This window comes from Gymnogyps californianus, chromosome 17 (assembly GCF_018139145.2).
Source record: "Gymnogyps californianus isolate 813 chromosome 17, ASM1813914v2, whole genome shotgun sequence".
Lineage (NCBI taxonomy): Eukaryota > Metazoa > Chordata > Aves > Accipitriformes > Cathartidae > Gymnogyps > Gymnogyps californianus.
The window spans coordinates 6,567,227-6,622,943 of record NC_059487.1 but is presented as its reverse complement, the minus strand read 5'-3'; the positions used below and the strand labels follow the sequence as shown (position 1 = coordinate 6,622,943).

The following is a 55,717-nucleotide window of genomic DNA, read 5'->3' as shown; positions in this document are numbered from 1 at the left end:
AATATAACCCTCCTAATTATTGGACTTCCGTAAAGTGTTTGGCTTTAAACAGTGTGCTTTGATTGGAAGTCCAGAGCATAAAGAATTACAAAGTTTTCTTTAGGGACAACTGCTTTTCCAGCTGTTTAGTTCAGGCTTTGGGTTAAGCTCTATTCCACCACCCAGATTTTAAACGATGCTTTGAGAATAGCCGTCAAAGTCCTCCATCCGTGAGGAAGTTAGTCATTAGATAATGGGCAAAATACTGCTACGGCTGAAACCACCAGTGGGTTTAATTAGTCTTTAAATGGTCAGAGTTAATAGCTTCTACAAAATCATGATGTTCCAGCAGGGTAGAAAGTCCTCCCAAGTATAAATATTGTTAAGTTTATGGAGCTCCCAGACGACTTTCACTGGGGTCTAATCTAATCGCATGCTGCAGATACAGGGACTCACTCACCACTAACTTGCAAAGGCCAACGTGTGCTATCTGCTGCTATTCCCCAGGGAAGCGCAGGTGACCGGTGCCAGCAGCGTGGCTCTTCTTTGTGCACAGGCTGGCTTTACACTCACAAGCCCCTGCAATTTGAGATCAAGAAAAATCAACCTAGTCCACACTCTTGAGTCTTCAAATATGCAAGCTTCTTTTTTCCGCAGTCCTTTGCTCACGATTTTATAATTCTCATCTTTCCTTGACTGCGTGCTCTGTGACTGCATTAGCACCTGCCTCTGCACTTCTTAGACTCTCTATTTTCCTATCATGTCATGGATACGTGAGTCATCTTATTTGTGATCTGCTGAGCTGAGTGAGAGTCATAGTAGAGTTGTGCGCTTCAAGGCCATTAGTAACGCTGCTAAAACTTGCATAATATATTCTTCTGTGTCTAAATCCCTGAGAGATTGAGTAACTGTTTTCTTTTTCACCCCAAGTGACTATGCAACTGGATGAGTCACTGCTGTTATGATAGAGGAATTGTAATCTTTGTGTCTTTCCAGTTTTGTTTGGCCAGAAATTTATTTTATAGGACACCTTTGTTCAGTCTCCTCTAAGTCCTTCTATGTCACCAGAGACCTTTTCACTGACTTAAGTTCACTTTAGATCATGTGCTCTCGTCTGGAAACTGCGTTAGTTTAGGTTATTGGTAAAACAGATGGAGAGAAATGTTCACCTTTATCCAATACCCTGGAATGATATTACCGAGCTCTTTCATCTCATTATTTATGGAAGCATTAGTGAAACTTAAACGTATTGAAAAGTATTTAAATAACATTAAATAAAAGCTTATTTAAAAAAAAAAACAACAAAACACGAACAGAGATATACAGGAGGGAATATTTTGTACAAAAGATCTGCAGTGACATCTGTGAATGAACCATGGAAGGGACTAGCAACAGATGGCTGGTAAAAAGGAGGAGGGAGTGAAAGGTGGCCTTTTGTGATAGCAGAACATGGTATCCCTGCAAACAGCATGGGATGCTGAGACGGGGCCCTTTGGGGAGCAGGATCTAACCCAGGAGGGGCTGGCAGTGTTGGAGCAGCCTTAGCCCTGCACCAACGTGAGCTGGTAGTAACTGTCCCAGGAGGAGCCTTGCAGCCAGAGGCATTGCTGGAGCTTGGCACCTTCCCCCGTCCCCGTAGGCGAGACAACGTTAGTGCAGAGCCAGGCATCAGCCCCTGCTCTGCCTGGCAGTGCTGATCTAGGCTTGGTTTTGATGCTAGAGCACCTCAGGCTGTACAGGGCATCAAGGTTCCTGCTTTTAAGTAGCCACTTCAAGAGTGGGTAGCCACAAAGCAAGCCAATCTTCTACTTGAGCATTGTCCAAGCACACTTACAAATGTTGCTGAGTTTATTGTTTCAAATGTTTTCATGATTTTTCCTTGCCTGATATATTTTTTTTTTATTAAGCCAGGATTTATTTCTCCTGTCTCTGTGACCCCATCTCTCCCATGAGAGCCTGCACTGAAATCCAGCTGGCCAGCCTTCTTGTATCAGCGATCACTGCAGCAGAACAGCTTCTAGTGAAACAACAGTGGGAGGAAAAGTCAGGAATTTCTGGATTTAATCCTGCCTCGAGCAGTGACGAGTTGTGTGGCTTTAGGTGAGCCACAGGACTATGTGAGTCAATATGTAATGTGAGAAAACGAGCATATCCCAGAGCCATGGCAGGCTCCGTTTGTTCATCTTTCCACACAGCTTAAAATCAGATGAGTGCCTGACCCAATTTTTTCTCGTACTAAAAAGAGCAATACAGGATCATACTGGCCATGGTCATTTCTTTTAGCTGGAGACTTCTTTCCCCTTCTTTTTCCATTGTCCCCCACACTGGTGCTGCTGCTTTCCAAGATGCTCTGAAACTAGTGAAATATTTTTTTCTCATAAATCTTTTAAATCATGTAAATCCTCCCGGCGTACCAGCTGACATTTTAGATGTTGCATTTTTGCACTTGTGCCAGGAAGCATTTAGCATGTTACAGTTGCTTATGTTGTTGTATTTTTTTAAAGAAGGGAAAACAGTTCCTTCCTCTTGCGTCTCCAGCAGAGAGACTGTTTCTTCTTGGTGAAGGAGTTCACATGATCATATAGATGCATCAGATAAATCCCTTCCCACGTTTGATATTTGCTAAATTGAATGATTGTTATTCCAAAGCCAATAGCTGGGATGGTTGTGTGATTTAACATCTCCAGAGTAAGTTTTTCTTCAGTTCACGAGCTTTAAAGAAATGAAGTCTAAAAATGAAATCCTTCAACTTAGAAAGACTCATTAACCAAACACTCTCGACCGCGTTATCTTCACAAATATTTCTCCCTGTTTGTTTGTTTAAAGCTGGCCAAGAGTTCCAGAAATACTTTTAAGATAACAAAAATGGGCATCCAGATCGGAAAGGAACTCTGTATTTAGCAACTCTGAAATACTACTGGGGGGTGGCTGTGCTGTTAACTCTTTTCTGGTTGCTCTGAACTTCCATGGCATTGGACAGTGAGTCATGGCATTCTTCTTTATAGAAATGTTTTTTCCCATCCTAGATGATTTAGGAAAAAAAGTACGGTAGGGGAGTCTAATAATGCAATACCATCTCTAGTTACATCGTTGAGTTCAATAGGGTTGGTGCCCGACAGAGTCTAAATCAAGCAGTTTCCCGAAGGCAGCGTAGGGCAAGAGCTGACAAGGCTCAGTATTCACTGTGTCCGGGTGCCCTGGCAGCAGAAACAGCCACAAGCTTAATTCTGGAAGGGAAGGAAGGGGAAGAACTGAGGGCTGAGTGTTGGTTTATCAGGGGATCTTACAACCAGCTTCCTGCTGCAGAACACACTTGAGAACACCGAGCCTTTACTACAATTTCACACGCACAAATTTTTAAAATGTACGCTGAGGGTGTCGTGTTATTGCAAAATTGAGAGTGTCCATAGGAAACAAAAGCAGGGCACCTTGCTAAGCTTGACCTCCACAGGCATTTCAGTGGCAGAAGCAGAGTGATTTCCCCCTAATATAAGTAGTAGTTCAGTCCTGAATTTGCTGTCTTTGTGAGATAATGGCAGAAGTTTTTTTTCAGACTCTAAAGGATGGCTTACAATTTTTAATTAAAATGTGTGTTAGTATAACTGTATTTTTTACCGTGTTTTTAGGGGCCTGTGCAGAACTCAGTGCCTTGACAGGCCCGCAGTGCAGTTCTTGTGGATATTTTCTTTTCAAAGCTGTATTTTCCAAACATGTATTTAGTATCATTACAGTCCTCAAGCAATTTCATGCAAGAGCCATCAAAGCAAAGAAGAAACGGACACGCTGGCGCCCATGTGTATGTCAGAAAATTTCACCGCCCTAGCAGTGGCTTCTGGGCTGAGAAATAGTCCCTGCAAGAACACAGAGCCTTTGGTGAGATAGAACAGTATAAATGAGGGGTCTCTTTTCCCATCCTGCTTGGATGGGTTTCATCTCACTGCCTTGAAGCTGCCTACAAAGTAAGTATCTAATCTATGGTAGTTACCGAGCTCTCCCTCTAGCCAGTGAAGATGGACAGACGGGATGAATTGCTCTCTGATATCTGATCTACCACCGCTCCCTTAGTCCTAGCCTCTACTTACTGTCACAGGAACTTTGATATCTTATTTTTAGATGAGTTTTTGTGGTTTTAGAATGAAAGTCTGATTGTAGCCGGATACTAATTTCAGTGAAAAAAATAACATGCAAAACCTGACGCATGCTGGTCAACGAGGAATGTGCTGGGCAGTGGTAATCTCGACTCAATTATCTGTCTGTAGGGGTTGAAATTTAGTTAGCATTTTATGGTTAGGCACCAGCTGGTGTTACGATGTTGCTTAACTGAAGAGCCATTATTTACCGTTAATAAAACTGATACCATGACACATTCCTTATGGCGTAGATGTGCTATCATATCTTGGCAACGGTAGCAGGAGGAATTATTCTGCCTGGCTTGCAGTCTTGTCTTCATTGTAAAAGGAAAAATAATGAGGCTGTAATTACCCAGCTTGGAACTAAATGAACCCAGCTGAAAATGCTGAATGATGAAAGATGACTCCTAACAGCTTCCCAAACTTAGCTTGTTTGGATACCATCACTGACGGTGCCAGTGTCAGCTCCTGGCTCTCGCTGGGCTGGATCCATAGCCAGCAGGCACAGCTCAATTGTTTGGACTGTGGTGGTGTCCCAGTTTGAAGTACCGTTGAACAAATAGCGGTAAATATACCACAAGCCTTGCCAGAATGACCTGTTTACATGAGGAAGTCAGCATGCAGCAAATTAGGATGAAATTCATAGCACACAAGCCCCTCCATATTAATTCTTGGGGTAAAGAACCTGATCATGTAGTGGTTTACTCCAAATTAGTAATTACTTTGCAGGTGGGATCACACACTCCTCCCTCCAACATCCAACATTTCAATATCAAATCTATAAGGTTTCTCTAATTTTGCATCTTAAATTTATCTAATAAACCAGTAGATTCAATGAGTCTTTTTTTTTTCCCTTCATGCAAATAAAGATGGGAAAAGGGGGGTCTTTTATTCTGTTAATTCTAGTTCTCAGTTTCACACAATTTCTTGTTAGCCAGCAATGCAACAGCTAGCAAACTTACTTCCCAAATTGGTTTAGATACTGAAAAGCTGGCGGCCTTCTGCCTTCAGCACAGAAGTGGTGTGTTTGGTGGAGCTGTTGGAGAGACGAGGATGAACTTCCCATAGCAATGAAGAGGCATAAAGGAATGCTTCTAGGTGCCCAGCTGGCTGCATTCTTGTTCAACTCATCCTTGAAGACTGCTGAGATTTAATTGTCTTTTTAATGATATGTTACAGTGCTTGGAGGCTTGGATAAATAATAACTAAAAAGGCCTCTTAGTCAAAATAAAGAGGAGTTTCCCTCCTGGTTGCTCAGTTTGAGCCCTCATTTCTGCAGGAAAGCAGGCAGCGCTGCTGCGGAGCATACACCTCTTGTCCGAACAGTGAGATCTCCTGCCGGTTGCCATAGCAACGGAGAGAGCGGAGGCCGTTTGGGGTAGCAATTCTGCAATGCAAGCACCCGTTCGGTACCGCATCCCCTTGCTTAGCAGCTCAGTCAGTCGGCCACCTTGCAAAGTGTCCATCTATAGAGTGGGCCATTTTACAGATATTTAGCTTGCAGAGGTTGCTCCCTTGAACATGCCTGTGCAGGATGGCCAACACATAGAAATATGTTGAAATATATCTGTCCATATAGAAATAATGGCATAACTGTCACACCGATGGCTGGCAGCACACACGGCAGGTCACAAATATTGCAGCCACCTTTGCATGCAGGGAGGAGCTATTAGGCAGCACAGCAGTTTGGGCAAAGGGTATTTTGGTCGGTGACTGGCATTTACACCTCACTCAGTATTAGAGGGCAAAGAACCCAGACCCAGACTTTTAGATCAAATATGACTGAAACTTTCTGACCCAGGACAGCCTGGATGGTGGGCTTTTATTAAAGGGTCTTCTCGAGACCTTCTTATAAGACATCTAACTCGGGATTGTATGGAGGTAAGGTTTTAACACATGGCTCGAGGAAGCTGATGTCTATGTAAATGCCATTGCTAGATTATTCTTGCGATGGATAATCTGAATAAAGATACTTAATGCTGTATCAGGCCAAGTTTTACAAAGCTGAAAACAATTACTTGAGAGATGTTATAAAAGGAAATCATTTAATCCACAAAAGTGAATGGCAAGTGGGATCTATATTAAAACATTAAACTCTGTGTCCAACAAGCTGTAATCCTGCATAAAAGTGAAATTTTTACACCTGTCTGAAAAACACCAGCCCAGCTTTGGGAGAAAGCAAGAATCTGAAACAGATACAGTGAATTAAGGGAGTAAGTAGAACCCTTTAAAAGCTGGAAATGCTAGAATAACCGTAAGGGAACAGTCATGACACAAAAAGCAGTAAATAAAATACATCTCAAGAGCAGTGGGGAGTGAGATTGGCCATTATTAGGTGAGGAAGGTCTGCTGGCATGGACCCACAAGAACATCGGGCTGTCCATCTGCGACGGACATGGAGGAGCTGCCAGTAACAGTGCGGACAAGGTTAGTGTTCTGGGCTGGGTGATAATCTGTGTCTGTAGCGGTCATTTAGCCTTCTGTCCTTCCACTAGCCAACTGCCAAAAGGAGCTGATAATACCTCTTTTCCTTTATTTTTGTCTATCTTGGCTATTTAAAGGATTAAGCTTTCTGAGGCTGGGACTATGCCTTAATATCTACTGCTGCAGTACGGATGGAGCGTGGGATCTCCGTCTGAGACACTGGTGTAACACCACCAGGATCACTTGAGAATTGATGGCTCTGCCTCCTGGCAAATCCCATGCCCCGCAGCACCCCACGTTCCTCCCAGGAGCCAGCACCATACTCAGCCCACACAGTCGGTAAGGAACAACAGGGTTTTGTCAGCCCCTGTGTCCACCCTGGGGTGGCAGAGCCCTTCTCTGGGCCACCCAATATGCAGGGTGGCCCCATCACCTTTGCTTACACCTCCCTGTGTCAGCCACTGCACACCTGGGCAACACCTGAAACCCAGGGCAGGTTCCCAGTATGGTGCTGGGAGCAGAGGGCTGCATGCAATGCCTGAGTGAAATGCTCCCAGGTCACTAGGCAAACCCTGTTTTTATTTCATGTACACTGTCAGCACAAACAGAATATTTTGTTCCCTGACCGGAACGTGAAGCTCTTCCCATGGAGCGCCCTGAACTCCTGCTGCTCTCAGACCAAATTGCAGGGATGCTGCACCTCTCCAGTCTTAGTCTTTATGGCCTCGGGAACAGCTAGAATAGATAAACGGCACAGTGTCTGAGGGCATGGGATGGCACAGGACACAGGAACAGCCTTGTTGAGCTTATCCTGGCTGTCGCAGTGGCCAGCTGCTTCACGAGAAGGCATCTAGTTACACGTACCCCCTTAATGAACCAACATGGAAAGCAGGGAATCATGCCAGGAGATTAGGCTGAATTTTTTCCCGACCTTAGGTAGAGAGTGAGTGTATATGGTGAAGCCTGAAGATTGCAGTCCTTTGACTCACAACAGAGGATTAATAACCTGAGTTTGATCCCTCACTGTTCCAAAGCAGGAGCACCCCGTTCAGAGTTCGTGGAATAAAGTCATGTGAAAGCCCATTTAGCTGAGAGCAGAAGTCAGGATCAAAATATTTACATGGGTTCTGCACATATGCAACAGGAATCCTTGTCTGGTTGCCAAACACCGGGGAAAAATCATAACTGTTGGTTGGGTGGCTCTGACATATATTATAAATCTGACAGAGACTACTATTTTCTACTCATTTATTAGCATACCCCTTTGCTCTCCAAAAGGGAGAAGCACAACTGCCAGCCCAGCCCGCTACTTGTTTCCTTCCAACTACCCCCTCTAGCAGAAACAGAGGGACAAAGGGAAGGAGTACCTGTGTGTGGACCTCAGAGGATCTCCTGCTTCCCTGCCAGCAAGACCTGAGCAGTCAGTCACGATCAGCTTAAGTAATACCTCTCCTGTTGCACCTTCTCATCCAGGCAATCATTTTTAGCTCTTTCTGTATATCTTGTCCTTCTTAACAAGCAGAATGAACCTATTTAATTAATACTTACATATTTCCACCCCCCCCAAAAACGTCCCTGAGCTGACAGAGAGGTTGCTATTCACCCTGTATCCCAAACAAGAAAGCTTTTACCAGTGGGATGATTTTCTGGTGAAGCATGTGCTGGATGCGTGACCTTTGTGGGTTTACACTGAAGAAGCTTCTGGATTCCTTTAGACAAACAAATCCCTTACCAAGCAGGATTTATGCTTGTTTTGTAGTCTTTGTGCCGCTAGCCAGCCGCCGCGCTTTCTCCTATCAGCCCCAGGTAAAGTGCTTCTTATTTAGAGTGTATAAGGGAGTTTGTAATGGGCTTTGGGACCCTTTGGGTAAAACGTGGCATAGGGCAGTGCTGTCACTGACTGACGACTCTAGCTTGCCATGAGATCTGAGTTTGAGACCTGCTTGTATTTGTGGCAGCTGCAAAGAGGTAACCGTCAAGTGACTTATTTTGCAAGAGCCTTTGGACAGAAGGAATTTTGCAGAAATGAAGGATTAGAGGGTGCACGTCCACGATGGGCTTTCAGCAAAGGCTTTGAACTGGACTTCAGAGACTACTAAAGAAAAAGTTCATTTCTTTTCCAAACTGAGTACCTTCACTAGGGAAAAAGGAAAAAAAAGTAAGTTTGGGCTGAGACTCCAACCTATCTAGCTGGGACAAACCTTTTGGAGGTGTTTGGCTCAGCAGGCAGAGGAGATAAGGTCCCCAGGGAGTAGTGGCCGGGAAGGGGGAAGGGATGAGCTCGTGGAGTGAAATTGCCCAGAAGCAGAGCACAGCCGCTCACTTTGCAATGAAAAGCTTTATCATCTCTGCACAGATTACTGGAGCTAAAAATAGCTGCAGCTCAAAGTAAACAGTATTTTGAGCGTGCTCTGCCCTGCTGGCATGTCAGCCCTGTACCGAGCCACCGTGCCAGCAGCCACGATGCACGTCCCCGGGGTCCCAGCACCGGGAGGGGCTCCCCACCACCAGGCTCGACTCTTCAACCCTGCCTGCTAATAGAGGTGGCTCTGGAGGGGGTTCGCTAATGAGTTTAGCCTCATTACAAGCTTTTTTGTGTTGCGCTTGTTAATGAACCTTTCTGGATGAACAACTTCTGTAAAAACAAAATGGGTCTGAATGCCGAGTAATTAATTGAGACATCCCGACACCCACTCTCTCTTCCCTAATCAACAGCAAACCATGTCCTTCCTTTGACAGCAAAAAGAGTGGCTTGTCACTAAAGCTGCTTTTACCTGTCGGTTTCTCTTCTTCTCATGAATCTCTGAGTGCAAGCTGTTACTTGATGGCTTAAGACATCCTCACTTTCCTTAGGCAACCCAGCAGACTGTTGAAATATGTTCTGTGTTTTTTTTGATCAAAACTTTATTCAAAGTATTTATTTTGGGAGAGGAAGTCTGAAAAGAAATCAGGTTGTCACATTTTTTCCATGCGTATCTTGTGCCATTCCACATTTCCTTGCAATCTTGACGACATCAAGTGACACAGAGAGCTCAATGCCTGGGAAATGCAGTGGGAAGCTGCTCTTACGTGAGGAGGCTTCATGCTACATCAGCAGGCTATCGCAGCGCTGCTCTAACCCCGGCAGCACGAGCTTCTGAGGGAAGTGAGGCGCAGGCTGCAAAAACATTCAGGTCAGAGGCAGGTCAGATCCTTCTGAAGTGACAGCTTGTCTCCTTGGGCTTCGGAGCTTCCCAGAGGGTCCTTTGTGCTGGCAGTTTTTCTTGCTGGAGCAGGCAGTGCACAGTCCAGCACCGCAGCGCTGCTCTAGGAGTAGGCTTCTTTATATTAGCACCCTTGGGGATACTCTCCCCTCATTTTGACACTTGCCCTATGAGATTGCTCTGGCTTTGTCCTTCCTCCAGCTAAAGGCTGACAGTCAACCTGTGGGACAGCTTCTTCCTCTTCCCTGAGCCGTGCTCTCTTGTCCTGTGCTGCACCAGAGCAGCGAAGGTGGCACCCGCAGCACGGGCTGCAGGGCATCGCAGGACCATCCCTCCCCTGGGGTGTTACTCTCTGCATCCCACTCTGTGATGCAGAGCTACAAAAAATCACCACAATTCTCTGCAGACCAACTGCATGGTCAACAGCAGCAGCAGCCGACAGAGCAGAGCCAAACCTCCTGTTGTCCAGAGCAGCAATGCCATTACCACCAGTCCTAGACCACGCAGGACAGCACAGTGTAAAGCAGATGGATGCAATAGGCAGCAAAAACCTCACCAAAGACAAGCATATTAGTAAAGCAGAAGCCATTAAAGGCTAATTGTGGCTGCAGCTGAGTCAGTTGGCTCAAGGCTGCAATACCATCCATCCATCATGCGGAGCGTGCCATGCCAGGCAGCTGTAACGTCTTCTCATTATGGTGAGATAGGAACTGCATTTATTCATAGCCCACACCTCCGGGCGAACGTGTTACGATGTACGAAGCAATAGGACAAGGGATGGTGAACCTGGGAATTAGCTAGAAGTTAGGGTGGATTTCCAGAGAAAAATGACAACTTTCATTTAAAAATAGGAAGACTGAATACATTGAAAGCCACGCATTTTTATCCTAATGTGTCAAGATTTCAGGCAAACTTTTTGGCATCTCAGGATTTTTTTTTTCCCCTTGTGAAAAAAAAGATATGTTCTGTAGAAAATCCCAAACTGCATTTTTCTACTTAAAAAGAGTTTTGACGGAAAATGTTTGACCAGTCCTTGTAGGGGATAGTATTGGATGAGGAGGTCATTGTAAGGACTCATAAGTGTGTGCAGAAAAGGATGGACTCTTTGACGGATGCTTTGGGGGGCTCGTTCCCAGGACCTGACACACAGGATTGGGAGGTTTGAGTAAGACAAGACACATCTTATTTTAAAAGTACATATGCTGTGCTCCTGGCTTTCCGAAGTGCTTTGTTGTTGCCATTGCTATACATTGCCTGCATTGTAATGGTGCTGGCCACAGGCTGCCAAGAAAACGCCTGGGTTGCTGGTGTAGCATTTGCATCCTTACCAGATTTGGCCTTCAAACCCTGCAGTCCAAGCATTAGTGTAAAGCTGTAGCCTTCTGGATCACTTTCAAATATGAGCTGGAGTAAAGAGAAAACTGCAGCTTTGGCCAGGCCAGCGTAGCAATCTGCCGAGGCTGTGCTGGTGCCTCGGCACAGCATGGCAGAGCCCTCCTCCCTCCGTTGCATCTCGTGAAGACAGGCAGGGCGTTGTGGCGAATCCCTTGCCGTTACTTTCAGGTAAGTAGTAACGTGTGACTCAAAAGCACTGGAGATAGATGACTTTCTACCAAGTGATACATCTCAGGAAATCAAACTGGCTTCCCGGGGCTGGTTTTGAAATAAAACCAAATCGAATCAGGAGGCAGAGCTACACGAGGTCAGTTTGAGGATGCACTGAGCACGGGTATGTTTTGCTCTGTTGAGGTCCGTTCCCCTTACTCCGTGCCTCGGTATTGTCATCAGGGTGTTTCCTGCGCTGCCTGCTGCTTTTATTGGTGTTTTTATCTCTTCCTGTGTGCGATGGCAGGGGTGTGGGTATCTGTCACGGCAAACAACACGTTTTTGGGCACGCACAAACAGATTCTGGCTGGAGGCGGTAAGGCCAACGGAGGTGGATCAGGTCCGGCTGCGCAGCCAGTGCCGGGGTGAGAGGAAAGGCTGGTGCTCCTCGCCGGCACCGAACGGCTCTGGGGCCCATCTGTCATGGGAGAGCTGCAGGATGGCAGAGACACCGCTTCTGCGTCTGTCTGGTGCTCAGTGAGATGGCAGGTTGGGAGAGCCAAGTCCTCCTGGCTCACACTGCTCACTTTGCACACAACCTGAAATAAAAGCTCATCTAGCTCGAGCGGGGACTGGATCCGGTCTTTGGCAAACACCCTTTGTGCTCTCCAGTTGAGTCGTGCCGCTTCTTCTCCCCCTCCGGCTGAGGACAGGAGTGTCCTTACAGCAGGGATGGAGTGAGTCTTTTACTCTCTCAGCAAAGCAATTAGCACTAATGAGCCCCGTTCCAGTCCGGGTGTTCAGGCAAGAGCAGGCAGCAATACGTACACCCTTGTGTGCTCACACACCTTCGCACCACGGTGGTAGGGCTGGGCAGGAGCATGGGCCAGGAGGACGACTGGAGACCTGGCACTGCAACCAGCGTGTTCGTTTGGCTTCGGCCAGCCAGTGGTGTCTCTAAGGCTGATGTGACACAGGGAGGTGATACCACCCAGAGGGACGTTCCTTGGGCCCCTGTGGTGCCAAGAACAGCCAAAACTTCTTCTTCTCCTGGAGTGGCCCCAAGCTCGCTGAGAGCTCCCAGGCTATGCTTCACAGCAGGGTGGATACAAAGGTATGTGCTTGATACGTGGTATTGCCTTGCCCTAAGCACCTTCCCCACCTTAAATCTGGATGCTATCACCAGCTCTGCATTTCACCCCCAAATAAGGCTGGCACCCAGGGGCAGATCAGCTGAAGTACGCTTGGATTTTACCCCGTGGGAGTCAGCAGAGCAGAAGGCGCTCTAAAAAGACAGAAAGCTATTTTTTTCTTGGGAGGCACTTCCCTGGCGCTACACCTGGTAAAATAGCTCAGGCTGCATGGGGCATGATGGCCAGGCCCTGATGGAGAGGACGAACAGTGGGATGCAGCTGGGACGTGCATCTGAGCAACGTGCCAGAGAAACCTGGGGGAGCAGCGGGCGGGAGGGCAGGAGGAAGCGCCCTGCAGCAACAGCCGCAGCGCCGAGCATCGAAAGACGGATGTTCGGGCACATGCAGCTGCCGGGAGATGGAGTTACAAGGCGAAGCTAAACAAAGATCGCTACGAAAAGGAAACGGATCCCTCCTGCCGACTGTAAGGTAGGAGCCGAGCGGTAGCTGCTTGACATCATCGAGATGAGCATTGGATTACAGCAGGCAGGGACTGACTCGGGAGGGGAGGAGAACACGCCCCTCGGCCCCAGAAGTGCAACTTCATTTAGCAGCTCCCAGTACAAGGAAACTGCAAGTCTGAAACTGGCTGCGACTCCCCTGGCCGGCTTGGCTGCTCGCCACACCGGGCAGAGACACCAGGAGGGTGTAAATCCAGCCTCGATTTCTTCCTCAGCGGCGGGACCGCAGAACTTGGGATTCGAGAAGCAGTGGGAGCCGGGGTGGCCGTAAGTAGGGCTGTGCACGCTGCTGCGGGCATGTGGGGCAGGGGATGGGCTGGGATGGTTGGTGGCCAGGAGACCTGCCTGGCAGCGCAGCAAGGGGCTGCTCTCCTCCATGGGAGCCAGAGCTGCGCTACAAAGGGGCGATTTGTTTAGAGATACAGTTAACTTTTACCTAACTGACTGTGAACAGCGAGATTTTTGCTGCCCACAGACTGTGGGCTGAAAAACTAAGCTGCATCCCGGTTTTTCTGCTGTTGGGAAAAGCTGGTTGTAGGCTGATGGCAGGGAGGTGGCTGCTGTTTCACTTGGAAAATAATGCAGTTCAGTACTTGCTGTGAAAGGGTAGCAGGGAGAGCAGACTCAGCGGTTAGAAATCACAAAGGACCGTGGATCAGTGACCCCCGTGGGGATTTCTGGCCTCATTTCTGACATGTGTCCATTTATTCTGAGTGACTCGCTGGAGGGAATCCCTTACAGCATCGGGGTGGCTCTGTGCTCGCATGGGAACGGATGCCAGCCTGCGGGACAGGTGCCCGGCATGCCATCTGTGTGGGGCTGTGGTGTGAATCCATCCTTAGGGCTGTCGGGAGCTGCAGGGCTGCCTGAGGCTCCCCTTCGAACTGTGAGCGAGGGTTTTGCAGAGCATGGTGGTAGAAGTGGGCTCGGAGACTTGCTGGCATCTAGCTTTCCAAGCAAATGTTTTAAAAGGCAAAGACTTGGGATAAAAAAAGAACTGCTGTGTGGTGGTATTCTCAGGAGGCTTTGCAAATTCCTCCACCTCGGAGCTGTGTGTCTTTCTCTCCTCTCTCTGGATTCCCCTAAGCAGCTGGTAGCAAGCCACGGTGGCAAGCTTTCACGTGCATGTAATGCCTTGGCCCCAAAGGGGTGTTTGGGAAACGTTTCCCTTTGCTTGGAAGGGGTAAACTGGTCCCCAGAACAAGAGCCAAGTGTAGCCATGAACTCAGAAGCGATGCCCTGGGTGGCTGGGCTGGTGGCACAAACTAGGAGGACAAGCTGGGGTCAAATGAGCAAGAGGCAGCCGCAGCGGGGATGCTGCAGCAGTGCAAGGGTGAGAGGAGACTTGTGGTGTGGGAATGGCTTGACCAGGTGGCAGAGACCCTCAGATGGTTGCAGCCCCTCAGGCTCTGGGCTGTTGGCTCGCAGCGAGGTTGGCGTGCCTGGCTTGGGTAGCTGTGGGGTGCACCTTGACTTCTGAGACTCTTGGCTGGAAAGGGCCACCGTGCTAACGCATGGCCACCCAACTGAGAAATTGTCACGTTTCTGCTCTCGTGAGGGATGGTGTTTGGGAAAGAAGGATGCATGACGAGATCCTCAATGGCTGGATTCATTCATAGTGCAGATGTAGGTTAAATGGCCATTTACAAACATGGATGCACCAGTAGCGCTTAATATACCTCAAGCACAGAACAGGGCTTTGAGTCCTTCAGATGGAGTTCCACATGGACGCACGAGTCCCCCATGCCATCATTTTCAGGACACTTTCCAGAGAGTGTGGACTCAGATGCCTCAAAGAACTGGAGACCACTAAATATAGCACACAGGCTCCCAGGGTAGGCAGCTTGGTCATGAAGAGATGAAAACCCAAGAATGTTCATAGCCATGCGTCTTCCATCCACCCGGTATTTCTGTACTCAGTGGCCAATTCTGAGGTGGTGTACAAGCACACGGTGAGCTAGAATGTGGAGTTTTGCTTTTTTCCTTTATCCTCTTATTCCAAAGAAAAGTAAATCTACTTTTGAGCCCACTCAGAGGAATACCCACAGGCACACAACACTGCCTCCCAAAGTAACTGTGGAAAACGTTTTCCAAGTTGCTAACATTTCCTGATCTCCCACATTTCAGAGCCAGTTCCTGCAGCATACTGCTGTGCATTAATCCCTCCAGCCTGTCTGGGCAACCAAACACCAGCGTTATTCCTATTTTACATGGGCTACACACAAAGCAGATGATTTTCCTGGGCTCATACAGGTCTGTGGCAGAATCAGGGATGAATCTACAAGTCCATAAGGAACAGCAGAAGCTTCAACTCAGCTTTGTTTGCCTTTCTATGCCACCCTGTTCTGGTCTCTCCCATTTTCACATTCCAATTGTTTCTCCACACTCTTAAGGGTTTCCTTAGTGTCACCAAAAAGCTGTATATATGGACTGATCCAGAAAACAAATTTTCCACCACAATACCCATTTTAGAGAGGATGAGAAGGGAACCCCCCCCCCATGCTTCTAGTTGTCTCTAGCCCGTGACTAGAAAAAGCCAAGTCATAAAGGGAGCTGCTCCCAAGGCTTGCCAGCACCAGCCAGTGAGAAGGGAAGGTTCAACTGTTGTGTGGACTTTGTCCCCAGCTCCTCACAACGGCAGTTAGAGAGCCCGAGACATCGCTCCAGGACTCACCTGGCACCTGTAGCGCAAGCAGGAAGAACAGCAGTTGGACTGTGAACCACCTATTCCCCTCTTTCAAAACTCTCACTCCCTTCGAGCCTACAGGGATATGTACTTTACACCACTCATTTCTCGTTTGCATGGCAAGTTCCGAAACGCTTCCCTCCCAGCGCAGCCCCGGAGAGGCTCGGTGCTCTTTGCACGGCTCCTCCACGCTGGCTTTCACGCAGGCATGTTGCTGGTCGCAAGCCGCTGCCCCGGGAACTCCCCAGTGAGCACCGAAATGCCAGCTTTTGTTGATATTTGCAGTGATGTAATAAGCCAAACATATCCCCACTGGAGCGTCATCAACTTTACTGGAATTACTGTTTCCACAAAGTGTAATTAATCTGTGGTGCTCATTGCCATGAGATATCACTGGAACAAAGAGCTCAGAAGGCATTTTAGTGGGTATCAGGTAGTTATCTCGGTAGCAAAACAATCCTGGGTATGATTACGAGGATATTGCATGTTAAGCATTATAAAACCTCCTGCTTCAGAGTAATTAGTGACTTATGAAAAATATTCCACTACAATTACAAGTTTTCTTGCACCTCTGAGGCCAAGGATGCCAGCTGCTGCTGGGGACAGGGCATTAAATGAGAGTCTCTCAGTCTGCTCTGGGAGGACCGGGCTCCTGTTCTGATCAGCGATGCATACAGCGTGTTGTTTACCCAGGAGTCAAGAGACACAGAAACAACCTTCTCTCTGCTGCCATCACCTTACTTGAAACCAGAAAGGATTTCCTCTCTGGATCAAAAGCAGCACCATAACAGCTGTTGTGTAGAATAATGCTGAATTCTGCCAAAAAGCATTCTGGGTTTTTTTGGAACATATATTCATTTTGAAGCAATGCTGAGAGCACCGAGTTTGTTTCGTGTGCTTGTTCTTTTTGGGTAACAGCTGATAAACATGGAGAGAATCTGAACCCCAAACACGTGCATCATGCTGATGCCCTTGTAATCCATTCCCGATGGGGTATGGATGTTTAGCTATCCAATGAACGTTTCCACAGGGGTCCCAAAGTAATCTGTGGTACCTTGATGCGTTATAGGACTAGATTAGGAAATGTAAAGTGTTCTTTACCAAGTTACTTTAGCCCATCCTTATTCACACTGCATGGACTAATCCACTTCACCATCCTTAAATCCCCAGGCTCCCCACGTGGGATATTGCCCAGCCTTTGCACAGAGGGGCCTTCAGAGCTCTGCCCATCGCCCTGGGAGCAGCAGGACTGGATGAGCCAGCAGAGGATGAGCCTTTGGGGATGGAGCAAGGGGCCCAGCTTCAGATTTGTAGACTCCAGATCCCCAAGTGAGGGCTGTGGGGAGAAACATCTAGCCAGAGCCAGGGCTGCAGGGTTGGAAAGCCAATACCTGTTGCTAAAGAGTTTCTGTCTCCAAAAATCAGCTTTTTTTGAGAGAAAAACAGGGGTTTCCCACCATATCCCATCAGGAACAGGGCTGCTCAGTGATAACTTCTACTTCAGAGCATCATTGCTCCAATTTACTTTAAGCCTCTCTTGGCAGAGGGCCATGTATTTTGAGATATTTTGCAACACATCTGAAGTGCCGGAGGTTTAACTGTTTGGGCCATGGAACACACGAGCCAGAGCGAGGCAGGAAGGCAAAGGAGGAAAATAAAGACTCATGGATTTCCAGAGCTGGCTTTCTTCCTTCCTGCTTTTGTTTGCCTGCTTGGTGCCCCAAAATGGCGATGCACATTCCCAGAATTGTGGGAATACTGCTTCTTTTCCGGTCCAGTGTTTCCAGTAAGCACTTCACTGTAAATGAGGTAAACACTAGCAAAACTGTATTGTTAAATCCCTGTGTCTTTGTTTGGCTACTGTCATGATCATAATTAGTATTTTCCACTTCTGTAAGCCTGTCATCTGCAGATCTGAAAGTGCTTTACAAATATGTGAAGCATCTAGCAAGGGGAGCAAGTATTAATAGCTCCATTTAACAGATGGGCAAACTGACACACAGAAGCAGCAAGTGCCCTGTCCTTGAAGCAGGGCCAGAGCCAGCAAGTAGTTGGCTCCAACAACTAGGGAGTTTTAAAAGTGGGTCAAAAAAATAAAGAGAAAGGCTGTAGATCTGTCCCAGCTTGAAAAATGATGGGGAATAGTTCCAGTCAGAGTGGTACTCAACCCAGATGGGCCAGACAGATGAATTGCTGGGTGAAGTACTGCTTATATGGTTAAATGGTTCATCTCTTGCTTTCTGTTCTGCTAATATTTGTCCCTGGGACAAAGTGAAAAAAACAGTCCATGATGTTCCAAAAAGTCTGAAAGCTGAAACAGCTGCTAAAATAAGCAAGTGTCTTGTTGGCTGGGCTCTGCAGGTCAGGAGATTGCAACGCACCCACAGATGTTAAGGCCACAGAGGAAATGTCTTTGAGTGGGGCTTGGGGACAGCGGGAGAAGGCACAGCTGTGCACAAACAAAGAAACCCAAGGAGCAGGAGACAGACCCAGCAAGGTGACTAAAAGTACCAGATCAAACTTCCCCTTTTGCCTCAGAGAAGCTGATATGGAAGTTTCACTTCTTTAAAGGGCAGTGGAGCTACAAACCAATATTCATTTACACTCTCGAGGCAGCCACCAGGTCCCCCCATGGTACCGGTCAGGAGACGCAAGTTGCTTCAGTTCTCCCCAGCACACCCACATGAAGTTAACAAAAGGAGAAGCAAAACCAAAGAGAACTTCTCTGTGAAGCCAGGCCCATGGCTGGACTTTCCTTGCTCTTAGACCCTACAGGCCAAATCTCCATTAGCACAGACCCTCCTGAGAAGGTGCCATATGAACACCACCATCCCGCAGCCCTTCGGTTGGTGTCTCCGTGCTCGCCAAGCCGGGCTTTGGCTGAGCCTGCTGGGCAGAGCCCTGCCAGACCCCGTGCCCCCTCTGCTGTCCTAGTCGCAGGCGGTGGAAAAAGCAGCTGAGCTTTATACTTCCCAACAAAGCACAGAAAACATTTTCTTACGTTTATTTTCTTTTCCTTCCACAGAAGCTGCTGCCCTGCTGCGTATGAAGCTTGTTTGAAGTCATGTCCAGAAGGAAAGTCAACTAAATCAGGTAAGGATTCACACTATGGACTCATACAATTTTTATTCACAGGGAGATATCGTATAAACAGGAATGGGGTTTTTCCTTCCTGTTTCACAGCGTCATTTGACCTCCCTCTGTTTTCTGAATTACTAAATGCTAGAAAGCTGCTAAGAGGAAAAAAATATCAACAATTCTGCCGTAATGACTTTCCTGCTGTATTTTCCATCCTTCACAGCCACGTACTTGTACCAAGCCATGTTCCAATGCTGACTCCAAGGGCAGCCCCTAGTGCAAGCCATGCTGCACGGCCTCCCCCCGCCAGCTGCCCACACACTTTGCATGGGAATATTGTTTGCCGGTACATAGCCATGTAAGCAAGTTTTGCTCTGCGTGTATAGTCAGCCCAGCAAGATCCAGAGAACCCCCAAAGCTTAACCTTTTGTGGTGCTTGCGTAAATGGCAGATCCGCCAGCTCAGACAGTCCTTTCCGTGGTTTCACTCCCATGGCTTCTGCGCTCAGAGCATCTCCTCAGTCCTTAGATCATCTTGCTGCTTTCTCTTGATCCTGCACTGAGCTTTCCCTTACACAAAGCTGCCACGGTCGTATTGTTTGCAGATCTGGCAATACAGGATCTCGGGACTCTTTGGTGCATGTAGACATTCCTCCTGCAGGTCTCTCAGAGCAGTTCATCTCTTGTATCCAGCATCTTTCCCATCTAGGCTAGAGACGCCCCGTGTCCTTCTACATCCAGGCTGCATTTCAGTGGATCATAAAATAGTCAGCAGTTCATTTCGTTAGAAGCTTTCCCTTTTCTGAGATTATAACTTGCAATAATCGCTGAGCGTCCCCAGTGTAATGTTACAGGCATGCCTCAAGCACCGCTTCAACTCGTGTCTAGATGTCATATCCCTGGTGACTTATGCAGACAGATTTATCCTGCCTGCAGAAAGGATCAGAAGCTGCTATCACCTGACATAGATGTACAAGAGTTCTCCATCCATCACAGAAATAGTCAGAGAGGGGAGTGTGCAGGCCAGCAGAGCTTTCTCTACCCAGGTAGGGGTCCCAGCAAGGTAGCACAGCCAAAGGAACTACTGATTTCAGTGGGTAACAGAAGCCATGGAGCCACCCAAAAGGGCTTAGCTCAGCCACCTCTCACCGCCAGCCTGTTTTTAACTCCTACACTTTCCTTTTCTATTCTATGTAAAGCATCAATAGCACCATCCCAGCCACCCAATCCTTCTCACAGCTCCCAAAGACAGATCTTCCCCCTGCCCCCATCTTCCCAGGCAAGCACTGCTCCTGCCCTGGGCTGGGAGTAGTGCTGGTGCCTTTCTTCTGTGCAGTGGGGTGGACGGACAGGGCAGCCAGCTCCAGGGAGTAGAGCTAAGCCTGGTTTTGCTAATCAGCCTCATTCCACGCTGACACTCTTAAGAGTTGCCCTGGTTATTTTTAGGCACCGCTGGGAGCTGCCAGGGCTCTCACACCTCAGGAGGTTTCACAGCTTCTCACTCAGCCCCTTACACCACACCGAGTCAGAAGGACTCTTTGGATGCTGGATGTGAGTGCCTACGGGATCGTGCAAGCCTGAATGAGGAAGAGCCAAGGCAGGTGGCTTTCAGCTTCATGCATCCTGTGCTAAGCAGAGCCTCCTCAACTAGCTGCAGCCAAACCTGCATAGTTACGGCCTGCACAACACCGCTTCCAAGCTAAGCTCTCTTTCCCAGCCATGCAAGCACCGCTTTCACACAGCAGCAGAGGTCAACTCCTCAGATCACAAAGCAAAGCTGGACAAAATTGCTCTTTTTCCTGCTAGGCATAAAAATAAAGACCCATCCTTGCTTACCTCTGTCCTTGTAGAAACGTCTTCTTCCACCCAGAAACAGAGCTATCCCATCAAGACCTGCTCTGGCTTCACCTTCCTTTTATACATGACAAGGGCTCCTGTGCTAGAAAATAGCCCCAGCTGCATCTCCTCTGCACTTATTTGACTCCTCCTTGCCCAGGGAAGCCTGCAAGGTGTTGGGGAGGTTGTGCTGGGGGTGAGCATCCCTGGGCCAGGAATTCAAGCAGGGTTTGAATAGGTGATGTTCACTCAGAGGTTAGTGCCTTGGTGCGATCAGAAGAGCTGTGGGACCACTGGGGAGTTTCCAGCCTTTGAGGTGAAATCCAGCAGGGACTTTTCTCCCCGAATGATTTGGGGGAAGACAGGGAACCCAAGTCTGAAGGGGATCCCCGTTGCAAAGGAATGCACCCTGTGGCCCAGGCACGATGGTGCGTCCGCACATCACACACAGCGACAATACCTGAGTCTTCCTGGAACATGCCTGCAACAGCAGCTGTGGGGCTTTTGCAGCTGAAGGGTTTGAAGTGACTGGTCTGTGGTTTGCCTGCTTTGCAAGTTCAGGCATTAGCAGATCTTCCACACAGTTGCTAGTTTTGTTCGTGTAAAAATATGTTGACATATAAAGGCAGCTAAATAAGAAGTCGGGAGAAAATAAAAATAATGGAGAAAGGACTCCTCATAGCCTCATACTCCTTACAGCTTTGAAAGGGTCTCTGCAGGGGACAGAGAGAACCGTGGGTGCTGGCTCACAAGGCGATGGGTGCTCGTGGCCATGCTGGGTGAACATGAGGGGTCTGGGTTGCTGCTCTCTGCTGTACAGAAGTCAGAGCACCGCATCCACCCAGGGTGAGCCTGGCTTGAGGGGGTGACAAATGGCAGGGAGAAAGGTGCCAGCCTACCATGTCCTAAGGCCTGCCGGGGCTGAGCGTGCCTCATCCCGCTCTGCCACCCCATCCCTCGGAGGGATGTGCATCTGTCGGAGGCGGCGGGGGAACCGGAGTGCCCTGATTTATTAGCACCTCGAAGCTGTGGGATGTGAAAAACAAGCTTGACCTGGGAACAAAACAAAAATACAACTGCTGTCACGGCAACTGTCTCCAGATGCACGAAGAGACCAATTATTTCCATTAATCAACTTAGTGAGAAGCTGCAGAAGAGGCTTAAGCTGCAGCCAAGGCTCGGCGCTGAGGGGAAGGAGGAGCAGAGAGCTCCATCAAACCCTAGTTGCCAAGGCAAACTGTGATTCCTCTCGTGGCAGAGGATTTTTGGAGCAGACACTCAGCACCCATGTGTCGCGGGGACTGGCAGAGGGGTGCTGCCTGCTCCAGGCATGGGGATGCAGGCTGGCAGCACCGCGTGGCCAGAGCTGGGCACCGGGCTGCCCTCCCGGCGGACAGACGGATGGATAGACAGGCGGCTCCCTCCCACCGTCGCCCACACATCCTGATGCTAACGACATGCTGGCAGGGCTGAGCAATCCCCTCCTGCCTCCCCTACTCCTCCCCAAGCCTTCCCCTCTCCCCTGGGGACCGCAGCAGCGCACATAAGGACTCACCCTACCTCGATGCCAAGGGTGGGCCGTGATTTTGAAATCTGGCTGGAGCATCTCTTAGTCAGCTGGGAGCCAGACAGTGGCCAGGAGGATGTGGGGCAGCAGGAGGTACCTTGGGACAGCAGAGACACTGCAGTGGGGGTCCCTGGGGACGTGCTGAAGGCCAGGAGGGAGGGGAGGCAGTCTGGGGAGCTTGGTAGAGCTAAATGCAAGGTTTGCGAAGTCGTAGAGGAGTCAGTCTAAGCCTAATCTTAAACCTGGGGCTAAGCAATTAGTTACCAGTTCTACAGGCATGAAGTGATCTTTATCCTGTAAAACCAGGCCAAAGCAAAAGAAGGGATCTGTTTATGGACACCGAGCCTCAGTCCCCCTCCTGTATCTGCTCTCCTCCTACATGAATTATAATTTTCCACTAAGTCCTAGAGAACCCTAGAAGCTCTGATCCTGCAAAACCACTGCAGTGCCTGGAGAAGCTGTGATGTCTGTGCTGGCTGAATTCATTGTATTTAGCGTAAGAGCCAGAGGGTGCAGAGTTGTTATGAGGAATCCCACAGCAAAAGCCTTCCAGAAATACCAATGTGCCATGCCCAACCACGACATCTCTTCACCACTGAAGTGTGGTGAGGCTTTTCCACGCTATTCTCGCCTGGAAAGAAACTGCTCAGCACATGAGGTGGACACACGTGCCCTGGTAGGAGATCAGGCTGCTGCCCTGGTCCTGCCTGTTTTCTCACCCAGCTGGGAAATTCGGGGCTCAGCAGTTTGGAGCACATCAATTCTGGCCAATAGGGCCCACCACCACCACATTTTGGAGAACATAGACCCAGCAGAAGAGCAGGGGAGCTCTGTGCCTGGTGCAGACCCTGTCACCAGCCTTACCAACGCTTGTTGCAAATGTAGCTGCCACCAGACCGGGCTCCCAAGAGGACATCTGCATCTTCAGCTCAGCTTCTGGCCACAGATCTAAGCTCTAGTGCATGGGGTTCATGAGCCATAGCAAGGCCTTTAAGGCACGAGCACAGGTCTAAAAATACTCTCTAACCTCGATAACACCATTACAGAGCCCTCCTTCTTTGATGTGCAACCCCTCACGCATGTTCCCAGACAAGAGCCAGTGGAAAATTTGCTGAAATTCCAGCTGGAAGTTGTCAGACAGTTGGTGGAAACCCCCTGACCTCCAGTGCTGGCTTCAGCCCTATGGGATTTTTTTTCCTCCTCGCTGGATGCGACTCTCCCAGCACGAAACCTCACAGCAGACCCACAGGGAGCACAGAAATCCTGGGGCTCCCGTCTCTGTGCTCTACCAGGCCACCCTCTGCAGTAAACCATCTTACACTGTAAATATTTTAAAAGCCCAGCAGGGCTGTTGAGTATGTTTTGCTGTTGTTATGGATCTGGCCCCAGCAGGAGAGGTCTAATAATAGTCACTGTACCCTGGAATGAAAGGGCAAGGGGCACTGCGCAACACGGAGAGCTTGAAGGCGACTGTACGACTTCATGCCTTGGTCACTGCAGGTTGGCAAGGAAGGGGAGAGAAGCGGGATGTGATGCGTGAGCAGAAGAAGGGGTCACATCCCTGTTCCCCGGCAGAACCTTGAAATTTCACCCCAGAAACACAGTAAGGTTTAGCCTGGCTTCGTGGCTTTATGACTCCAGAAGTCTGGGGGCCAAAAGAGAGCATTAGATCCGCTGGTGTGACACCAAGCAGGACGGAGAGTATGTCCCTGACCGGGCTGTGGGACGAGGGAGCCATCTCCAACCAGAACCCGCAGCTGTTGGTCCCAACTGCCACTGGCAACGGGCTGGCGCGGGGCCACAGCCGGGCAGCAGCACCCCGGGACGTGAGTCTGCTGGGGCTCCTGCCCCCGGGGACCTGGGCGTCCCAGTCCCTGCCCTCGGGGGCTGCCTGCTGCGGCCGCAGAGGTGGCCGAGGTGCAGGGCTCCCCTCCTCGGGTGTCCCAGGGGACAGCACCGCGGGCAGGGCAGCTGCCCCCGCTCGCCCCCGAGGAACAGGGAGGTCTCTAAAGGAAAGCAGGGTGGGAGCAGGCGATGATTCAGGCTTAGTTAAGCAGAGAAATCCATTGCTGTGTTTAACCTTTGAACCTCCTTCCTTACAGCAGCCCAGGTGTGCTGTGCTGGCTACCCTAAGGGGCAAGGATGTCCAAGCAGGGGACTAAGCTGCCCTATGCCCAAAAGTGCCACGGATGCCATGCAGAGACAAACAGGACCTTCTCTGACCTAGAGGCCCTTTGTGCTCACTGCAAAGGTGGGTTAGGCGGAGAGGAAAATACTGAGGAAGGCAAGAGGTAAGAGAGGCAGAGCAGAAAGGAGGAGGAAGGCAGGCAGTGGAGGGGAAGCTGGCTGAATTCAGCACAGCCTGCTGATAGCCAGCATCAGTGCAGAGTCCAAAAATAGCCCTTCCTAGCCATAAAAAGCTTACAGTTTAACCTAGACAAGGGACAGATGCAGTATCGTGCGAAGGGTTTCCTTGAAACTGGAGTCCGGGGCTGGGTGTGACTGTAACATCCATCTGATCCCTCAGAGTTAGACCCCGGCCGCTGGTTCGGGTCGCAGGGCTTGTGTTTGCTCTGCAGGCACACGGCTCTGTGTTGGGTTTAACCTGCCCGTGGTGTTTCCAGGTCATTGTCTGCCACTCTCATGTTAGTTGCAGTACCTGTTTGCTTCTAGTCCCTGGGATCTGTGCTGTGGAGAAGCAGGCAAGGGGGGAAACGGGAATTAAATGCTGGCTTGCCAGTGGGACTGAGAGGGGCATTGAGCTGACCCAGATGAAATGCCCCGGTTTCTTCTACGAAAAGGCAGAAGAAACATTTAACCCTTTAATTTCTTAGCATCCACCTTCTAAATGGGTACAATTCAGCCCGGGTATGAGTAGGGCTGGTTCAGCTGCAGCCCCCCAGAGCAGAGCCAGCTGCTCCGTCAGCTGCTGGGTGACTTCCCTGGAAAATGCTGGCGAGCCCAGCTGCAGTCCGACAGCAAAACCACTCCGGAAGCCGAGTCCATACCAGCAAAGCCAAGACTATTACAGCTCCAGATTTTTTAGTCCTCACAAGACACTACGGAAAAATAAGTCCAGGCCAAATGGCAGGTTCGGCAGAGCCAGGTTATTTCAGGGGGGCACAGGAGCAGAGGCAGCTCTGGGGAACGCGTCTGGTGTCTGTGGCAGCTTGCGAGGGGCTTCTTCACTTGTGGCCAGCTGCCCTGGGACAGGCAGCACCACATCCCCATGGTGGAGGGGACACAGCCTCCCTCCAAGCAGCACAGAAAAGCTTTTGAGGTATGTGCAACGGGCAGCAGGTCCCAGCCCCCTGCCAATGGCCTTTGTCACTGCACCACGCATCCCCTGCCCCGTCTCCACGGGCTCGCACGCTGCGCCGAGGGCGCAGGGACCGTTTCTGTTATCGTCAGCAGCAAGGAGGGAAGGGAGGCAGGAAATGACCCTCTGGGGACAAGTTGAATCATCTCTTTGAAGCGCCCTGGAAACCCTTGCGCAGTGTATTTGTGTGCTGCGGGCTTATTCCTGCAATGCCTGGGAAGAGCTGGCACATCATGCCCTCCCGCCGGCCCACGGGAGCGTGAAAAACCGAAGGTGGGGAGCCGGCGGGTGATGCACCCCTGCTTTGCACTCCCCTGCCACTGCTAAATGACTGTCCACGGTGATGCAGTTTCAGGTTGAACTACGTGGGCAAGAGGGAAGGTGGTTCCCTTCTTGTCCCTGGCAGATGCTAAAAGATGTTTCCACTGACTAAAAACCCACTGAACTGTTTTGCACCTGCCTGGAAGTGTGGAAATGCTCTTTGAAAAATTAGGTTTTTCTATCAAAAATTGAGACGACCGCTCCCATCACCTCCTCAGTCCAACAGCTTCCTGGAGGCAGAGGCTGGAGTGTCTCTGCCAGCAGGGAGAGATCTGCCTGCAAGGCTTTTGAGAGCCATCCACCTTGAAAATCCTGAAGGAACTGCACAAATTTGAAAGCTTTGCTCGTAAATCCGCCCCTCTCTAGCTCTTTGCACGGAGAGCCGAAGGCAGGAACCCTCTCAGCCACAGAAAATAAATAAATCACACACGCCACCTCCCGGCCGCCGAGCTGGGACACAAACCTGCCCCAAGCAGGATCTGCTTCTGCACACTTGGTTCCTTCCCCTATTTTAAATCAAGACCCCATCCTTTTCCCATGTGATGGGGCATTTAGTCACTTGGCACAGCACTGCTGCAGCTGAGCACATCTACCTTTGGCAGCTACATCAAGGGACACCGGGAAAATGCTGCATCCCAGGGGCTGGCCAGCTCCTGCTCCCCAGTTTGTGGAGTCCATCCTACGAACCAGGTGGTCCAGCCCCCTGTCCAAGGGCAGGAGGACTCCTGACCATATCAGCTCTGGACTGGCCTCACTGATGTGGAGATGGGCCCAGGCTTGTGTGGTCTGCTCTTAGGGAAGCCTCCCAAGTCCATGTGACATCTCTCCAGCAGCTACAGAAGGTCAGCAGCCTCTGGGCTGCGATGAGCTGCGAAGAGGACTTGTCTGGGAGTGATGGATGCTCATGCTGTCCCGGGGAAAAGGCGCTTTGCTCGCTGACATCAGGCAGCCTGCTGCATCCAGAGCAGGCACCTCGTCGCGGGAAGGGCATGCCTGGAAAGGAAGGAGGGAAGATGAGGGAAAAAGAACAGCTGGGATCTCTTCCTGGGGCAAAGGATGCAGCTTTTCCCGGGGCTCATTAAACAGGGGCTAGATGGATGCCAAGGCCTGGGAGGAGGCAGGTGTTTGCAAGGATTTGCTGGATTTGGAGAAGCAGGTTCTCCTGGGAGGTCTGGGTGGGCCAAGCCCCACGTCCCACCAGTGAGCCGGTGCCAGCACTCCCTGAGCTGGCATCAGCACCAAGACAGGAGTCCCTGGGGCTACCGAGATGTACTGGGTTTATGCAGGTTTGAGGTTACAGGACCCTGCTCAATCTCAGAAATGGGGAGAATTTAACCTCTTTTATCCTGGCTATTGCATCTTCACCAACATCTTCTTCCTATTGCCATAACATCGGGGATTAGAGAGTGAGGAGTGCGATTCCTGCCCAGGCTGATGGTCTGCCAGCAGATTTCCATGGTAGGAAGATCAATATTAAGCAGGATTCGTACAGAAGGCTAAGCAAATTTCTCAGTGGGTCATTAACCCCAAGACACAAAAGCAAGTGAATCACAAGAAATTGAATTTTTTTCATTACACATGGGCGTTTCTAATCAGGACCCCCTTCAAGTATTGACAACATCAGCAGGGCTAAAGGCATTTTTTACAGTGAGCAGAATCACAGATAAGACAATTAATCTCTAACTTCCACACAGAAAAACAAACAAAGTGCCAAACTGAGTAAACAGGAGCAGGAACCAAGAGCACCACGTTTCCAGTGCAGGGGCAGCATGCACTCGCTTGCTCTGTGCCTGGGAGCCATGACGCCTGCGATACGTTCCCCGAGCTGCTGAGGTCCCTGGACTCTGTGTGCTGTACAAATGCTGGCAAGTTAAACTGTTAGCTAAAATGAAAAACTAACAACTTAAGGACTCATCAGGCTGAACTAAGAGCTGGCTCGCAGCAGAACTCACGTGTGACAAGTGGCTGCTCCGGGCCTTTCTTTGTGCTCTGCACTTGGCACAGATACAAGCCTGGAGTGAAGGGATCCAAACATCCCACAGAAGGGCTGATTTTCACATGTTAAAGTGCTTATCTCAAAGCAGTCCAGCCCAACAATTTTTCAGTGACATCCAACAACCAGTGGAGGCCAGTACTGATCGAAAGCCCTGTACCTACAAAACACTCCCCTGCTCCCCGAGCTTTCCAGTAGGTAGCCATCAGGGCCCTGATCATTTCCCATTACAAATTCAGGTTGGATCAGCACCCCATCCCCCCATGCAGCGAGCCAAATTTGGCCTCCATTCAAAGCTCCTGTGGCATTTTGAGGAGGAAAGAGGGCTTTTTCTGTAATGCTTTTTCTGTAAGAAAAAGCTGCTGCAAGCGACCTTGCAGCTCCTAAAGGAGAAGACCAGAAACTCAAAAGGAGAGGCAAATGCCTTGTCTGCCTTGCTGTGCAATGGGAAGGCAGAACAAGGGCCAGTAAGGCAGCTGGGATGGATCCTTCCTGCCTACCTGCCCTCACCCGGCACGGGGGGTCACCCCACGTGATGGGGTTGATATCTGACATTTCAGTAGCTGCTGTTAAAGGAACCGGAGCAGAGTTACAGGGACTATTTTTTCATGCTGTAATTTAACTCCATAGAGTAACCTAACCTGGCGGGAGCCATGACTCGAGGCTTGCCGAGCATCCTTGACCTCACAGCTGTGTTTTCTCCGCAGCGTTTTGCAGGCGTATAGAGATGCAATGGAGGTAGAGTCCAGCACATACACCGACTTTATTTCCTGCGATCGGGCTGGTCGGAGGAACGCTGTCCACGACATCCAACGAGATGCAACCACCATCAGCATGCGCAAGCTGACCGAGGACCTAGGTGACCTCGCCGTTGAAGGAGCAGGTGAGCTGCCACAGACACCAGTAAGCCCAGCTCCTGGCACCCAGGCTGGAAGGGCAGGGCACGAAATGGCAGCGCAGCTGACCAGTGCTGACTCTGGGAGCATCACGCTGATGCTCAGGAGGACCATCCCATTCCTTGCTGCAGTCAGTGCCTTCACGCTCGATGGGTACTCAGCTAGTAGGAGACTCCGCAGGCCGAGGGGCTCTTGCAGTGAACGGGATGGTCCCGGGATTCCTGGCACACGAGCCAAGGGCCTTTGCTCGGCTGGTTTGTAGAGGCACTGGTGTAAACAAGACATGGACTGACCAAGAGCCTTCCCAGGGCAAATTACACACAGGTATACCTTAGGCTTTATAAAAATCAAGTGTGGGACAGGTTGTCGTTTACTTTTTCTTTGTTGGTTGATTTTGTTTTTTTTTTTAAAAATCAGCCTTCAAATAGTTCCACAATATTTTAAATAACAACACAAATAATTTTAAACACCACCAGCCATCTCCAAATCTTCCCCTGTAGCCCAAACATGGCAGCAGTATCACCCTGCTCAGTATATGCCAGCCAGCTGACTACAAGAAGCACGAATCCTCTGTTCAGAGCACAAGCAAACCAGCCACTCTGATTTCGCTAATAAGCAACAAAACATACAGCACCACTGCAGAGGGTAAACTCAGTTTTTGCCCTTGCTCTTTTACTCCTCCAGCCTACAATCTGTAACTATAAAAACACTTGAAAACACATTACCCCAACTGGACCTCTTTCAACATGTCCATATTAGCACGTGTCCATCCACCTGTCCATAATAAGCACCAGTCAGAGCTCTTCTAACAGAGAGCAACTCAGGTAGCTGCCAGGCTGTCGGGCAGACATTCCTGGAGCACTTGCAAGTTGCCGTTACAGGTTAGACAAGGAGAGCCCATCCCTGCCCCGAGGCTCCCTCCCAGCATCACCAAATGGGTTGAGAAGCGTTGGTGCTCCAGGAACGTGAAGGGAGAACCCAATACTCTTAAGCCAAATATCTGGCCACAGGAGGGTAGCGATAGGTCTTCAGGTGGCAATCTGAATAAAATCAGCTATAGCAATTACTGATCATTTGTGTCCTCAGCAGAGCGTAACCGTGCTTTCTTCCCCATCCTCCCTTCTGCAGAAAGCCAAAGAGATGCCACTTCTTCTGAGAACGACCCTGGAGCAAGACCAAAGGGGCAAGAAAACAGCCCCTCCCCATGACAGTGTACAGGGGGTGGTATGGGCAGGAGGAGGGCCTTGCTGTGAACATTAAACAAGAATTTGCTGTTGAGTCTGTGGACAAAAGCCAACCTGGAACAGCAAGTTGTCTGTCAAATGCCTCTGCTGCAACCATTTTTGTTTAGAGAGCCACAAGACGCTGTGCAAGGACTGGCGCCTCCAAAAGACTTCTGCTCCCATCCCTAACAATTTAGAGCAACACTGCCGTGGTTGTAGTGATATGAGCCATTCTCAAGATGCCTTAGCTGCAATTTTCCCCTAGGGGAAAAAAAGATTTCAGTAATAATAGACACATCAGACTTTTCTGTCCAAGGTACCTTCCTCCTTTGCAAATATAGACTATTATTTATTCTGTTTCCATAGATTAGAAATTTAGATTATTGGTTTTTCTAAGCCTCACCCTCATCTGCATCTTAGACCTGACCTGGCCTCTGGACTGTCCATGCGGCCCCTCGTCAGGGTGGGCAGTGGGGAAGGGACCCGGCCAGTCCCGCTGCCTCCATGTCAAGCACCACTCACCTGTGCGGCTGCCGCTTAGCGTTAGGAAAGGACCAAAGCACAGCTCTGTGTGGATGAGCTCCACCTACAGACCCAGCAGCACCAGCCACAGGCATCTTTTTCTTCGGGTTTTAGCATTTTAAGATATTGTTAAGGGGAGGGGAGAAACATTTTGCTGGTTTGACTGTTGAAATTCAGGCTTAACTTTGCAAGCTGTTAGCTGAGATGATCTCTGGTAGGATCTCACACCATTCTCTCTTTTAGGAGACATGTTTTGTGTTAAAGATGGTTTGATAAAACTATATAAGCTGTTGGAATAAATAACACAGCCTTCAAGTGCTGAAGGTGTTTTTTTCTGCCTGGATGTTTCTTCTTCCTCTGTTTTGCCCTGTAGCTGGTTGAGCTTGCAGGGCAGTTACACCAGCTTCCCCTAATAGGGAGATACGGAGCTGTGTTACAAGAGAGTCCCTTCCATTTGGGTCTGTGAAACCCCACACGTTGGCAGCACCCAGGTGGAAGTAGATGTAGTTGGGCACAGAAAATTCTAAAGGTCTGCCCCTGCTTTCCCAGGTTTGCTGCCAGGCAGCGCTTTTCCCACGGGTGTTTCTTCCACCCGTGGGAGCACTGCTCCCCTCCACGTTACTACCCCAGAAGTCAAGCACAAGGCTGGCTTGGGACTTGGCGGAGTGGCCCAGACACCAGCAGAAGAGGTGCCGGTGGGAAGAGGCATCTTCCCTCTGCAGCACAGAGCTACGGGGACATTGCTGGCGTTTCACCCAGCCCAGGCAGAGCTGATCCCGCTGGAGCTGTGGGAGGCAGCTACAGCCCAGCTGGGACAGACGGCCAGCGCAGGGACAAGGCAGAGCTGGCCTGAGAAATACTTTCCACTGGTGACACAAGGACAAGCATCACCCTGACAGCCGAGGGAAGAACTTAATGTTACGAGTTTGAGATTTATCAGAGAAAACAAGGCCATAAATAAGCAGAGAAGCGGCTGCCAGACAGAGGGAGAATTGTCTGTGGGCCTCCGAGAAGCGATGGCCATGGGGCCAGCACAGAGATGTCCATGGCTGCAGCCCCCACAGGAAACAAGGATTTGGCAGCCAGGTAGCGGCTGCATCTGCTGCTTTGGCAGCTGCAAACCAGCTCGGCTCCCGGAGCTGCTTGGATACTATTGCAGCTCTGTGCCCGGATGGCAGCCAAGAGCCTGCTCCCATTTCCCTGTGCTCGGGGGCAAAACAGCAGGTAGCTCCTGGGCTTGGCTGACCGCACAGTTGGGTCTTTAAGCCCCATTTCCAGCTCTCCTCACTGCCACCGAACGGTATTTTTGGCTCATGCTGACACACAGAGAGAAAGCTGAAAGGCAGTGCAGAGGGACTGTGCACCATGCAAGACCTCCAGCAGTCAAATGCAGGCTAATCTTAGGTCTCCCTGGTCAGAAAATATCTGTTCCAGAATTATATTTAGGCAGATGATTAGGGACCTGTTGGCCAGCTACCCTCAGAGGACAGGCGAGAGGCATCAGGTTCCCCCTGCAAGTGAAAGAGCCAGCTCAGCTGCCGTCGCCGATTGTGCTGAAAGACCAAGGGCACTGGCTTAATCCAGCCACATCCTGACTTGCAAAGTTGCTGAGCACACAGATGCTCCGAGCCCTTCATTTCAGTTGAATATAGGGGCATGCCAGACCTCCCGAAACTCTTAACTGAGCACTAAACGATCAGAAAGTCTTTCAGCAAACACTCCCCTGCCCGAGCTGACAGTGCAGTCCAACAGCCAGGCAGCCCAGGCTGCACCACTTCTGGTTCTTAGCATCAACCGACTGTGCAAAACTCAGGAGACAAGGAAAAAAAGTGGTAAACTATTTTTGATACATGCCAGAAAAAGTGAGAGTACACAGTGATGGTGCTGCTGCTTCTAGCAGTGATACCTGTCCCTTTGATTACCAAAGGGAAAAGGACACGTGAGGTTGGAACAACCTGCATCCATAAATCCAACTTGCCCGTCTAGCAAGGGAGCAGGGGTACCTTCCCTCTGGCTGTCAAAGTGCTCCAACCTGGCAACAGGAGAAGGCAGGAACCGGGCTGCCAAAGCCCCCATCACACCTACCGATTAACCCTCGTGCTCTAGCAGGGGTATGATGGCTCACGTTGCGGACCACGGACCACGGTTCCTAACAGTCATCCTTGAACAGAAAGGCAAGAGGATTTATCTTTTAATATAAATTTGTTATTTTATTAAACAGAATTAACAAAACCAACTGTCCAGAATCCAAACAAGCAACTCTTCTTCAGAAACAGTTTTTGGAGAAAAATTACCCAAAAAAGCCTGGTTCTTACCGCAATCATGTTCTTAAAAGTGACGCTTTATCATTTGCTTTATAAAAGTAAGAAAGTCACTCTCTCATATCCATCTATCTAGCTATACATATACATGTGTCTATATATGCAGCAAGTACTTCAGAGATGAGTATTTTACTCAGAAGACAAATATGGAAGCCCAGAAAGAATGGAAATACTCCCAGCACGCGGTCGCTGCTGGCTGAGACTGAACCAGTCTCACACACTGTCCGTGGTAATGGTGACCGCGGCCCCTTGTCAAAGGCAACTTTTTGGTACAGTATCTTTGGAGTAAGCATCTTGGCAGACACCTGGGATGCTAAAGCACACCACACACTCACATAAGAAATGATGGTCTCTTCTCTGGATGCACAGCTCTATTGCATATTAAGTAAAAACGCTATAATGCACCAAAATCGCTTAGGAATTTTGGTGAATATTTCTGTATAAATTCTCCACCAAACTGAAGATCTGACTTCTAGCCAGTATTGTGGTTGAGTGAGAGAAGCAATTCAGATGGGACCTGAGTCAATATGTGACATTGGGCCCTAGCTTATTAATTTACTTATTCAGTTTTAATGGTGCCTAAAGATTACGTCAAGTCAGGAAGAGGGCAGAATGGTTAAAACAGGCAATTGATCATGGTTTTTCCAAGTCCTAAACAAAGATAGAGGAAGAGCAAACTGCAGTTCACAGGAATTCTCCAGGATGAGCACAAAACCGGGAAAAGTCCCAGAAGGCAGATTTTGGCCCAAAATGGCAAAAATACGTTCCAACTTCCTATGCATGTGTGAGCATGGTCATGGCCAGCTGTGAGCACAGCTGGAGCCTGAGCCCAAGGTGTGCGCTTCTGTGGCAGTGATATTGGGAGGCTGATACACAGGAGTCCTTGTCCAAGAAAGGATGCCAAAAAATGATTTTTTTTTTTTTAAAATGCCCTTCAGACCTGTGCACGGGCAAGAGCACCGGCTTCCAGCTTCTTCTTGTTCCAGTCTTGTTAGTACAAGACTAACCCTGGGTAAATATAGCTGTGGCCAAACCCTCCTACCCACATGGATGGGAAGAAAGCCTCTGTTTCTGAAGCGCCTGCTCACTCCCTGTCAGCACTAACAAACACACCTTTTTCCTAGAAAGGTGAAGATTAACGCAGGCCACAGTCACAGTTAAAGGTGGTTATTTCTGCACCGCAGACGAGGGCTAGGCAGGTCAGTGGGGCAGGACAGATAAAGCAGGGGAAGAAGGGAAGAAAAAAAAAAAAAAGGCAGGGGAGGTTCTTCTGTTCTCATTTGCCGTACAGAAAGACTGGCAGATGGAGAAGGGAGTCAGGCCAGGAGGCATGTCAGTCTGCTTGCACAACAGCAAGATAGGAAGCTGAATATCCATTTGGGAGACAGTTCATGGGGGTGATAAGTAGGTGTATGTGATAGTCTGATTCTGCTTAGCACTGTAAGGGTTAACACAGGGGTGCCAGTAATAGAGACTAACTCTGGGCACCTTCTCCTGGTGCTCCCACTAGCACAGAGGAGAGTCAAGCACGAATGAAGAAGGGCGACCACTCCATGCTGGCTTGCAGGGATGGGTCACGATGCGTTGGGGACCATCCCATAGGCTTCATACAGCGTGTCCAGCAGTTCCTGCTTTTCTTTCTCAGGTAAGAAGCTGGACTGAGCTGCATTGATGTTCTGGGGAGGCAGAGGGGGAACACAAGGGAGACATTAAGACACATCAGACGTGAACACCTGGTTGTGCACATCCAAACATCTGGCTCTGAGCAGCAACAGACGAGGGAGAGTGTAAAGTTTCCACTCCGAGATTCATTTTCACAGCCTCGTTTTACAGGGCAACGGCTCTGGCCCACCACTAGCAAGAGTCCCAAGAGGAGTGAGGCAGGCACAAAGCAAAGGTCTTCAAATACTTTGGATTTTTTAGTATACGTACTTTAGACCTGTCCCTACACTCCCGGCTCCCCTTTGGACAAGTGCCTCTCCCGGCACAGCGGTGGTGGCAGCCTGATGCGCTGCTGCTGGGACACAGCCTGGCTTTACAACGTAACCTGCTTGTCCGTCTTGTGCAGGGACCTTCCTTCTATTACACAGGAACAACCTGGCTTTTTCAAGAGCAGGAGAGGACAGCTGGCACCAGAACAGCTGTGGTTCCAGGATCCCAGAGCTGTCCTAGTCCCCCTTCCAGACCCAGAGAGTGATGTCTGTAGGAGAAAGGGACTTGTTCCTCTAGCCAGAGCTGAGAGCGGGACTGATGCTCTCTTGTAAAGTGCATCCTGCACTTCCCACTCCAAGCAAGTATCTCTGGAGACACATAGGTGGAAGTGCTGAGCATGACTCTCAATGCAAACCAGGAAAGGTTTGCTTGGTAACCAGGTAAGTCAAACTCCCAACAGTTATCCTGTCTTTCTGTCTTGGGTGAATAATTAGAAAATCAAGGATGTAATCAAGACACATAAATGACTGTGCGTGCCAAAACCAAAGCCAGCAGTCACTTTGTTTCCAGCTCAGTTGTTGCATACTCATGTTATACATGCGAAAACCGCAAGCACTTTTGTACCTGCTGAATCTTGCTAATTTCTGGGCCAGGCCTTGACATAACCTACCTGCAATTCCAAATCCAGAAAAAAAAAAAAAGCAACAGGCACCTACCTTCCTTACTGCTAAGACCTGCTGTGAGGACATCAGTGGACAATTTCCACTCTGACCTGTTCCCCGTAAAGCCCAAAGCAGTCAGCCCAAGTGATGCAGCCCCTGCAGAGCCCACCCTGCACTCACCCCCCCGCTCCCTGCAGCACCCCCAGCATCCCCCTCCAGCCAGATCAGCAGTCCTCCTCAGCCTCCTGCTTACAAGGCTGGTGCAGGATTTTCTGATTTCCATTGAAAACTCTTCAGCTTATAAAGAAAAACAGCAGGTTGTTCTGGGCTGCACTGGGACATCAGCAGAGCATCCAGCCGAGGCCGACTTACCACTCTCTTGAACTCCTCCTCCGTGAAGCCCATGTAGTCCTTCACTATGCTGTAATCCTTGTCAATATTGGAGTTAAAGATGAGGGGATCATCCGTGTTTATAGAATAGTTAGCGCGATCTTTCCTAAATCTGTAAGGAAATCAGGATGAACCGGTGGGTAAAACACTGGATATGGCACTGGTCATGCACTTCTCAGGGTAAAATGCAGTAAAAGCAAAGACCTCGCAGCTGTCCCTGCAGCTTGCATTGCCGGACACAAACACAGGGCTCGGCTTGTCTCGCCACCACTCTGCTTCTCCGGTGGAGAGAGGAGCAGAGCATCAGGGTGTCTCTTCCTTAGAGGTTCAGCAACTTCAGCTCTCAGCCGCAAACTAGGGCTAATGGCCAGCGTGCAGCATCTCGTGGCCCACAGCTCAGAGCAGGGGCAGGAGGGACAGGACAGCCTCCCCGAGGGACCCCCACCCCCCCTCCAGCTGCGCCAGGCCCCTCTGTGCCAAACGGCGAGGACGTACCACGTTTTCCTAAGCGCTTAGATGTGTGTTACCTTTGTAAAGCAATAGAGCAGCTATAATCAACCCAAATCCTGGTTATTTAAGATTGTACGTAATTGAGAGTCTTACTGTGCTACAGGGTGTTTCCCAAAGTCCGGAAGACATGCTCCAGTGAGATAACTGGACCAAGGGCAGACCTGTTTGGGGGAGTTAAACATGAAATCATCCCTCCAGAATCAACCACGCAGATCTGAACCCCAGCTGTGTATGCAGATAGCTAAGCACGCTGGCAAAGCCAGATACAGGTTTAGTGCTTTGTTCACAGCTACCCCTCAGCGCTACTCCGATGGAGTGGTGCATGTCCCAGGACACGGATGCAAAGAGCCCACAGCCTGCGTGGCAGCAGCAGGAGCCAGTGGGATATTTCCCACGGCCAGTCAGCCATCTGCCATGTGTCAACCACAGCTAAGAAGCCACTGGCATTATATATACATATATATTCCATATATTAGTTGGATACACCCATTCTGGGGAAAAGCCAAGGAAATTTGCTGTCCTGATTTTGGCTGGGATAGAGTTAATTTTCTTCCTAGTAGCTGGTACAGTGCTGTGTTTTTGATTTAGTGTGAGAATGATGTTGATAACACACTGATGTTTTAGTTGTTGCTAAGTAGCGCTTATCGTAAGTTAAGGACTTTTCAGTTTCCCATGCTCTGCCAGCAAGCAGGCGTACAAGAAGCTGGGAGGGAGCATGGCCAGGACAGCTGACCTGAACTAGCCCAGGGGATATTCCATACCATAGAACATCATGCTCGGTATATAAACTGGGGGGAGTTGGCTGGGAGGGGAGGATCGCTGCTGGGGTATCGGTCAGCGGGTGGTGAGCAATTGCATTGTGCACCACTGGTTGTTTTTCCCCGCCCCCCCCCCTTTGTTATATTCCTTTTCATTACTATTATTATTATTTCATTATTATTATTGTTAGTATTATATTTTACTTTAGTTATTAAACCGTTCTTATCTCAACCCACGAGTTTTACCTTCTTTCCCAATTCTCCTGCCCATCCCACTGGGAGCGGGGGGAGAGTGAGGGAGCGGCTGTGTGGTGCTTGGCTGCTGGCTGGGGTTAAACCCCGACATTTGCCCACACACAGTAACTCCCAGGCACTTCCACCCTCCACCCAGACAGGCTCTGGTACAGCAGCCCGCTTCATGGCAGGAGAAGCCTGCAGGCTTGAGGTATATAAATCAGTGAATAAGCCCTCCAAAATTTATCCTCAGCCAGACCAGGATCCGTTTCTCTCTGTTACGTGCCTTCTGCAAGCTGCTGTGTGCCCCAGTGCTCCTCGCAGCAAAGATCCCAGCAAACAGCCAGGTGTCCCCACCATTTCTGCTGTGGAGCTTTGGGCATGCAGGTTCAATGGCAGTGTTCCCAAACACGTGGTCAGCACTCGGGTGTCAGGTCGTGTCCCTGGCTGTAGCACAGCCCAAGCGAGGGCTGATTTTCCACTCGGACAGCAGCTACCTGGCTGTCACCCTCCCACCACACATCCTTACCTCAAAATGCATCTTTGCTCTCAACAGCTCCTTGTAGAGCTCAGGGTCCTCCAGGACATGGTAGCCATGGCCAATGCGCTCAGCCTTCAGGAGATAAACTGCCTAGAGAGCACAGGAAAACCACATACAGCCCCCGAGCACCAGCTCGGCTCCTGCCTGCCCAGAGACCCCGGCCCCACCATGGGTGCAGCCCGCACCACTGAGCCAGCTCCGGGGAAATCCTTCTCTGAGCCATTGGGGCCAGATCTCTGCCTGGGTCCCTGATGTTTGCTCTGCTATGAATACGGAGAGGACTTGGGCTCCCCTCTCCCCGGTGCAGGGGATGCAGGGGCACTTCCCACCCCTGCCCCGAGCCGGGAGCTCCTCGTACCTCCTTGATCATGGCAGGCGGGCCGGCCTCCCCAGCATGGACAGTACGATGAATCCCGCATCTTTCAGCTTCCTGCAAAGCAAGGGAGGACACGCTCCTGTCCCATCACCCGCAGCAAGGTCAGCAAACCCCTGGGCTGGCACTGCAAGCAACAGGGCTCTGCGTCAAGAGCCCCCAAACCACGAGCCCCGCACCCCGAGAGGCGCATGCTCTCTGCTGTAGCACAGGCTGCAAGAGAAGAGCTCAGTAATGCCAGAAGCAGAGAAACTTAGAAAGCCTGGTTACCTTCCCCTGGAGCCCAGCCAGACTCCTCAGGGTCTTTTAATACCGGGTGAGCTCACCGCTGTCTCCTCTCCAGACAGCAGCAAGCTCGAAGCTCTCCTTCCTCCACCCACTTGCCCTTCTGCACGAACCTTGCAGCAATTCCTGTCTTTCAAACATCTACCTTTTTGGCCAGCTGCAGCCAAGTGAGAGAATTTAAAAGCCCCCAGGGCAGAGATGAAGCGATGCTCAGACACTGAGCACCTCCCTCCTGTAAGGGGCTGGGGAGGGAGGCAGCCCAGCTGGGAGGACCCTGTGGGTGCAGCTTTGGGGGCATTTCGAGATGCTCTTCATGGCCATCCCAAAAAATCCCTTGCCAGGGCGGCCACAGACCACCTGGGCTTTGGGAAGCCATGCAGCCTCGAGGGAAGCCTGGCTCCTGCCTTGCTGGAGAAGGGCCACCCAGCCGGCAGGAACGGGCAGGCTGCAAGCCCCATCTTGCAGCAGACGCTCTTCCTGGGCACTCCTTCAGGGCTTTTCACTCATGATTTTTTTTTCAGTTACTTAATTTTCAGCTCCTCATGTGCTGCACACCCAGGCCCAGTGAAGGTCAGGCCAGGCTCTGCCTGGGACGTCTACAGAAGAGCCCTGTGTGCATCGACCTGAAAGGTACTCTGTGCTCCCTACATTTAAGTGAGTGTTGATTTTTCCCAAACAGCTAATTTTTGACACTTTTTAAAATAACAAAATCCCTCTGGCTGAAGTACCAGACCAAGAAGAGAGACAGACTCACACCAGCACAGAGATTTTCCACTTGTTTCTACACAGGATGAAGAGAAACCAGAAACTCTCACCCCCCCACTCCCAAGACAGGCATCCCTAACTATCCCAACAGGAGCTGGGGATACAAGCAGAGGGGTCAGGAAGAGCACGTGCACCAGGAGCCCTCCCCACTAACCCTCCTGGATGCCGAAGCCTGAGCCCCTCCACCCAGGAGGGAGCTCGCGTCTAACGTTCATCCATGGGCATATCTTCCCTGGAGTGCTTTAATCCCTTTTTCAACTCATTTGTCCAAGGACACATGGTGCTTCCCTTGGCTTCTCCTTCCAGGATCCCTGCTTCCTTGGACATGGTGGTCCTAGGATCCTTGGCTGTACACTTCCCGGTGCTCCTCTGCAGCCAGCAGCCACAGTCAAGTTTTTGCCATTATCTGCTTTTTCCCCTCCAGCAGCCCCGAGAGCTCCCAGGCAGAATGTGCCTGCTCGAGGGACATCACAAGTCTCTCCAATTTCCCTGGATGCATTACGTACCCCACGGAGTGCAGCAGCAGTGTTTAGGGGAATTACTTCCCTGCCACACGGGCCAAGAGGGGCCGACGGACAGGAGCGGGGTTTGCTTCAGCATCTCAGAGCCTGAGTGAGCCCCTGGCACAGAGACAAGATGCATCCTTCAGACGGAGGAGTCTGGACATGGGTACTGCTGGCACACCAGGGCAGGATGAGATGCGCCTGCCTATCGGTTAATAAAACCCTGTGCCTGTGTCTCTGTTTATAACCACTCTGTTCACCCAGCGTGGCACAGCAGCACAGGCGGACCTTGTATCAGCTCCCGCTGATGGGGGCAAAGACCCCGAGAAAGCCCCGTGTCGTTTCAGACCTGAGCGCTGCTTGCAAACCACCGTCCTTTTTGGCAGTGACGGTGCACAGCCTCCTCTCCCAATGATGCAGGGGACCAACAACCCCAAAGTCTCACCAGCAAAGAGGAGCGAGGCGCGAAGCTTTCCCTTTGAGCCGCTCCAAAGCGCTGAGGTCTAGTGAGAGTCTCGGATCAGGCTCCTGAAGCCATTCCAGCGTTTGCATTTGAGATGATCAGATAAAAGCACTTGAAACGTGCAGCTTCTTCTCTGCTCCTCGGGTGATTTCTGCCAGACTGGAAAGGCCAGTCTCTCCCACCCTCGGCCATGGTTTCGCCAAGCCCCAGGAGCAGACCCCAGCCAACAGCAGTGGGGTGCTGCCAGGGGGACACAAGCTCCACGTCACTCGCATTGCACTCAGTGCTATGGGCTAGCGTGCCGAGCTCCAACTCTAAGGCCACAATGATGCCTGCTATTAATCACTTAGGAAATATAAACGAATACTTTTGCTATTTAACAGAACATTTTTAATAGCTGTAATGAATTTTTAAGCTGTCCCAGCTGTTTGCAGTCTGAATAACACACTGTGTGTCCCCTCACGCACATCCCCTCAATATATGTTTTTCTCATCATTTTTTTTAAGAAGCTTATTAAACAAACCTCGTAAGCCTTCTTATGCTCAGAGGAATTCTCCACCTTCAGGGACTCATCCCCAGCCAGGTCGATAGCCACCACAGAGTTGTTTTGATACTTCTTGCAGAGCTCCACCACCTCTGGAGACCAGCCTGGAAGAGACAGTGCCAGGGTTCAGCAGAAAGCATTGGTAAGACTTGCACCTTCAGCATTTTTCTAAACAAATCCTGGTCATATAACTAGAAGGCTAGAGCTATTTTCTTTGGTCTTTCCTAAAATTTGACGCTCAAAAAGAAAACTAGAACTCCTAGAAAGGTCTGCCATCTTCAGGCAAATAAAAGCTGCCAACTGATTACTTCATCATCAACCAAAGGGAAATCAAATGCATTTACCAGCTATAAAGCTGCTCTCATCATGTTTTTCTGCTCACTTTCGTCAGGGGAAAAAAAAGAAAAAGAAAAAAGAAAACAGAAAACAGAAAAAAACCTCCGAACAGTGGTGGCTCTGCAGTTGGCCCAAGGTCAGCTGAACTGCACAGCCCATGTGCTGTAACATGGTGTGCGGGAGAAATCCCTCAACTCGCTCCTGAGCTTTCACCCCGTCCCAGGCTGGGCAAGGGGGGGGAAAGGGAAGAACCGGCCCATCGGACATGTTGTGTCACGGAGGAGTTTGGGTTGGGAGGGACCTCTGGGGGACCCCTGTACCCTGCCCTGCTGTGTTGCAGGGCATCCTCAACTCCCCCAGAGAAGAAATGGGTGCCACTCCTGGTGGGAAGGAGCTGGTCAGCCTCCTGGAAGACTGACCTTTAACACTCGCACATTTTTATCTTTTTGGCATCAGTGAGAGCGAGAGTAACAAGTGGCCAACAACTACTTCAGAGCTATCTCTGATCAGGATAGAGGATAACCTCTGAGAAAGAACATGCACCTACCAGCTCATATAGCACTTGCCCTTAGCAAAAAGGCCAAGAAACAGAGATAAACGGTAGTGGTAACAATTAACAGGCACCTGCTGTGTACATACAATCCCAAAATCATATGAACACAAAAGAAAACGTGTGCAATTTCATCTTTTTTCATCAGTTTCCAACTCACTGGGTTAGAGCTGTTATTTTATTAACAAGTTTAATATGAGCTAGTTCTGGCTGGCATCTCTGCCTTTCTTTCAGCGGTTCCTAAATTACAGGGTGGCTTCTCACGGTGCAGCACATCCCGAATGCAGCGCTAAAGACTCTTGTATCGAGCGCATCACTGGCTCTGGGTAAGAGTTGGTGCCCTGGGACACAGGCATGAGAATGCCAACTCAGTTGTTTGCACGAGCAATCCCTCCTGCTGTGGAAGCACACGCTGCATGTGCCCTTGGGTGCTCCCGTCACCTTCTGCCTTTACCACTTGTGCGTTGGCAGGGACCGTAACTGCAGACAAGTGTGACACTACCTTACAGCTTTCCAGTTTCTACAAAGAAAAAAGTTTTCTTCCTAGAAACCAGAAATTTAAGGGTCAAGTTTTCAAAGTATTGTTTGGGGTTGATTGGGCAGGCAGCAAAGAAACCCACTCTCAAATCTCCCTGTTTCCAAGAATATAATTTTTCACATTTCTAGACACAAATTAACCATGTACTCATTAGCAAAAGTCTTTCCACCATCTACCCTACTAAGCCTACATAAAACTGTTGTGAGATACGAAGATATCCATAACAAAGTCTTCACATAGAACAGCTACTGTCATACAACCTCGCTCTGACCGCATCTTTCCCTAGAGGAAGATGCTCACAGAACTCAGCAGCCCAGTGAAACACTGGAAATTGGGTTTTCTTCCTATTCTGGGTCACAGCATCTGTTACTGACGAAGTTCAGAGCTGCTGATTTTATCAAAAACATTTTATATATGTGACTTAAGTATATTTTACTTCTGTTTTCAGCTTAAACCAGCAGAGACTGCAGTCAGCGGATTCTCTGGCTGACCCATGGTCCAGGCTAATGGGAGTATGCTGCTGTAGCAGCATGACCACGAGCAGGGAAAGTGTGAGATCTCATGCCTGGTCCTCCTCCCGTGACCATCCGCTCTCAGACCCACCAGACGGTCGTGGCAGATGCAACCGCTCGCTGTGGCAATGGCTTCAACTGGCCCAAGGAGAGCTCCAGCCTTTGGGCAGGGAGTGAGGTACGAGCAGAAATCACAGCTCCCCCAGGAGAGGACAGAAGAGCCCGTTTTGTCTCTCTAGCAAGACCCTTCAGATACTGGTTGTACCCACAGACCCCCACTCTCACACCATAGTGAAGGGAGCAGAGGACCCCCACCAAGAAAAAAACTACTCCTTCTGAGCACTGCCTGGTCCCGCATTGGACCCAGGGCCACGGGACAGGGGCTTTCCCCGCATTTCTGCGGGGACCTGAACCCCGGGGATGTCACCCCCCACCACGCGTCAGGGAAGGGGAGCAGAGCAGCAGAGGAGCTGCAATACATTACTTGGCATATGGCGCATGCAGCATAGAATAGACCTGGCTTTGATGCGGAAATCCCTTTCTCCATCCTGTAGTCCCTGATTTACGAGGTTAACGACTTCATCTGGAGTGAGGTCTCCCCTGCAGGGAAGAAAAGCTGTCAGCGAGAGGCCAGACACCCGCCAGGTAGGTGAGCAGAAGCCACAGGTCCAGCCCAGCATCCCCACGGGACACCCCATGCAAAACCCAGGCTGCCCGGGGTCCCACCCGCCTTAACATCCAGAGGAGCCCGACAAGACCACCCAGAGCCGAAGAGCACCTTTTACACCCATGCCATGCCCAGATTTACCGGATGTCAGGGCACAAAAGCATGCAAAGATGATAGTAAGATTTAGAAAAGCCTCGGGGAGCTGGATTCCAATCCTGCCCAAGCAGAGGTACCCGCTCTTTGCCAGAGCATCTCATTAGGGCACACAACTGCCTGCAGCCGGGCAGGGGCAAGCACGGGGCCTCAACACCCATCACAGCACATTTTGCAAGGGGCCACAGAGCCCAGCACTGATTTAATCAGAAGCACACAGCACAGAGGGGATGACGTGTAAAGAAGGGATCGGATCACCAGCCCCCTCCAACATTGCCCACCGTCTCTGCCAGCTCAAATTCACATTTTGCACGCAGGCAATCCATATCTGAACACTGCTTTCCCTCGCACAGAGAACGGCTTCAGCCCAAAGTTTAAGCACAGCTGCTCTGCACATGCAGAATTAGGTGCCCAAAGCAAGGGACGTTAAAACACGGCAACACACAGAGATATTATAAGATGAAAAATCCTGTCGCTGGGGAAGAGAGGTGGAAGCATGCCGGTGCTCGCTGCGTTGGAGGAGAGAGAAGGTTTGGTTACACCAGAATTTGAACACGCTGGCTGACCAGCGTTGGCCATGCCTTCTCCATGCCCACCGGCTCTCCGGCATGGCAGGATCACTCACTCGGTTTGGCCCCAGGGGATGGGATCCACGCGGCAGTTGGCCAGGAGGTGAGGGCTGTACCGGACCTCCACATAGATGACGCCTTCTTTTGCTTTCGTTTCCACAAGCTCATAGGCGATCCTCCTCACCGCCTCACGGTCACCCCTGCAGGGACGGCAGTGGGACCCATCACCGGGACTCGTCACCCTCGGGGCACACTGGGGACGGGCGAGGTGACCTCCAAGGCTGAGCAACGTTAGCCAAGGGGTCCCGCCAAGGGTTGAGGGGGTAGAAGCAAAAAGTGCAGTACTTACGCAATGGCAGGCATGTAGTGATTAAACTTTTCTAGAAATTGGGTAAGTGTCAGTGGTGTTTTGTAGCTGACATGCTGCAGGAGGTCATCAACAGTGCTGCCAGGGAGCGGAACCCCTCTTTTCCTAGAAATGAAGCCACATGTTACTGATGGGGAAGGCTATTGCATTTTTAATCAGTCCATTTCATACAGCGATCGCATCTCAAGCTGGCAGCATTAACCTCCATTTCTTCACAGAAAAGATATGGCACACGTTGTCCTTCCAAAATCTCCTTGCAGATGCAGCCCTGAATCTCAGTGGGGAGGAAGGCAATCCAAAATACAGGCAAAGCACAAACAAACTGAAATAAAAGCCCAGACTGGCTCGGCAGGAACAGAGCCAGAGCACATTTCAAGCTTAAGAAGGAGTTCATCTTAATTATTTCTTGGCACCTCCTAGTCCTAGCGGCAGAATTGCCAAAATTCTTTAGAAAGTTAATTTCCACTTATGCGGGCTCAAAGGCTTGAAAAATCACGGAGACTCTCCCAGGCCCAGGATCACGCACGCAGAAATGTCACGGCTCGTGGGTTTAATACCAGCAGCTCCTGTGAGCGAGCCAGTTCCCAAGCCCAACATCGTGGTGGCATCTTCTCTGATGGGGACACCTCCTACGCAGAGGCAAAGAGCAGTCCCAACAACTGCTCTCACCAAAGGGATGGCGATGGTAAAGCCCACCTAAACGCTTCCAAGAGGGAAGAGGCCATTTTTCCCTGGAGCACCTGGAGTCCCGGGTGGGTGGAGGTGTCCCCGGTGGGGTGACAGCCGGGCTCGAGGGGGCTGCCAGCCAAGGATGCTGCATGCTTCCCGGGCAGGCTTTGCCACCCACACCCCATTACCCTGCACACGCCAACCTAAATTAGGAATAAAAACTAGACATTTGTTATTAGTCCTCTTCCCTGCCATGATGAATTACAGCCAACTGATGGATCTCTCTGCTAATAGAGACAAAACACCACAGACAGCTTTAGTGTCCCAATGCCAGCAACCATCCCAATGAGCAATCCGCAGGGAAGCAGCCCAAAGGACCCTGCTCCTGGGCTCAGCAAACATTGCTCGTTCCCCGCTCAGGCAGGAAGGAAACCAGCCCCATGCTCAGCCTTCACATGCAATTTGCACAGATTAAGTTGCTGCCACTCGGCAGGGGATGTTCATCACTGCCAAGGCATTGGTTTTCCTCCCTGCCTTGCCCTTTCCATGGCACTGACACATCGGTGTCTGCTTCAGGAACTGGCCCACGTCTTCCTCCACCTGCCCAGGGAAAGTTTCCTACAGCAAAGCCATTTTCCTGACTTCTTTTGTGTGCTTCCCGAAGGATTGCCTCCGCGCAGCCAGCGGCAACAGTGCTTTGGGATAACCCACAGCACAGAGACACTGGAGTCAGGTCTCTGGCTGAGGGGGTCTGGTGGATCTTGCCAGCGTGGCTTTGGGAGCTGCTGCTGCTCCATCCAACCTGCCTGGTAGCTGGGAGCCTTCCCGCAGCAAAGCTGCCCCAGGGGAACGTGCTCATGCCTGCCGGCACCTCGGCGTCCTGCCCAGAGCTGCCTCCAGCCACAGGCAGCACCATGCACACCGTCCCACTGCGGAGAGGGCACCTCTCCTGGGGACACCCAGTCCCGTGAGGGGTCTGCCACAGCTCTAAATCCTTTGGCTGGGCAGGGAGGATGCAAAGCCTGACCCAGACCTGACAGAATTAGAGCCAAAGTTTCTAAAAACGGCAAAGTTCAGCCACTGCCCAAGGGGGCTGGGGCATCCCAGCAGCTTCGGGTCGTTTGTACATGGTCAGCCACCACCTGGCAAATTTATTTCCAGCTCTTTACCTTTAAATAGACCACAAGCAGCTTTGTGTGTCCAGGGTGAGGTTATTAAGGCACCTACACCGCCCTGTTGCTTTTACATTTGTGTGAGCGCTAGTTTTAGAGCCCATGAATAGCACAGACTTGCTCCACCCCAGCCAAGCACGGCACCCGAGGGCTGGCAGCCCCGGGGGATGCCAGGGCTGTTTAAAAATAAGAGGGAACTCGGCACACGCTCGGGCAATGAAGGTTTCTGTCCTAAGCAAGAGAGAGGCACAGGATTCTCAGATGGCTGGTGCCTCCTGGGCCTCAGGGCTCCTACAGCCCTCCTGGGGGACTACACTGGCGTCTGTCCTTTGCTGGCAGCAGAGACCCAGCAGAGCCCCAGGGAGTCAGCACCAACTCTTCTGTTCATCAGGACTTGTATTCCAGCCCTGCAGCTCACCAGCAGCATGGGCAGAGCCAGCAGAAACCCCGACTCAGCTCACCACGCCAACACCCTGCAATGAATGAGATGGACATCTCTGATCCACCTTCTTTGCTCCGACTGCACTGCAAAATGTATGGCTGCTCCCCACAGAAAAAGCTACTTTAGAGAGAGTATTTCCCCCTAAGATCACATTGCCTTGGAGTCTGCTGGGCTGACAGGATGCCAGGACCAATTGCCATCCTCCTCAGAACTGATTTCCTCCCCAAAGTACCGGAGTTGTGCCTAAGAGCTGTTTCCCGAAATCTTTAAGCTTGTCACTTTCTCGATCTGAGGGTGTCTGCTAGTCTCCGTTAACTTTCTGAATAGTGACAGCTGGAAGAAGTCTTAAGTTTATTTTGCTTATAACCGTGGAGCCAGGTCCTCGCACCAGTTAATCATTCACCCTGGTGCTTTCCACACAAGCTGCACTGAAGCAAGAAGATGCACGTGGGCTCTGTCAAGGAAACAACCTCTCTTTAAGTCACTGCCAAGAGCTTTCCCAGGTCACCCTCACACGAGCATGACTCCTTGACTGCTGGCACTGGGCAGACAGCCTGGGGTTCAAAGGCACACAGCAGCAGGGCAGGGAGGAGCACCCAAGCTGGTTTTTCCTCCCAAGACTGTGGTACGGCACCACCAAGAAGATGCTCCCAGCCTGCTTTCATTTTACTTGCTTTTGCCATTAGGAATGTGGAAAAAGAAATGAGAATACACTGACTCTGCCGCTTCCCGGGTACGCTTCAAAGGCAGACAGCTCTGTTTATGAGACATCTTCCGTACTTTTCTCATGGTGGCTCCTCTTAGCTCGCCCAGCTCACAGGACCGACGACCACCTCGCTCACGCTCCTGCTACCAGCACAGCCTGGCTGCAGCACTGCCTTTTGGGAAGTGCTCAGTGTTCTCGCACCATGCGGGCGCGGGACCCGTCTGTGCAGAGATAAGACCAGCACCAGCCAGGTTTGCTGCCTGCACAACAGAGGGGAGAGCTTTCCCAGCCTGCCAGCACAAGCTCTTCTGTCAGAGAACTGGACAAGCAGAAGGGATGATGCTTTTGAACTGCAGCTCCCAGAGCCCTCTTCCTCCCGCAACTCACCTGCCGAAGTGCAAGATTGTTTCTGGTCTAATGGCTCCATCCAGGTGGACGTGAAGCTCTACCTGCAATAAGATAAAGAGAAATCGGTGAGCTACTCTTAGACCTGCAGCAAAAGTTTAGAGATAAGCAGCTGGTGCTAGCACAGGTATAAATGCAGCCAATACAGGGACAAAGTCATGACAAGGAAGCACAAAAACATTTTTAAAATACCATCACTATAAAGTTTATTTTTCTATATCTAAGTATTGTCTAAATATTTTCTTAGTGCTGCTGCAGCTCACACATTTAATGGACCTTTAGAAATTTATTCCGTTTCCAGTAATTTTCAGGAACTGCCCTATCCTTATTTCGCTTGCATGGTTCAGAGTTTAGGAAGAGTGAAAAAAAGCAAACCCCAAACACCTTCGCTTTCCAGCTTGTTCCTTCGTGAATTCACAGACACCCAAGCATCAATTAATTTGCTAAGAGTCATCACACAAAAACTTTGACTTCACTTCCAAGAATCAGCGCCTGATATATTGTTAATTACTTGGTATTATCAGAGCTTACAGGCTTTCTAATCCTACACATGGAGTCAGTCCCATGGTACAAGGTGCTGTAAAAAATAAAAGGAACAAGAGTTGCCCCGTAGAGCTAACAAGCTCGTTTCAAAATAGAACACTTAAAATTTGACTCATTAAAAATGGGACAGTAACTCAGATCTCTTCACTCTGAAATCCTGTTTCCCAATTATTGCTGAAACGATGAATTTTGGAGAAAGAGCCCCAGAAAAGCAAAAGCAAGCTTTTTCCATTAGGCAGCTGGGGCTTTTGGAGGAACATGACGAATGTAATTTGGAAGTCAAACTGGGAAGGAAAATATTAGCTGTACAATCTTTCAGCTAGATCTTCATATTTCCAGAACTGTTTTCTTTTAAGCAACGGAAGAGCCTACAAAATACATATTTAATTTTATTTTATTTTTTTAATGAAACTGTAGAGCAACTTAATACACGAAGTTCTTGTTAGTTATAACATTGTGCAAACTTTCCTGTGTAGATGATTGCTGCAGGATGCTGAGGGTAAGAATCAAGTAGGATTCAGAAGAGGACTGGGTATTTGCATGGATAACTAAACCACCCAGGGTTACTAATTAAAACCCACAAACCCTCCGGCATCAGGGTATGTATCAAACAATAACTACGAGGAGCTGGAAGAAAAATGAGTAAGCGGTCCCTACAAGCAGGGCAATCCCTGCTCACCTCAAGATCCACCTCAAGATCCTTTTGCTCTCCTCTGAAGCATCCACGAGCAGCTGATGTGAGCTCAATGCCGCTGGCCCGGCTCCCGGTGCAGGGCTGGCAATGCCCATCTCTGGGGCATGCACTGATGCCCACGAGCTCGCTCCCATCCCCACCTCCTCCCGCAGCCCTAGACGCCTGCCGTGCAGGCAGAGACACCCATCTTTTGACTCACGGCCAGGGTTTTCATTGACCGCTTCTGCTGCAAGAGGTCATCATTGCTGAGGTGGGACAGTGCTCAGGTTCGGGCCACCTCCATAGGATGGCCACGAAGCTACCACTGAAATGTGCACTGGTGGGATGCAAAATGCAGGTGCCAGGCTCAGGGCAACTCGAGCTGCTGACCCTGCACCGTTGCAATCAGCTGGCCCAGGGGTCATGAATATCCCCACTGACACCCCTGCTAGCAGGTTGTAAAAAGATATCCTGTCATTTCTCCTACCCTTAAGACACGATCTGAATCTACAGGGATGAAGGTTTTAAAAGGGCAAAACCTGATCTTTCCCCCCACCTCGAGTTATGCAATCCTGCTTATGAGGACTAAATGTCCCGAGAAGCAGCAGATAAAATAACAGACTATGGACATGATCTGCATCACCAGATGTGGACGCCTGGCACGTTTTCCACTCTTGAGCTCTGATTCCTATTTCAAAACCATGCAAGCTCCATTCCTTGAGGTTTTCAACAGCCCTCGTGACCTTCTGATGGAGTTACAGCCTTGAAACTCACTCATGCTGGATATAAAAACCAAGCAACCCGAACTTACTGGGGTCTTCTCACCCCAAACATTTCTCAAGCATTTCCTGCAAGAACATCCCAATGTGACACTTCCATCAATGAGAAAGCAAATTCAGTGGTGTCCTTCACCCATGCAAGCCACCTCCTTCTGCCACTGCTGCAGGTGAGACTCTTGTAGAGCTGCAAGGTTCCCCTCCAACACAAGCAACGGGCTCTTCCTCCCCTGCCATGCATTTCTTTGGGTCTGGAGGGACCTAAACTAAGTGCTAAGAAACTCTTGTGCAATGCTGCTCAACTCAAAAAGTTGTGGGGTTCCTCAAGATCAGTGCTTGAGGGGGTGGGGGGTGTTTTCTGCAGCTAAGAACTAATCTATGCTATTTAGATTACCAAAGGACATTCAAGTGAAGAAGTAAAGGTGTGCCTACAAAGGTTTCCACCGAGAGCTGGCCCCAGATAAGGATGCAATCAGCAAAGGCACAACGGAGCAGCTCAGCTCCCCCAGGCGCCTTGCTCGCAAACCCCACAGGTTTCCAGGTCCGTGGTAGGCTGCTCGCTGCAGATTACACTGCAGCTCTCTTCCTGCATGTTTGTTTTGGGTAAACAAAGCACAAGACTTCTCCAGATACAAGTGGGTGACATGACCTTGCTTCAAGTCAAGGAAAGTACCCAGATAAAGATGAAAGAGTTTTCTCCGAACTGCAGCTCCAGGAGACGATGCCTGAGCAAGCACAAATAAGGTGAACGCAGGAGCCCAGCACCTCTTCCAGTGTGATGTGCCTTGGCACACAGAGGTCCACGCACATGTGGTCTCCCACCCCAAACCCTCCAGTTTATTTGCAGAGGAGGCCTGCACGCACAGATTAAATAGGGATCTCGACACTTGGTCCAGCACCCTAATGGCACCACAGGCTGCACCAGCACCGCAGAGGAGCCTTCAGCCATGCCGGAACCAGCGATGCCTTCCTTTTTCACGGCAAACCTGGATGTGGTAATGTTTGTTCTGATGAAGAGCAAGAAAGCAGCAGAACTCTCAAATGCTTTCCAGGGCAGGAGCTCTGCTCTTCTCCCAGCTGCAGCGAGGACCCTCAGGACCACCTTTGTGTAGCCACCCTTCAGCCTTTCTTCTGCACCTCCACAGCGCTGCAGCTGAGAGCAAGTTCACTGACCGCCAGCCAGTGCATCAAAAAACCATAGTGCAATTCAATAAAATCTCCGAGTTTCACTAAAGAGTTGTCAAAAGCCAGAGGGATGAGTTCAAAAGACATAACTGGCCATAAATTGTGCGTCCTCAGCACAGACAACCCCCAGCAAGGCTGTCAGAGCAAACCAAGCGCTTTTCATTTTTATGCAAAGAAAGTTTTAGATCAACCACAGCACGTGACTCATTAGTGCAGATATCAGCAAGTTGGTTCAGATTTTAAAAAAGGAGAAGTTTTAAGGGCTCTGGCTTGACTTTTCTCTTCTGAAAATATTGTAATGTTTTCTTTGAAATTTAATAAGCTCCAAAAATAAATTCAAACACAAAATGAGGTACTGCAAACAAGCATGTTCTGTTCAAAGATCAAGTCTGATTATTTTCAATTTAGTGAAACTAAGAGGAAAAAGTTAAGCAAACATTCAAAGTATTTTCAGCTATAGTCAACCCAACAGATTTCTCTATTACTCTACGGTTTGCTCAGCAGACCATGGCAGAGCAGTTAACTGCTCAGTTCGCCTATTATGTGGCATAAAAAGTACCATCCAAGCTAAGGCACTTGAGGGAATTTCTGTATTAGGTGGTTTTGGGGTCTTTTTAAAAAAAATGTACAATGAAAAAAACAAGCCAGCCCTAACGTCATGGTAAAAGTAACACCAACCTCATCTTTTATTTTGATGGTTTCCAGCAGATATTAATAGATAATCCAGGCAGTTGCTACAGTTGCATCTTTTTAAAACCCTTAGCAGTGACTTTGCCCAGGATTCTTTATCAGCACATTAAAAGGTGATAATTTAAAGTTCACTCTATTGATCTCAATAACTGAAAAACAGAGTAATTACAGATGTCATTTGTCAATTGTTAGATACACGTGGCAGGAAAATGTTAATAGAGAACAAAATTCAACAAGGGATAAGGCAAATGCCAATCACTGCAAAAAGAATGAACTGTGTTCCCCAAATACCAGTTTTATGAAAGCATGCTGTCAGGAGCGAAGTTATCCTTATCATAAACTCACCACAAACGCTCATTTAGAAGCAAGAGGTGAGAGTGGATCAAGAGGGATGTGAAGTGGAAGAGGCACAGTATTACCCTCAAACCTGATGACACCCACAAATGCGTTTTGGAGACGAATCTGCCACGTGCTTTAAGGCTTGAGCCTTTAAAAGAGAAACGTGGAGGACTACAAGACCCACACGACACACTGCTCCATTGCAAGAAATATTGGTGCTTTCTAGAGAAGCATTCACACGATACGTGGGTTTGGTGACTGAGGCGGAGGAGGACGGTGCCGTGCTGAGCAGCCTTTAGTACCACTCCTCCTGGCACCAACTACTCAACCTCCACCGACCTCCGTACGAGGCTCCTGGTGCCGTTAATAGGTGATGGTGGCTGTGCATCACCCTCCTTCAGGGACGGCTCCCACGGGGTGGCAGGGCCACGTCCCTCCCCAAGCGATCACGGACCTCACACCCGCACGTGGCTGGAATGAGGCCACGCTTCGGAGCAATAAACGGAGTCCTTGCACTTCGCGCGGCACCAAGCCAGCCTTACTGCCACCACGTTTGACAAAGTGGATCCAGGAAGGTTATCTGAGAGCGTGCCTGCACCGCATTACTGAAGGAATGAGTACGCACATCACTGCCTAAGGTACGGCTGAGCTCAGTGCAGCCTCAGCAGCACCAGGCTTTGACCCGTGCCAAGCTGGTCAGGGGTCAGGTTGTGCGTGAGAAATGGATGAGCCGAAGAAAATGCGATCCTCGGCACACCCTCGTGCACTTGCACTCCCCACAATAAGGATCACCTTTTTAAATGATTGATTTTTTTTAAGTTTTGCACCCAAGGCAAATACCTGTACTATCAGCTCAGCACAGATGGGCAGGTCTGTCTCAAGCAGGGGGAGGCTGCAGTGTTACAGGGAGCAGGGCAGGACACCCACTCAAACCCCCCTGGGTACAGCCAGCGCTCCGCAGCAGAGCAGGCACCGTCGGTGCCATCCCGGTTTGGTCACCAGGCGCTCTCCTAACCATTGACAGGACACGTGCAGCTACAGCCAGTTCTGGCCATCTCTCCCAATTCCCAGAGATAACTGTCTCCCTTTGGACAGGGACAGGCCCTGAAACACCGTGACACTCACAGCGTGCCCGGGGAGGGCTTGCGGGAACACCTGCCCAACGCGACCTGAGCTTACTTTGGAAAGAAGCATCCAGCAGCAGAACTACACCAGCTGCCGGGAGGGTGCAGGCCTGACCCCAGAAGCCCCCATTCCCATCCTCCTCCCCACAACGTGGCTCAAGGCACACGGGAGCTGCAGGAGAAGAGAGACGTGTCCTGAAGCCTCCGAGCTGGGGCTGGCCTGCAGGGAGAGGAGCTAGCAGCGAGCGAGGACACGGTCTCTGCTCTGGTTGTGGAGCAGAGAGGGAAGAGGCTGATGGTGGGCGTCCAAGGAATGGCAGTCTTTTCTGCTCTTTTATGGCCTATGATAAGCAGGGTTCAAAGTCGCCCTCCGGCAGCCCCAGCAGCTCCCTGTTCATCTGCTGCAGTCGCTGGGAGTCAGCGAGTTCCCGAAAAACGTGGAGGCAGCCCCGGCCCCGCGTTCAGCCGGGGCTCGAAGCTGCTCCAGTTACCAGAAACATCTCTAAAACACAAACCTGATCGTTCCCAATGGCAGAGGGTCCAGGGTAATGAATAGGGCTCATTAAATGACTTCAGACCCATTTTTTTTTCCCCAAGCCTGACTTAGCAGGTTCACAGGACTGAAAGGGACTGCCTGACTCAGGAAAACCAGTCTCGTAATTGCCGGCAACCAGACAACAGAAGCCTGATCTTAGCGGTCAAACCCTGCGTGGTTTTTCCTAGGTCTCTCTCTTCGGCATCCCACTCTCCCATGCACTGGAAAAGTAGGAAGAAGCACAAATGAAAGAAGAACTTAACTTGCTTCTCTCAGCCAAAAGTTTAAAATCACTGGGGTGAACCAACAGCTTTTGTTCTTAGTGGAGCTGATGCAACGCCAACGTCTCCCAAAACTGAAGTAGTCTTAAAAAGGCTTTAACCATTAGCAGATGTCAACACTCCCTGGATTTCGGTATCAAGGTTTGCCTGCTATTGCATGGGTCACCTTCCCTGAGAGGGAAACCTCACGTAGTGATGGAACGAAACATGAATCAGACCCGTGCACGCAGGCTTTTCCAAGCACGCTAGACTTTCCTGGTGCGAGCTCAAACTGAGAGATAAATGGTTTGGGAGCGGTAGGGGATGCAAACAGTGGCAAAAAAAACCCCTTTTGGGTTTTCGGAGGCAATCTTCTTCCCTGGGAAAGCTGTACACAGTTGCCACCACTCAGATTCTCCCAGAGCGTGACCACCATGACCCTCACATCACTTTTCCTGGTCTCCTCTGCCCTGGCCCCTTGCTGCCCACCAAGAGCCCAGCCCTGCCTGGTAGTCAGCACCAGAGCCCAAAGGCAGCCAGGCAGAGAAAACCTGCTCCCTGTACGCCGGCTTACCCAGACCACAACCTAAGAGCTGAGCTGTCCTGCAGCACAGCCAGCGCTCTGCCGTCAGGTACTGGGTTATTGCTAACCACACCTGTGTCATCTTCTTTCTCAACTTTTTTATAATCTGATTAATAAACGTGTTATTGTATGATCCTACTTGAGATGTATTTATAGAGCACATGGTGAGAGAGAAAGACTGGAGCACGCTCTGACAGCAGTCACCAAGATGGTATCATCTCAGGTATCTGAGGAATAACTGAACTAAATGTTTAAGAGAAAAAAAAAAAACCCACACCGAAAAAAACCCAACCCAAAACGAAAAAAACACCCACAAAACAACAAAACCAAACCCCAAAACAAAGTAAAACACACAAGAGAAAACGTTTGTTGTAGCAGGCCAAGGCAACGGTTGGAGCACTGGACCTTGCCGGGCTTGCCTCTCCCCCAGCCGTGCCCCAGCCGGGCTACCAGCGCACCTCCAGCCCGGAGGAGCGGAGTGACCCCGGCACGTCCCCGCGGCGGGGAGCCGGCACCAACATCGCTCCGGCGGCGGGATGTGCGGGACGGCCGCGGCACACGGGGCAGCTCCTGCCTGTCCCTGCGGGGAGCACCGGGCCGGGGCAGCGCAGACCCCGGCTGGTTCCGCCGAGGGGCACCTCAGGGCACACCCTCACGGCTCAGCCGCCGTGCCCCGGGGCATGCCCCAGCTCCCTCCCCCGCCGCACCGCCGCCTCAGCACCGGGGCACACCTCGGCTCTCACCCCGGGCGCATGTGCGGCGGCTCGGCTCCGGTGCATGACCCGGTGCGCGGCGCCTCAACCCCGGTGCACACCACCTCAGCCCCGGTGCAACGCCCCGTTCCCAACCCGGCGCCTCCGGCAGCGCCGCCACCTCACCTTGGGGTCCCCGAAGACGCACAGCCCCCGCTCCATGCCGCCGCCGCCGCCGTCGTCGCCGCTGCCGCCGCTCCGCTCCGCGGCTCGGCTCCGTTCCGCCCCGCCCCGCCGGCCGAGCTCGCCCGCCCCCTGCCGGGCCCGCCCCGCCCCGCCCCGCCCCGCCCCGCGCAGCGCCGAGCACCGCGGCATCCCGGCGGGCAGGGCTGTCTGCTGCCGCCCCGAGTGCCCAAAATCCCGCCCGGTAACGGCTTCCCCCCGCTCGCGTTTCCTTCGGGAGCCCAGAGCGCGGGCGGAGCCGCTCCGCCGACGATAACATCGAAGGAAAATACAACGCAATGGAACAGCAGCTCGGCTCGTAGAACGGGAAAGCGATCTCCGGCTTTGATTGC

At 50.4% G+C, this 55,717-nt stretch overlaps 2 protein-coding genes across 3 annotated transcripts; one reads left to right on the top strand and one right to left on the bottom strand.

Moving 5' to 3' along the window:
* The first annotated feature begins 13,009 nt into the window (after nucleotides 1-13,009).
* On the top strand, nucleotides 13,010-30,714 carry PKIG (cAMP-dependent protein kinase inhibitor gamma). Of its 2 annotated transcripts, none has more exons than XM_050907110.1 (4): nucleotides 13,010-13,202; nucleotides 18,647-18,714; nucleotides 28,442-28,617; nucleotides 29,759-30,714. In XM_050907110.1, exons 3-4 carry the CDS (start codon nucleotides 28,467-28,469, stop codon nucleotides 29,836-29,838), a joined length of 231 nt encoding a protein of 76 aa, XP_050763067.1. In that variant the 5' UTR covers nucleotides 13,010-13,202; nucleotides 18,647-18,714; nucleotides 28,442-28,466; the 3' UTR covers nucleotides 29,839-30,714. The 2 variants fall into 2 exon arrangements, with proteins under 2 accessions (XP_050763067.1, XP_050763069.1); XM_050907112.1 differs by lacking the exon at nucleotides 13,010-13,202 and adding an exon at nucleotides 18,446-18,466.
* Nucleotides 30,715-32,576: 1,862 nt separating this feature from the next.
* On the bottom strand, nucleotides 32,577-55,364 carry ADA (adenosine deaminase). Its single transcript, XM_050907109.1, has 11 exons — nucleotides 55,329-55,364; nucleotides 47,725-47,786; nucleotides 44,331-44,453; nucleotides 44,038-44,181; nucleotides 43,077-43,192; nucleotides 40,636-40,760; nucleotides 38,082-38,153; nucleotides 37,712-37,813; nucleotides 36,284-36,351; nucleotides 35,663-35,792; nucleotides 32,577-34,372 (listed from the first exon to the last, which is right to left on the bottom strand). The coding sequence occupies exons 1-11, from the start codon at nucleotides 55,362-55,364 to the stop codon at nucleotides 34,271-34,273; spliced, it is 1,080 nt and encodes a 359-aa protein (XP_050763066.1). The 3' UTR covers nucleotides 32,577-34,270.
* Between the last annotated feature and the right edge of the window lie 353 nt (nucleotides 55,365-55,717).

Coding starts and splice junctions, on each gene's coding strand:
- PKIG (XM_050907110.1), top strand. CDS start 28,467: ATGGAGGTAGAGTCCAGCACATACACCGACTTTATTTCCTGCGATCGG. Junction 28,618..29,758: donor CCTCGCCGTTGAAGGAGCAG/GTGAGCTGCCAC, acceptor TCCCTTCTGCAG/AAAGCCAAAGAGATGCCACT.
- ADA (XM_050907109.1), bottom strand. CDS start 55,364: ATGGAGCGGGGGCTGTGCGTCTTCGGGGACCCCAAG. Junction 44,182..44,330: donor CACTACATGCCTGCCATTGC/GTAAGTACTGCA, acceptor CCGTCCCTGCAG/GGGTGACCGTGAGGCGGTGA. Junction 40,761..43,076: donor CTGCATGCGCCATATGCCAA/GTAATGTATTGC, acceptor TGTCTCTTCCAG/GCTGGTCTCCAGAGGTGGTG.